This window comes from Carya illinoinensis, chromosome 6, assembly GCF_018687715.1.
Source record: "Carya illinoinensis cultivar Pawnee chromosome 6, C.illinoinensisPawnee_v1, whole genome shotgun sequence".
Classification (NCBI taxonomy): Eukaryota; Viridiplantae; Streptophyta; class Magnoliopsida; order Fagales; family Juglandaceae; genus Carya; species Carya illinoinensis.
In genome coordinates this window covers 5,617,497-5,686,720 of record NC_056757.1, presented here as the reverse complement: position 1 = coordinate 5,686,720, position 69,224 = coordinate 5,617,497, and the positions used below count along the sequence as shown (strand labels likewise).

The 69,224-nt window shown below is 34.9% G+C and overlaps 8 protein-coding genes and 2 long non-coding RNA genes across 14 annotated transcripts; 6 read left to right on the top strand and 4 right to left on the bottom strand.

Moving 5' to 3' along the window:
- The first annotated feature begins 628 nt into the window (after positions 1-628).
- On the top strand, positions 629-3,840 carry LOC122313955 (lysM domain-containing GPI-anchored protein 1-like). Its single transcript, XM_043129299.1, has 5 exons — positions 629-1,699; positions 2,376-2,493; positions 2,608-2,769; positions 2,897-2,928; positions 3,399-3,840. The coding sequence occupies exons 1-5, from the start codon at positions 1,027-1,029 to the stop codon at positions 3,683-3,685; spliced, it is 1,272 nt and encodes a 423-aa protein (XP_042985233.1). The 5' UTR covers positions 629-1,026; the 3' UTR covers positions 3,686-3,840.
- A 3,003-nt stretch (positions 3,841-6,843) lies between these two features.
- Positions 6,844-10,040, top strand: LOC122314471 (lysM domain-containing GPI-anchored protein 1-like). Its single transcript, XM_043130092.1, has 5 exons — positions 6,844-7,950; positions 8,783-8,900; positions 9,015-9,176; positions 9,280-9,311; positions 9,571-10,040. The coding sequence occupies exons 1-5, from the start codon at positions 7,278-7,280 to the stop codon at positions 9,846-9,848; spliced, it is 1,263 nt and encodes a 420-aa protein (XP_042986026.1). The 5' UTR covers positions 6,844-7,277; the 3' UTR covers positions 9,849-10,040.
- An 8,276-nt stretch (positions 10,041-18,316) lies between these two features.
- LOC122314380 lies at positions 18,317-21,111 on the bottom strand. Its single transcript, XM_043129915.1, has 6 exons — positions 20,777-21,111; positions 20,350-20,467; positions 20,013-20,224; positions 19,907-19,934; positions 19,083-19,191; positions 18,317-18,620 (listed from the first exon to the last, which is right to left on the bottom strand). Exons 1-6 carry the CDS (start codon positions 21,035-21,037, stop codon positions 18,539-18,541), a joined length of 810 nt encoding a protein of 269 aa, XP_042985849.1. The 5' UTR covers positions 21,038-21,111; the 3' UTR covers positions 18,317-18,538.
- Positions 21,112-29,152: 8,041 nt separating this feature from the next.
- On the top strand, positions 29,153-29,570 carry LOC122312577. The gene is made up of 2 exons (XM_043127221.1): positions 29,153-29,308; positions 29,382-29,570. Exons 1-2 carry the CDS (start codon positions 29,153-29,155, stop codon positions 29,568-29,570), a joined length of 345 nt encoding a protein of 114 aa, XP_042983155.1.
- A 2,387-nt stretch (positions 29,571-31,957) lies between these two features.
- LOC122312576 (protein FAR-RED IMPAIRED RESPONSE 1-like) lies at positions 31,958-33,782 on the bottom strand. The gene is made up of 3 exons (XM_043127219.1): positions 33,551-33,782; positions 32,751-33,493; positions 31,958-32,584 (listed from the first exon to the last, which is right to left on the bottom strand). The coding sequence occupies exons 1-3, from the start codon at positions 33,780-33,782 to the stop codon at positions 31,958-31,960; spliced, it is 1,602 nt and encodes a 533-aa protein (XP_042983153.1).
- A 2,033-nt stretch (positions 33,783-35,815) lies between these two features.
- On the top strand, positions 35,816-42,607 carry LOC122313439 (glutamic acid-rich protein-like). Of its 5 annotated transcripts, XM_043128442.1 has the most exons (10): positions 35,975-36,083; positions 36,387-36,433; positions 37,248-37,353; positions 40,112-40,392; positions 40,552-40,657; positions 40,735-41,097; positions 41,190-41,266; positions 41,347-41,471; positions 41,949-42,209; positions 42,334-42,607. In XM_043128442.1, the coding sequence occupies exons 2-10, from the start codon at positions 36,399-36,401 to the stop codon at positions 42,354-42,356; spliced, it is 1,377 nt and encodes a 458-aa protein (XP_042984376.1). In that variant the 5' UTR covers positions 35,975-36,083; positions 36,387-36,398; the 3' UTR covers positions 42,357-42,607. The 5 variants fall into 5 exon arrangements, with proteins under 5 accessions (XP_042984377.1, XP_042984380.1, XP_042984375.1 ...); XM_043128441.1 differs by lacking the exon at positions 36,387-36,433 and having other exon boundaries at positions 35,820-36,083; XM_043128443.1 differs by lacking the exons at positions 36,387-36,433; positions 41,949-42,209; positions 42,334-42,607 and adding an exon at positions 41,800-41,855 and having other exon boundaries at positions 35,816-36,083.
- Positions 42,608-43,576: 969 nt separating this feature from the next.
- On the bottom strand, positions 43,577-47,707 carry LOC122313440 (gamma-glutamylcyclotransferase 2-3). The gene is made up of 8 exons (XM_043128447.1): positions 47,402-47,707; positions 47,238-47,314; positions 46,407-46,460; positions 44,569-44,625; positions 44,450-44,490; positions 44,282-44,353; positions 44,027-44,106; positions 43,577-43,891 (listed from the first exon to the last, which is right to left on the bottom strand). The coding sequence occupies exons 1-8, from the start codon at positions 47,508-47,510 to the stop codon at positions 43,812-43,814; spliced, it is 570 nt and encodes a 189-aa protein (XP_042984381.1). The 5' UTR covers positions 47,511-47,707; the 3' UTR covers positions 43,577-43,811.
- A 2,308-nt stretch (positions 47,708-50,015) lies between these two features.
- Positions 50,016-53,385, bottom strand: LOC122313730 (WAT1-related protein At4g08300-like). The gene is made up of 7 exons (XM_043128921.1): positions 53,084-53,385; positions 52,856-52,918; positions 52,043-52,159; positions 51,340-51,586; positions 51,063-51,221; positions 50,775-50,926; positions 50,016-50,696 (listed from the first exon to the last, which is right to left on the bottom strand). The coding sequence occupies exons 1-7, from the start codon at positions 53,299-53,301 to the stop codon at positions 50,453-50,455; spliced, it is 1,200 nt and encodes a 399-aa protein (XP_042984855.1). The 5' UTR covers positions 53,302-53,385; the 3' UTR covers positions 50,016-50,452.
- A 6,508-nt stretch (positions 53,386-59,893) lies between these two features.
- Positions 59,894-60,474, top strand: LOC122313731. Its single transcript, XR_006243476.1, has 3 exons — positions 59,894-60,056; positions 60,158-60,224; positions 60,395-60,474. It is a non-coding gene; the product is annotated as an uncharacterized LOC122313731 (long non-coding RNA).
- Positions 60,475-65,555: 5,081 nt separating this feature from the next.
- On the top strand, positions 65,556-68,116 carry LOC122312944. Its single transcript, XR_006243242.1, has 3 exons — positions 65,556-65,661; positions 67,115-67,165; positions 67,800-68,116. It is a non-coding gene; the product is annotated as an uncharacterized LOC122312944 (long non-coding RNA).
- The last annotated feature ends 1,108 nt before the right edge of the window (positions 68,117-69,224 follow it).

Sequence of the window (69,224 nt, the reverse complement as noted above, 5' to 3'; positions counted from 1 at the left end):
GAACAAAGAAAAAGTGAGAGAGAGAGAGAGAGAGAGAGAGAGATGGGTCCGAAATGAAGATAAAAGAAATTGAAAACATATGACGAGGAGAGAGAAAAAAATTAAAAATGTTTTATATGGGTGAACAGTTTCTTCTAAATGTAGAGGGAACAGTAATAAAATAGAAAATGAAGATGAGCTACAACATCACTTTTGAACAAATCTTTTTTTATTTAAAAAAAAAATATATTATAAAACAGTTTTAATGAATGTTCTAATCAATTATATGAAATTATATCGATTTGTGAATTTATTATTATAAAATCTTTTCGCATTTTATCTAATTTAAATTTTATATAACTACCTTTCATTTTATTCAAGTCGTAAAATTGGGAGGTATTTGTTTGAAATTGGAGAGTTAAATTAGATGAGATGAAGTTGGAAGAATATAATCCTTCAACCATCTACAAAACCAGACATCTTTTTCGGCATGGAGGAAGAAAAGCATGTAATAGAACTCGAAAATAGTTTAATGTGGGAGCTTTTAGGAGTAAACTGTAAAGTTGATGAAGAGGATATCATAGTCCCATTGAAAAAAATAATGTTTAGCTCATAATAAATAAAAAGAAAAAATAAATTAAAGTTCATAGCTCCGACAATCTGACCTCAATGCAAAAGACTGTTTGTCGTCCTAAAGGTCAGTCACTCCTTTCCTTCCAAAACTTTCCCTTCTGCCTTCCCCCAGCTCTCTTCCTCTCTCGGTGCGGAGGAAGAACTGAAGAAGCAAAACCCAAACCCTAAAAGAAATCCAAAACCTCATCAAAATTCTCTTTCCCAGTACCTAAGCCAAGAGCAAGCACATATTCTTTTGGTGCCAAAAGTCGTACCAATCTCAGACCCGTCTCTCTATATTCCTTGCTGTGTTGTTGGAAAAAAGAACCTCCACAACTACAAGAAAGAACTCATCTTTAGTTCCACTCCTCTCTCTCAAATGCAATTGTTCTTGTAACATAGCCAAAAGAACCCATTTTTCTGTTAGAGGGAAGGATGCCAGATCAGAAACCTATCTCCCATAACACTCTCTGCTTGCTGCTTTTGCTCTCAATCTTGGCAAATGTAGGTCTTGTTAGCTCCAAGTCCACCATTGAGCCCTGCTCCAACTTCGACTCGTGCAACGCCCTGCTGGGCTACACCCTCTACACCGACCTCAAGGTCTCCGAGGTGGCTTCCCTTTTCCAAGTCGACCCCATTGCCATCCTCACTGCCAATGCAATTGACATCTCCTACCCGGACGTCGAGAACCACATTCTCCCCTCCCAGCTCTTCCTCAAAATCCCCATCGCCTGTTCCTGCGTCGACGGCATTCGCAAATCGGTCTCCACCAAGTACAAGACCCGCCCCTCTGACACTCTATCGTCCATTGCCGATTCCATATATTCGGGATTGGTCTCTGCCGACCAGATTGGGGAGGCCAACTCGGTGACGGACCCGTCTGTTCTCGACGTGGGTCAGACCCTTGTGGTGCCGCTCCCGTGTACTTGCTTCAACGGGACCGACAATGCCCTACCCGCCATCTATTTGTCGTACGTGGTGAGGCCGGTGGACACATTAGCCGGGATCGCGGCAAGGTATTCAACCACTCTTACTGATTTGATGAATGTGAATGCCATGGGGAGTACAGCTATTAAGGCAGGAGATATACTTGCTGTTCCGTTGCCAGGTATAGTTGTCATTTTACTTTTATTTTAGCAAGTGTTTGTTTTTGGTACTTAGCATTGCTATAACTTTCTATATTTGTGCTAACTGAATTTGATGTGAATTTTTGTATGGGGCTCAGGGGTTTTAGTTTCAATGCCAACATTTGCTCTTAGTTTTCAGATTTTTCGCTTTAAAAGTAAGGTGATAGTGTTGCCTATCTCAGATAGTTTCATTTAATGTTGATGCTCTATTGTGTAGAACTTGTGTTAAGCGCTCGGCATTATTGTACCATATTTTTTTCCCTATTAGTTTGGATATAATGAGTTGGCAGGTTTTGGTAGCAAAGAATAGGTGACGACTTAACTTGGGCTCCATTGGTCTTAAACAAGTTGGAGCTTTTGTTGGTCAAAAATTTCACAGGTGGCATCTTTTATGTCTTCTGAAATTAGTTTGGATGTAATGAATTTGCCTGTTTTGGTAGCAATTTGCTTTAACAGGTGGTACCTTTTATGTCTTCTGAAATTAGTTTGGATTTAATGAATTCTGTTTTGGTAGCAAAGAAAGTGATAGCTTCACTTGTGCTTCCCCTTAAACATGTTGGATCTTTGGTTTTGTACAAAATGTGTGCTTTCTCATGTGGTGGTTATGAAAGAAATGGCCGTGGTAGTAAGGTGTTATGCTCGGTTCTTGTGCTACAGCCTGCGCGTCTAATTTTCCAAGATATTCCTCGGATTATGGCTTGATTGTACCAAATGGAAGCTATGCCATTACAGCGAGTCATTGTGTGCAATGCAGTTGTGGGCCTGGGAACCTCAAGTAATTTAGCAACCTTGATTGCATTTTGATTAATTTGTTGTTAACTTTGATCTTTTTAACAATCTAAGGTTCTTGGATTCTAGTGTTAATTGGCTTTCTTGTGTGTTTACACAGATTGTACTGCATGCCTGCTTCGTTAGCTGTTTCTTGTTCAAGCATGCAATGTCGAAACAGTAACCTCATTGTTGGAAACACCACAGTGCAGCAGACTGGTGGTGGGTGCAATGTTACTTCTTGTAGTTATGGTGGTTATGTCAATGGGTCCATTATCACTAGGTATGCCCATCCTGTGTAATTGTATGATTCATTTTATTTTATCTTTGTATGTTCATTTTGTAATGTAAACTCATAAAGAATCTCTGTTTGAAAGTTTAGCTGATTCAATCCTTTTTTCATTTTGCAGTTTGTCTACATCTCTTCAACCTAGATGCCCGGGTAATTGATTGTTACCTGCTGTTTACCTACCCATGGAATATGAATGCCTTTATTTTTTCCCTTAATTAGACAGTCCCCCTCCCGGGCCAAGCTTTTCGGTGAAGTTCTGGTTACTGTTTTGGCAAGAATGGTATTCTGGAAAAGCTTTTTACACAGTGGAAATTTGCAGTTCAAATTGAGATTCCTATCAATTGGGTTTCCAAGCATATATGCAAAAATTAACCTATTTATTCTGAACAGGGTCATAGGAAATCAATAAATTGCAAAATCAACAAAATCAAGTTTAAATACTGATTTAAAATTGATAAATCTCATTCTTATGTGAAAATTTGATTAAAGCATCCATGTATAGCGTCAGGTTGAGGCAATCTGACTGATTAAAGCATCTACAAGTATAGCCTGTAGGAAAGCATCCATGTGATTGTTGTAACTCTTAACTTGTGTTTGCGTTACTTTTTTGAATAATTCAGGGGTCCAGCAATTTCCTACATTTATAGACCCACCTACTTCAGTGGCACGGGAGTCAATGTTTGCGCCTTCGCCTTCACCTCAGTCTGATGGTGCTGGAACAACACCCATGTCTCCCAAGTCTTCAGTGGTTCCGACTACGACTGGGTCACTACCTGGATTTCCCCCTGCCAGCAGTCCTATTGGGAGTACTTCTCATGCTTGCTCTTTGAGGAAGTCGTTTGCCACTTCTCCATCTGCACTCGCCTTACTTTTATTTGTCAAGTTCTTACCGTCCATGTCATTGTAATTTTGCTGATATATGGTATGCCTTCATGGTGCCGCCGCGGGTGTTCCACCTGGTTATGTTTTTGACTGGTCCCAGTTGTCTGTTGTACGCAACTCTTGTTTATTTGTTTGTACTATTAAACCCATTTGTGGTTGCGGTGAATTTTGTTTTCTGGATGCGCCTAGTGTGTTTTTTACTTAACTGCATTACAATTTGCTCTGAGTTAAGACCTATTGCCTTTCTGTAATCTATTCTAATTATCATTATCAGAGCATTAAGAAGTTGTCTTGGTGACTGCATTACCTTGGAAGACTTCTATGATCGCCGATGTGCTAAAAATTACTTTCTAGTGGTCCCTATCTCAAATACCTAAATTCCTGCAGCATGAAATGCTCGAATGTGTGACTGAATGGAAGTCTCTGCAGGATGTTATTAAACTTCATTTGTTTTATGTTTGCTCATTTTATGATCCAGGAAACACTTCTTTTCGCATCTATTCTGCTGATGGGATTACTGCTATATGATTTGAATACATGGTTTTTTTAACCCCCTCCGTCCTCTTTGTTTGCTGGAACTGATTTTGTGGATTCAATTTGTCTGGTCTGTGTGGCAGTATATGTATTTAATACATGAACCATAGAAATTTTCTTCTTGTTTAAAAGCGGCTGCATATACATGAAATTAGTTACAAGTTCTTGAATTGGTCCACCTTATTATTATTATTATTATTATTATTATTATTATTTTTGGTCATCAATGTGTGTAAAATGGTACATCTTTGAGAGGGACATACCAAAGTTAGTTAATTAGATTCTTCTTCTTGTGTTGAAAGGGGAAGGAAATAAAGAAGTGCAGGTGATAATCTTTAAATATCAATTGCATTGACAATATATTATCTAAATTAATTAAAAAACAAAACATAAACACACTCTGGATATAAATTTATTTAAGGCTATTTTTTATTATATAAAGATTTTAGGTGCAAATCTCAAATAGGCAAATTCCATACAAACCATTTGTAAAAAAGTGGGGCCCACTAATAAAGAATAGTTTTTTTAACACTCTTTTTTAGATAGGGTCCACTTGTAAAGTTATATGAGATTTGTCTGTTTGGGATTTATATAAAATATTTCTCCAAATTTAAATTCCATACACATTTTATCTAATTGTTAGAATGGAGAATGGACCATTGTTGTTGATTTTGTTTTTTTGTACTTTTCTCGTTACAATATGATAAATCAAATTAAGATACGTCAGTTTTTAAGATTATTTTTATGTAACTTTTTTGTAGCTAAAGCATTTCTCAAATAAGAATAGTGCTTATCAAATAATAAGGATGTAGTGTTTTTGTTGTATATCATGAAATGATCGTTCTGCTCTTAAATTTGAAACTACTTCCAGTTAATGGGTAAGGAATATGGTAGTTTGTTGCTGAGTTTTTAGGGGTCTTTTTGTGGAATCTATACATTGTTTTTCTTTACCCTAATTAAGTTATTATATAATATATAATGGAAACAACTATTTGAATTAAAAAAAATAATAAGGCCATTTCTCTTTTCATAATCATAATTGGCAATCCCACTTGGTGGTAGAAAATGTCTTTCCATACAAATTAAAAAAAAAAAAATACATATGAAAAAATTAATAGCCTTTTTTAATAATATATTCTCAATTTTTTTTTTTCAATATTTTCAATATCTTTTCATACATTAACTTGATTGCAACGCTTTTTCATTGTCAAAATGAAAAATTAACCAAATTAAAAATTAAATAAAAAATGAAAAAAGAATCGTTTATCCTTTTCTTTTTTGTGAAATTTATTCCTCTTTTAATGTTTTACAAAACTTTTATCATGACTATTTTTCTATTTATTAGAATATAATGTTCTTGTATTCTAATAATAATAATATATTTTTGTTTTTATATATGAAAGTATAAATGTGGTAAAAGAAAATAAATAATAATAATTCTTATATTAAAAAAAATGCATTCCAAATAGAGAGAAACATTTATAGAAAGAGAGAGATAGAGAGAGAGAGAGAGAGAGAGGCATTTTAAATAGAAAAAATTTATTCGTCATCAATTTTCTCATCAGGGTATAAATAAGGCTACTCTAGGTTGACTATGTCAAACTTAAGTTTGGCTTAATATAATTCATTTAGTTTAAATAGTGAGATGAGATAAAATAATTTTACATAAAAGTTAATAGTTGAATAAAATATTATTATAATATTATTTTTAATATTATTATTATTTTTGAGATTTGAAAAATGTTAAATTATTTATTATATTTTGTGTGAAAATTCAAAAAATTGTAATGATGAAATGAGACCGTTTCTATATCCAAACTAAGCCGACATTATAAACACAAAATTACAGTCCATTATTAATTAACACAATTTATATAAAAATTCAGCTTTTATAAACTCAAATAACTTCATATTTATTAGAGAGATTAGAAAAAATCATAATTATAATATTAAACATCATACTTAAAACCTTAGTATACATATTGATATATGCATATATAGACTTTATAAAATATTAGCCAAAAGTCAAAACTTATATACGAGAATTTGTAGATAAATTTATAAAATATAATATAAAGTGAAGAAACTCGCGATTAAACTCGAACTTCTTTAGATATTAAATAATTTTTTTGAAAACATAAAAATTTAATTCAATGAAAAATATGAGCTGATTACATTTAAATAAACGTTACATTTAAATGAACAAATTTTGAGTTGATACATTTACTTGCTATAACAATATATTTTTTTAGAAATATTTTAATCATAAAAAGATATACAAAAGTAATTTTATAAATTGATATAGTTTGATGAGATTACTGTTATTTTTATTATAAAATAAATCTAACGGATCATATAAAATTACATCAGTTTGTAAGATTATTTTAATGTAATTCTTTTATTGCCGTAGAACTTCTTTTATATATATATATATATATATATATCACCTGTATGACAATATTTTAAGCTATAGTAAAGGGAATAATTTTCTTTCTAAATGGCCGCTTCATTTGTATTTATAGATAAAGTAAGATAAGAAGTTGAATTTAAATGGGAACGATGAGATGTTTTTGTGAAAATAAACCAGCTTTAAAAGTTGATGAAGGGGACAAAATAGTCCAATTGAAAAAATATTGTTCCTAGCTCGAGGAATCTGACATTCTGACCTCTATGCAAAAACCCGACTGTCGTCCACTCCCAGAGGCCAGAGCTCCTTTCCTTCCAAAACTTTGAACTTTCCCTTCCCCCAACTCTATCCCTCTCTCTGTGCGCTGCAAGAAGTGAAGAAAGAAGCAAAACCCAAACCCTAAAAGAAACCCAGAAGTTTATCAAAATTTTCCTTCCCACTACCTAGAAAAAGCACATTTTTTGTTGTTGTCCAAAGTCTCACCAATCTCAGACCCGTCTCTCTATATTCCTTGTTGTTTTGTTGGAAAAGAACCTCCACAACCACAAGAAAGAACTCATCTTTAGTTCCATTCGTTACACCCTGTCCCCCTACTCCTCTGTCTCTCTCTCTCTCTCACACATGAACATGTTCTTGTAACGTGGCCAAAAGAGCCCATTTTCTGTGAGAGGGAAGGATGTCAGATAAAAAACCCGTCTTCCAGAACACTCTCTGCTTGCTGCTTTTGCTCTCAATCTTGGCCAATGTAGGTCTTGTTACCTGCAAGTCCACTATTGAGCCCTGCTCCAACTCCGACTCGTGCAACGCCCTGCTGGGCTACACCCTCTACACCGACCTCAAGGTCTCCGAGGTGGCTTCCCTTTTCCAAGTTGACCCCATTTCCATCCTCACTGCCAATGCCATTGATATCTCCTACCCGGACGTCGAGAACCACATTCTCCCCACCCAACTCTTCCTCAAAATCCCCATCGCCTGTTCCTGCGTCGACGGCATTCGCAAATCGGTCTCCACCAAGTACAAGACCCGCTCCTCTGACACGCTATCGTCCATTGCCGATTCCATATATTCGGGATTGGTCTCTGCCGACCAGATTGGGGAGGCCAACTCAGTGACGGACCCGTCTGTTCTCGACGTGGGGCAGACCCTTGTGGTGCCGCTCCCGTGTACTTGCTTCAACGGGACCGACAATGCCCTGCCCGCAATCTATTTGTCGTACGTGGTGAGGCCGGTGGACACATTAGCCGGGATTGCGGCGAGGTATTCGACCACTCTTACTGATTTGATGAATGTGAATGCCATGGGGAGTACAGCTATTAAGGCAGGAGATATACTTGCTGTTCCGTTGCCAGGTATAGTTGTCATTTTACATTTTTTTTTTTTTTTGGTGGCAAGTGTTTGTTTTTGGTACTTAGCATTTTTATAACTTTCTACATTTGTGTTAACGGAATTTGATGTGAGTTTTTGTATGGGGCTCAGGGGTTTTAGTTTCAATGCCAACATTTGCTCTTATATCTCAGATTTTCAGCTTTAAAAGTAAGGTGATAGTGTTGCCTATCTCAGATAGTTTCATTTAGGCCTTGTTTGGTTAACTAAAATCAAAAATCTCATCTCATCTCAACTCATCATTACACCTTTTTCAAATCTCTATACAAAATATAATAAACAATCTAACTTTTTCAAATCCTAATACAAAATTAATATTCAAAAATTATATTATAATAATATTTTATTCATTACTATTTAAAACATTTCATCTCATCTGTGTAAGCAAACGGGACTTTAATGTTGATGCACTATTGTGCGGAATTTGTGTTAAGCGCTCGGTATTATTGTGCCTTCTATGTCTTTTCAAATTAGTTTGGATACAATGAATTGGCGTGTTTTGGTAGCAAAGAATAAGTGATTACTTAACGTGTGCTCAAATTGGTCTTAAACACGTTAGAGCTTTTGTTTGGTACAAAGCTTGTGCTTTCACTGGTGGTAGCTTCTATGTCTTCAAAAATTAGTTTCGATGTAATAAATTTGCCTGGTTTGGTAGCAAAGAATAAGATAGCTTAACTTTTGCTTCGTCTTAAACACGTTGGAGCTTTTGCTTTGTACAAAATTTGTGCTTTCTCATGTGGTGGTTACAAAAGAAATGGCCATGGTAGTAAGGTTTTCTGCTCGGTTCTTGTGTTTCAGCCTGCGCATCTAATTTTCCAAGATATTCCTCGGATTATGGCTTGATTGTACCAAATGGAAGCTATGCCATTACAGCAAGTCATTGTGTGCAATGCAGTTGTGGGCCTGGGAACCTCAAGTAATTTAGCAACCTTGATTGCATTTTTATTAATTGGTTGTTAACTTTGATCTTCTTAACAATCTAAGGTTCTTGGATTCTAGTGTTAATTGGCTTTCTTGTGTGTTTACACAGATTGTACTGCATGCCTGCTTCGTTAGCTGTTTCTTGTTCAAGCATGCAATGTCGAAACAGTAACCTCATGCTTGGAAACACCACGGTGCAGCAGACTGGTGGTGGGTGCAATGTTACTTCTTGTAGTTATGGTGGTTATGTCAATGGGTCCATTATAACTAGGTATGCCCATCCTGTATAAATGTATGATTCATTTTGTAATGTAAACTCATAAAGAATCTCTGTCTGAAAGTTCAGCTGATTCAATCCTTTTTTCATTCTGCAGTTTGTCTAAATCTCTTCAACCTCGATGCCCAGGTAAATGCTTGTTATCTGCTGTTTACTTACGGGTCACTTTCTTTTTATGAACTTCCATGAAATATGAATGTGTCTACTTGTAAAATTTCTTTTACCTATAAAAAGAAATGAATGTGTCTATGTTAAAATCTGATTAATGCATCCATGTAAGGCGTCAGGTTGAGGCATTCTGATTAAAGCATCTATTAGTGTAGGAAAGCATCCGTGTGATTGTTGTATCTCTTAACTTTTGTTTTCATTACTTTCTTGAATAATTCAGGGGGCCAGCAATTTCCTGCACTTATAGACCCACCTACTTCAGTGGTACGGGATTCAGTGTTTGCACCTTCGCCTTCACCTCAGTCTGATAGTACTGGAACACCACCCAAGTCTTCAGTGGTTCCCACTACAGCTGGTGCACTTCCAGGACTTCCCCCTGCCAACAGTCCTATTGGGAGTACTTCTCATGCTTGCTCCTTGCGGAAGTCATTAGCCACTTGTCCATGTGCACTTGTCATGCTTTTGTTTGTCAAGTTCTTAATGTCCATGTCATTGTGATTTTGCTGATATACTGTATGCCTTCATAGTGGCACGGTGAGTGTTCTGCCTGGTTATTTTTTTGACTGGTCCCTGTTGTCTTCCATATGCAACTCTTATTTATGTGTTGGTATTATTAAACTGATTTGTGGATGCGGTGGATTCTGTTTTCTGGATGCACCTAGTGTACTGTTTTACGTAACTGCGTTACAATTTGCTGAGTTATTATCTCTTGCCTTTGTGTAATATATTCTAGTTATCATTATCAGAGCTTTAAGAAGTTGTCTGGGTGCCTTGTCTTGGGAGACTTCTATGATCCCAGACGCTGCACTTTTTATCACCGTACCAACTTCCATGCTTTTATCTTTGGTAAAAAAAAAATTACTTTTTAATGGTTCCTTTGTTGGTTGGAATCTCAAATACTTGAGTTCCTGAAGCATGAAATGTTCTGAGGCGTGACTTAATGGAGGTTTCTGCAGGATGTTATTAAACTTCATTTGTTTTAACTTTTATCTATAAGCATTATATGCACCAGGAAACACTTCTTTTGGTATCTATTATGCAGATAAGGATTGGTGCTATATGATCTACTTATTAAAAAAAAGGATTGCTGTTGTATGATTTGAATATATATGGTTTTTACAGATATTTTCCTCTTGTTTAAATGTGGCTGCTCATACATGAAATTAGTTGTAAGTTCTTGATGTAGACAAGTCTAGTTTCATCCCTAATTCAAAGGTTTGATAGATATAAGTTGGGTATATCCTGTATACTTCCTGCGTGCCTGAAGGGATTATTAGGAGGCGTCAACTTGTTGAATGGTAAAATAGTAAACTTTTAGGAGGCTTTGTTTTTCTGCTGTTTTTTTGGTTTGTGCAGTTGCTTTTCTCTTGGTACTTGGATACCTTGGAGCGTATTTTCTGCAGTTTTTTTCCCCCCCTCATTTTCGTTTATTTCCTCCTCCATCAAACACTAATTGTTTTAAGAGTAATGCATTGTAGAGTGCTTAAGTACTGTGCAATCGCTTTGAAAAGAGTAGAGTCTATTATTAAAAAATTATTATTATTATTATTATTATTATTATTATTTATTTTTTTTTTTGTGGATTCCATGCGTGATTGTGCTATACACGATTATAAATATCGTTTCTCTTGTTTTTAACTGAATTTCTTGTTAATATAATATACACTTGATAAATGGAGCCTGCCAGATCTGCACATAATAGATTCTTTGACTCGAATTCATCACAAGCTGCAAAGAATAAAATAAATAGTTTTGATAATTGTTCTATGCGCCTTCAAAGAAGAACTCTTGCAAAATTCATAGATGCGGTTCAAGGACGCAAACCCAATTCCCACTTTGTTAATTCTCAAATCCAATTTTTCCTTTGTTAATTCTCTAATTTCTAAATGAGGATGCTACTTATCATTTCATATCATACTTTTTACATATTTTAAAATTATTTTTTATTATACTATACACTTGAGGGGAAAAGGTGATTGCCAGAATCATCTCAGAACACCAACCATTAGAAGTGGAGATCAATTGCGGATCTCTCCGCGAAGGGATTGGGGAAGGCTATCCTTTTTCTTCTCACTCGCAAACTGGAAATAATCGATATCTATTCTCCAGTTTGAAGGGTAACATGTAGAAGTGATAGTTTGATTCTTCAGTATAATTAAATAAAAAAATCACAATGGAAATTCAATTTCTCTTAAGGGTATTACTTTAGCCCTTCTTTAATTATTAAGAGCACTAGCAATAGGTTCAATAAAATTAAATTATAGTTAAAAGAATAGTTAAAATGTGAAATATTGTGCTACAATGAACTCAATAAATCTACAGTAAATTTGGCCATCAACTAGATGACTGGTCAAATTTGTTGAGGGAAAGACACTAACCAAATATTATTTTTAGAGTAAAATATTACTTCCTCCTACTGCTGCCGTTTCTCTCCTGCGTAGCCAAATATTATTCTCTGCTGTCTATTGCCCAATTCCACCAACCTGTTGCTCAATTTGAATTTTTGTTATAATTGTTTTAATTTTTTTCAAATAAAATAATGTTATATACTTTCTTTCATTTATAATAATTGAAAACCGGCTAACTAGATTAGAAGATTAATTAATATTTAATATAATTATATTCAAATTATAATTAGAATTAAAATATATAAAAAGTTCAAAATCAATATTTTAATAAAATAGTGAAAGATTTGTTGAACCTATTATTTAGTATTGTAAAAAGTGACTAGTTAAAATTTATAAAATAAATTTTTTAACTAAATTTTATTTAAAATTTATTAAACCTACTACTAATGCTCTTAGTTAGGAAATCTTAGACTTTTCCACTTTTGAGGATTTACTAATAATATAGAAATATATTATATCAAGTCAATAGAATGTTGCATTCTTTTACCCCCACAACTTTTAATTCTAGATTTCAATAGGATAACCACATCAGAACCGTACAGTGGCGGGAAGTTGTTCGAAATAGAAAAGAAGAATGAGGCGATGAGTCCCCACTTTTTGAATAGTGTCCTTATGCGGGACATTCACTCTCAAAAGCATGATCGACACTCTAAGATCATGACCCGACTTTATAATTTGTTAGAAATTCGAGCCATGAGTTTTCGGCTGTGTAAATCGGAGACCTCCATGCTTTCAATCTGTGATAGAAAGTTGATGTTTGAAAAAGTTCATTGCAACGCAAAATCGAGATACCTTTGGCAAATCAATTTTTGTCATGTCTATAATATGAAGGGTGTATTTTCTCTAGCTTAGCATTTCTATTTTTTTGTTAAATCTATTGGCCCAATTGGAGATAAAGTACACAAAGTAGACATTGGACTTTTATCTCCAATAAAGAGAGAGAAAATGGCTTACCCTGTTATCCAACTTTAATAATAAAGAGAAAATGATTCTTACAATTATTTTATAACTATGTTACAACTCCATATGACATGGGTATAGTTTTGTAAATGTGAAATTTATTTTTAATGTACTGACAGGATTATATTGATTGATTGTAAAATGAATTATGAAATAGTTATAAATAGAATTATAGTTGTATAATTACTATAGATTTTGAGTGCTTCTATAGAGATCGATAAGTCTATCGATAGAATGTATCGATTGGTACATTCTCTTTTTTTAACATTAGGAAATACATTTCTTAATATTTAAGTAAGAAAAATCAATTCAGTGCATTTCTTAATAGTTAAGAAGTAGAAATAGAAATAAAAATGCACCAATGTTGCAAATGCTCGGTAGACCATTTCTCATAGATTCCACTTTGTTTCTGCCGTCTTTGCAGAGATTCCCTGTTGAAAAATTCCCCCATGGCCTTAGATCCTAAGCTCTATGCAGGTCTCTCTCTCTCTCTGTGCGCAGATAATTCCAGATTCTGTGTGGGTTGGATTGTGTAATTGCAGATGGAGATCTCTCTATCCCATTCTTCAAATTATCTTGGAATCATCTACAAAATACAGTTCTACCTACCAAAACAATATATTATATATCTACCTAAGAACCCACTTGGGAATTAAACAAAGGAACCACAATCTCTCCTCAAAATTCTTAACACTCTCGTTGGGATTCACATTGCACAGTGCAACAATAATGCATGACGCTTTTAGGTTGGCTTTGGTACCATGTCATGACTCAAGAAACTAATACGCACATCTGTACTATACGCCGAAAAGGTTAGTCAAAGTTACAATTGAAGCACTTTGGAATAATTCATAAAGCCCAATTCTACCAACTAAAGCATTCATTCCTCCTATGTAATGTGATTTTTTTGGTCTTTATAGAAATGTATGCATGCTTGCATCCATGAACTATATATAGGTTCACACGCATTTGAACTGCATGCACCTTGTTGGAAACTATGAATGAAGCTGGCGCTTCTGCCATAAAAGACAATCGACATGGGCTATATGTGTTCTGTATGCTTGTCCATATTTTGAAAGCATCACAAGAAATGTTCGACCTGTAGATGAGTGGACATAATGTTTTGAAGTTATATTACACTGCTTATGACAGAAGTTATATTTCCATTGTATATTGTTCTTTAAACCTGTCAAACATGAAACACCTATCGGTGGTAAATGAATGCAAGCTCAAAATCACAAAGGAGATCAAATACCTGCTGTGCTCACCACTCCTTTTAAGGGTTTTTTTGAACTGGATAGGTGTTAACCTTAACAGGATGGCTAAATGCTCTCACCATTCCCCGATTAAGCTTAACAAAGGGTCTTGAATAATCAGAATTGGGGTTTTGAGATGTCGGATTGGGTTTTCAATAAGGTGAAAGATATTTAGCATATAGTGGGTATGAAGTGTGTGGGCTATGAAGAACAATTTCTGGCTCTCCTTACGGCCATTAAGGCGGGTCACTCGGATGCTAAGAATAAAGGAGCCAAGAAACGAAGGGAGCTTAAGAGATTGGATTGGTCAATGAATGAGGGTAGTTCAAGCCGAGATAGGACCAAAGGGAAGGGTACGTTTGTTTCGTTATGAAGCCAAAAATAGTGTCTTGGAATGTTCGGGGGCTAAATGAGTATAATAAGCGCTCACGAATAAAAAACTTACTACAGGAATGGCGGGCGGATATTGTGTGTCTACAAGAAACCAAATTGAAACTGGTGACCAGAAAAATAGTGAGAAGTGTGTGGCATTGCCCTTATGTAGATTGGATCTATTTGGCGTCGAATGGAGCTTCAGGGGGTATCCTTGTGATGTGGGACAAAAGGGTGGTGATGAAGATAGAGGAGTTTATAGGGGAATACATGGTGGCTGTTTCTTTAAAGATGGTGGAGGATAACTTCTTATGGGCTTTTGCAGGAATCTATGGACCGAATGATGACAACATCAGACACCATCTATGGGAGGAACTTGCGGGGGTTCACAGCTGGTGGGACCTTCCGTGGTTTATAGAAGGGGATTTTAACATCATAAGGTTCCCCAGTGAGAGATCAGGTGACAGTCGTTTACGGCCAGCAATGACAGAGTTTTTCGATTGTATTTTTGATTTGAACTTGGTGGATCTACCACTCATTGGTGGCCCTTTTACTTGGTCCAATAGCCAAACGTGGTCACGGTTGGACAGATTCTTAATATCGCCAGAGTGGGAATGTCAGTATCCAGAGGTTAGTCAGAGGAGATTGCCGCGTATATGCTCATATTACTTTCCAATTTTACTGGATGGAGGAGGCATTCAAAGTAGGAGGTGGTATTTCAAGTTTGAAAACATGTGGCTTAAAAGTAAGGGCTTTGTGGAAAGGGTAAGGCAATGGTGGTCATCTTACCAGTTTAATGGTACTCCTTATATTCTTGCAGGCAAACTAAAGGCTTTAAAGGAAGATTTAAAGCTCTGGAATTCTCAATCTTTTGGTGATTTAGGGGAGCAAAAGAAAAACATGATGGAGGAGTTACAGGTCCTTGAAAGGATCAATGAAGGTAGATCTCTCACCACAGAGGAAAGATCAAGAAAGGCATAATTGACCTCAGAGCTGGAAAGAGTTTTATCACTTGAAGAGATATCTTGGCGACAGAAATCAAGAGCATTGTAGCTGAAAGTAGGGGACCGAAGTACAAAATTCTTCCATAGAGTGGCAAACTCTCATAGGAGGAATAACACCATTGAGATGCTGAATATCAATGGTAGAGAGTGCAATGAGGCACCGGTGATACGGGAACATGTGCTGAATTTTTTCGAATAGCTATTTACAGAAAGAGAGGGTTGGAGGCCAAGAGTGGATGGACTGATATTTGATTCCATTGAACCACAGACAGCGGTATGGTTGGAAAGAGCGTTTGAGGAAGAGGAGATATATGAAGTGATCAGACGTATGGGGCAAGACAAAGCACCAGGACCAGATGGCTTTTCGATGGGGTTCTTCCAAACTTGTTGGGAGGTGGTAAAAGAGGATTTATTGAAGGTTTTTCAAGAACTATTCTCGTCCGGGAAATTCTTGAAAAGTTTAAATACGACTTTTATCGCTTTAATTCCAAAGAAGTCCGAGGCTGCGGAAGTGAATGACTTTAGGCCCGTTAGTCTCATTAACGGGGTCTATAAAATTATCTCTAAGGTGCTAGCAAACAGGTTGGGGGCGGCCATTGGTAAGATGATCTCAAAGCTACAAAATGCTTTTGTTAGGGGTCGTCAAATACTGGATTCGGTATTAATAGCCAATGAGTGCTTGGATAGTAGACTAAAATCTGGTATTGCAGGGATTATTTGTAAGTTAGACATGGAAAAAGCATATGACCATGTAAATTGGGACTTCATGATTTACCTACTGGAGAGGTGTGGCTTTGGGGGAAAATGGTGTAGGTGGATCAAATGGTGCATTTCAACGGCAAAATTTTCAGTTCTGATTAATGGCAGTCCAAAAGGATTCTTTAACAGCTCGAGAGGCTTAAGACAAGGAGATCCATTGTCCCCACTCCTCTTTGTTATCATCATGGAGGCCCTGAGTAGAATGTTAACGGCGCTTGTTACCAATGGTATGCTGGCTGGATTTTCAGTGGGTGATTTGAATAGGGGCTTTATCTCGATCTCTCACTTACTTTTTGCAGATGACACTCTAATTTTCTGTGAGGCTGAGCAAGAACAACTGAGGACACTAAAAGCGCTACTATTATGTTTTGAAGCAGCATCGGGTTTGAGAGTGAATTTTGATAAATCAGAACTAGTTCCAGTTGGGAATGTTAGTAGAGCTCGTCAGTTGGCTAGCACACTGGGGTGTAAGGTAGCCACCTTTCCTATGACATATTTGGGTTTACCGTTGGGGGTGGCTTCACGAGCAATAGCTATCTGGGATACAGTTATCGAGAAAATAGAAAGAAGATTAGCTGGTTGGAAGATATTGTACTTGTCGAAAAGAGGCCGAGTGACCTTGATAAAGAGTACTCTCTCTAACTTACCCATTTATTTTCTGTCTTTATTCCCAATTCCAGCTTCTGTGGTGGCAAGGATCGAAAAATTGTACCGTGATTTCCTTTGGAGTGGTTTGGGGGATGAATTCAAGTTTCACCTAATCAGTTGGGATAAGGTGTGCAGACCAATTGTTTCAGGTGGATTAGGGATAAAGAACTTGCGAACCTTCAATCGAGCACTCCTAGGGAAATGGTTATGGAGATATAATATGGAGCCGGAAGCTTTATGGAAATTAGTAGTGGATAGAAAACATGGCAGTATATGGGGGGGATGGTGCACTAGAGAGGGGAATGGAGCGTATGGAGTGGGGATCTGGAAGCAAATAAGAAGAGGGTGGGGGACGTTTGTTAATCATACTAAACTCTTGGTGGGGGAGGGCACACGTATAAGATTTTGGACGGACATTTGGTGTGGGGAGGAGGCACTAAAGGATTCTTTTCCATCGGTATACCAAGTGGCTTGCGATCAAGAAGCTTTGGTGGTGGACTTAGTGGTTCGCGCGGGGGATCAAGTCGTTTGGAATGTCACTTTCTGTAGAGCAGCACATGATTGAGAACTAAACACTTTCGCGGAGTTCTTTAACCTCCTGTATTCTATGGAGCCGAATGGTTTGCAAAAGGATAAGCTATGGTGGAAACCTACGGGTAAGGGTACTTTCTCGGTTCTTTCTTATTATAAGGCTCTTACAGTTATACCAAACTCTCCGTTTCTATGGAGAAAATTGTGGAGGAATAAGGCGGCTCCCAAATTGCTCTTCTTCATGTGGACAGCAGCTCTGGGTAAGATATTAACTACCGATAACTTGAGAAAGTGTCTGATAATCATTACTGATTGGTGCTGTATGTGTAAGAAAGATGGTGAGTCAGTGAATCATCTCTTGCTACATTGTGAGATAGCTAGAGTATTGTGGTGTGAAGTTTTGAGCCGAGTAGGACTAAATTGGGTGATGCCGAAGTCAGTGGTGGAATTATTAGCTAGCTGGGCGATGCCGGGAGGCGATCCACAAATCAAAGCTATGTGGAAGATGGTACCGATTTGTATTATGTGGTGCATTTGGCAAGAGTATAATGAACGAACTTTCGAAGATAAGGAGCGGACTATGGAGGAGATCCGTATCTTATTTTTCAGTACTTTATTCTTGTGGTCTCTAGCTATAGACTTCAATGGACAAAATGTACATGACTTTCTAGTGACTACTATAGCCACCTAGATAGGTCTTATCTCTTGTATACCATCTTATGTACTTGGGCTATGCCTATTATTATTAATAAGATTGTGTTTACTTATCAAAAAAAGAATTGGGGTTTTGAGGGAGCAAGAAACCTTTTTCTCCAAATAGGATATGTTAGCAGTACCTGGATGGAAAAGTTCTGACTATCATTATTTCTAATTCAAGTTTGTTCTATATTTTTGGATAAGGTAAATAAAAACAAGGAAGATTTCCTCGGAATTTATTAGATGACTCCGCTTGGCTTCACAATTCCGAATTCAAGAGCAGAACTCTTGCAAAATAAATGAATGCAAATGACTCCTTTGGGCAACGATGCTGTGGTGGTGAAATCAATCATAATGAAATAAATCAATACAATCAGTCATTGTAGGAGTACAACAGTTTTGAAAGCCAGGGCGGTTGCATTGTATTTTTGAGGGGAGAAAACCAGGGTTATTTACAACCATATTCGAGAGTCATAAAGTTTTCTCCTGACTGTCTCCAGCAATTGGCATTATGCCCAACTATATACAATTCAGAGCCTGTGGAATGACCATCTTTAGAGAGCCCCAAGAATGACTTTGCTGCTTGTGCGAACACCCATTGCAGCAAGTTTCAATACGGTGCGAGTCCTGTACAACCTGCAATGATAAGAATGCCAATTCAGAGAAATTACAAGTGTTCACAGAAGAAACCTATCATGGTTAGGGAAACATGACAAAACCGTAAAAGCTATCAAAATACCAAGAGCTACAGATGCTGGCATTTAACCTGAGATGCTATTAAGTGCTTCGAACCCACGGCTTCTGGGCGTTCAGAATACAAGAGTTCCTGGACTCCTAAAGTGCTAACTGGCATGTGACAATGCAGACCCAAACAGCACAACAGTACATGTAATTTAAAAAAAAATGGTACAGCAGTAATGTGCACCTGAAGCTAGGCAAGGACAAGCTTTAAAATTATGTAACTAATGCAAAAATGCAGAACGATACCATTAATGTGCATGTCTTTCATTTTCATTATATGGAGAGCAGCAGCAATCAAGGACAACATACCCAACAGCTTCCTAACTAAATAGAAAATAAATAATAAAATGAACTCACCCTGCTAGAGCAAGTCCCCAGGAGGACAAGGCATAAAACAGTTTCCCAGCATGCCATATACCTAACATCTTCTCCAGTTTGCTGACACCTTCTACTGCTTTTGCCACAGCTGCAAGTTTATAATGGCACAGAGATAAGTAAAATAGGCAACACTTCCAATTCACAAGACTATATGCCACTTGGAGATGAGCTAGTAAGATTGGTGATCATTATATCAATGAATAGATGCCAGATTTTCTGGGGTAGCCTAGGAAAATAGATCATAGGCATGCATCAAACTAAGAAAATGATCATCTTGTTTTCAGAGTATTTTTTTGGATACATTAACCTCCAACAAGGAAAGAGAGGCAAAATATAATTTTGGTCCCTGAATTATGTCTTAGGTTCCAAATTCATTCATGAACTACTGATTTTATAAGTTTCTTTCTTGAAGTAGCAGAAGATGGTCAAAAATGTATTTCTACAGAGAAATAATTATACAGAACATTGCGAAATCCATTTGAGTGCCCATTTAACTTGTCCATGCTTATGATTTGAAATGTATACAAAAGCACACAAATATAGGTACCTTTTCCATTTTTGGTGGTTGCCACCTGATTTTATTTTATTTCCTGACAAAGCTGATTCCAACAGATAGTACGTTCATTTTCTAATCCAGTAAGAGATTAATCATAACATAAATCAGTAGCTACCAAGAAGCCTTTACCGACTCCTACTCAACATTATGAAAAAGTTACCATGATAATAACTTATGCGACCTTTATGAAGTTTAAGACATCATTAGGTAAAAAAAGCATTTTGAAATGATTGGGATATATACGTACTTTTTTGCAGCTCTTCTGGTGTTAAATTCTGCATTTGAAAGGAATAAAATTGCGTTAGATACAACACACTATACTTAATGTGGAATAAGAATCAGTAGCCATATACCCGAGCTCTAGGGTTTGACATAATGCATCTAGCCATAAAGTTGGCAACCCCATCCACCACATGCTCCTCGCTAACAACTATATAACTTTCATTGTCAATCCCGCTCCATTCCTCAACATTGCTAGGCACCATTTCATCTGTGACCCATACCCACCAGCTGGGCTCTTCGTTGTCAACTTTGACTAGAACTTCAGCCGAGTGCACATCATCAACTAATCATATAACCAAACACAAAACACCCAGAAAAAAGATTAGCATTATGAAACTTACATGAAAGAAAAAAGTGTTGGATTTGCTGTGTGCAAAGGTAAAAATCCCATGAAGGGAACAAAAATACCTGAGGCCTCTTTGAAAGGAAATTCATTGCTAGTCCCATTGACCGATGCCTGCTGGAGGGAACTGAGACGAGTCAAGAACTGCTCAGAATCCACCGTTGCTACGAGCCGGGCATACAACTGCAATTGCAAAACTAATACCCTATCATCACAATAATACTAAATCTGCCACAAACGACCAACTCCATATGATGATCTCTTTTCGCGTAAAAAAGTTAGTAGAACGAAAGTGCCACGCTCTAAGATCTTGGATAAAATAAAAGGAAGCGAAGGGAAAACGCCAAAATACAAAGGGAACATAGTTTCTTAAGAAGCTTGACAAATCCCTTTTCATTCACACGAACCCACGTAAGCAATTCCAGAAAATCGAGCAGAAATGATAAAACTTCAGAATTTCTATCGCGTTAGGAAAAAATAGAGGTGACGTACATCGGAAGGGCAATCGTTGGAGGAAAAAGAGGATTCGGAGAGGTCCTGAAGGAGCCTCAGATTCTGGTCAAGCAAGTTCCTAAGACGCCGATTCTCCGATCGTAGAGATTCCAATTGGTCGTCCGAATTGGTCTCCGTCTCCGTCTCGGCTGGTTCCTGGTTATGGTGATGATGGTGTTGGTGGTGTTCCATGGCGGTCCAGGCGACGTCGGCTACCTCCAGAACCGTCTTGGCCACCTCTATTGCGCCGGGGCCTTTCATGGCTTTCTGACCTTACCTTTCCTATTTCGGGGATCGTTGAAACCCTAAATCAGCTTTTTGTTATTTTCCGTTCCAATTTTATAACATCAGCACCATAAGACCAATAATTGAATTTAAATTTTTTATAATGTGTAAATGATATTTTATTTATTTTCACTCATCCAATCTAACGAATCGGAATCGTTAATAAACAACCTGTTAAGGGCGGCTCGACTGTTTTTTAGAGTTAGGGGCTGGTTTGTATTCTCATTTTATTTTATTTTTAAATATTATTAAAATATAAATACTTCTTAATTTAAATATTCAATTTTTTATTTAATTATTGTAATTTTTTTAAAATTTCAAACAAAACACAAAATTAATTTAATTCTTTTTAATTTTAAAACAAAAATAACATTAAAAATATTATATTTTAATAATATTTTAATTTTATAATATTTTTATTTAAATTTTTTTTTTAAAACTCAATAAAACATTATAACTCAAATTATTTTTTATTATTTATATATATATATATATATTATATCTCATGTTACTCCTTAAGCATTCTCATTCTCAATTGATTTGATATCTATTAAATTCAGTGCATGTGACTTCCCGTTGTTTAGATTATTGTGAGTTAATAGATTTTATAATAAAAATTATATCTATAGTCACTTTTTCGTATTTTTTATATATTATATTAATATTATTGACCGTGTTATCTTTTTTAATATTAAATAATTAATTTGACTAGTCATATTAGTAGAGTAAAAAGTACACAAAAGTGATTATATTTAACATAACTCTAAAAAAAGTGAGTAAATATAATACTTACATATAAAAATTAATTTTTAATAATAGACCACACTTTTTTTTAAAATGATTGCTCGACTTTTACGCACTTCACGACTGTATATAACATTACTTATTTTATAAACTTTCATATAAATGAAAGAGTAATTTTGTAAAAATAATACTCTTATTGTTGTAAACTTATTTGTATGATCATCTTTAGCCATCAATTAAGACCATTTGGCTATCAATTAAAACCAATCTTTAGCCATCAATTAAGACTTAAACTATACTTAAACTTCTTTGTATTCCTATATATATGGGTATCTTTCATTTGTATATGATTAAGTTTTTGCATTTGAATAACAACTCTTTCTCTTGCAATATTATTTCTATTTGAATAACAACTCTTTCTCTTGCAATATTATTTCTCTTTTAGTTTCATAACAGGTTATCAGCACGAGGTTCTGTTGATTCTAAAACTAGTGGTCTTCTACTTTAAGTAAATTTTTTAATATATTATTTACAATCCCCAATCTGAGTATTAAAAATTCTATTCCTTATTATTACTTAATAAAATTATACTTTTATTCACATAATTTATATCTCAGTTATATCTATAATGAATTAAAATTTTCATAATTTACATTTCAGTATATATGTGGTCAATTTTTATTCACATAGTTTATATACAAGTTCTATTTATTTTTTTATACTTGTTATGAATTATTGATGATAAGATTTATCTTGAAATAGAAATGGAGCATCCCTAAAGGATCGCCTTAAACCAATAATTTTATTGAGTATCTCATAATACAAGATCTATTAATTTTATAAAATAGTTTAAAGGAGTGATACGTATATCAAAAGATCGGGATCCTCCCAAAAACTCGTAATGATTAATGCACCTGAAGTTGCATAATTGAAATTGTGTAGAGAAAAACTATTAAAGAATATATGTTTAAAATGAATGCCTCAAATTTGCTCCTAAAGTAGCAATATCGAGTGTAAAAGTTCACAATATATTCTAAACTTATATCTTGTCTTTTAGTGGCGGAGCAAAATAATGATCTTTTGTTAAGAAATCATTAGTCACATCCTACTAGTTCCACATCATCCTCTGAAGTGAATGGTATTAGATTTATATAATTTTCAGAAGAGAATTGTGCATTTTTTCAAAAAAAAACAAGAATTTAGACGTGGTAATGAATATCTTTATAGTACTTCTATGATTTCAGGCCAGAAGCTCGTATTGGAAAAATCACCAACTTTTTCTTTGAGATGATATTATATAACTATTGAATCAAATATTATGATACATCAAAAGTGATATGATTTAAAATATTTGTATGTTTTTTATGATTATCTTGATTATCTAAAATCAATTACGATAAGTTAAATAATCTGCATATGAACGTTTATAAAAGAACCAGATATTCTTTTATTATAAAGTCTTCCCGCTATGAGCGGAAAGACAAATTTGCTAGAAGCAAATAAAATAAAATAATTCGACGTTATCTTGATTATCATAAATGAACTGAAAATTCAGATGATAATTAATTTATAGATGCAATAAGATAAAAATGTCTCATATTCTAGCTGCTAAAATCCCAGTAAGGATTAAAGTCCTCGTAGGAAAATTAAGAAATTTAAGAGTCTAATGAATATAAGACATCTCTAAAAGCGTGTGAGACCTATTGATACAAAAGATAAAACATCTCGAAAGAGAAAAGTACAAAGAAAAGAAATTTGTGCTCCTGAAGAGACCTACCCGCAAAATAAGCAGTAAGATCCATCCAAAATTTCTGTACAAATTCTCTCATAATAAAAACTCATGAAGAGTATAATCCTTCTGAAGAGATTTTTCATGAAATGTATTCCCTTAAATAATGATAGGTACTTGAAAATAACAAAATCTTGATACATTTTATGAGTATTGGAGAAATTCTGAATAGAAATAAAACCGTTGTCGACAACGTATTTTCATATAATATGGCACTTGACATTACTAGAGGTAATGAACAAATTGAGCCAAAAACTATTGAAAAATACCGATATAAAAATATTGGCCAAATTTGAAAGAAACAATTCATACAGAATTGATATCACTAGTAAAATGCGATACATATGGACTTGTAGTCCAACACCTAATAGGTGATGCTTGTTGAATATCAGTAGGTATTTGTATAAAGGAAATGAAAATGTATTATATAAATTACGAGTCGGTTTCTCACAAAAATAATATTAATATGCTTTTGAAGTTGATGAAATTATATTAAGGTTTTTATTAGCTTGATAGTTACTGAGAGTTTGTGTATGCATAATTAACTACATATTTATATGTATCACTAGATATGAAATGCATGAAGCATATAGTCCTAAAGTACTTATTTTATCAAGTTTCAAAAATCCCTATATGATCTAAAACAATCTAAACGTATGTGGAACAAGCTATTTTTCATATATTTTTAATATCTATATTAGTTTTTATTGCAGTTTATATAGATAATTTAAATGTCATTGAGCCTTCAGAAGAGTTCAAAAAAACTGCACATATTTGAAATATGAATCAGAAACTCTTTCGGCTTTAAAGGGGATATGAATGAAATTATTAGTTCTGAAATACCATCTCTTAAATATAATTAGTATTTCAGATTCATATTACGGTTTTGTAACAACTGTGTATTATTAAAGGAGAAATAAAATACAGCACACAAAACATCTACGAGAAGATAGAAATACAATATGAATATTTATAAAATATTATTTTATTATCTCGAAATAAAATTACAGAAATTTGAAACTCTTCGCCTAATTTTTTAAACGATCTTACTATTCAAAAATTTGCATAGCATTCATATCTAAAGGAATAGATAATCGAAAAGAAGAGTTAATCAATGATTTTAAATACATATTCTTTTACTTTATTACTCCTATTTTCATGTTAGATTCCAGAAAAAGTCGCTGAAGGATAGAAATTTTCTCGTTGAATTTATCAACCTCACAAGTTTTGGATTATAGTTGCTGAGAAAATGCGACAATGGCTTATGAGTATCGGGTACCAAGACTCACAAGCTCGTAAATATTGATAGAGGATATGTTAAACACAAATATCTTACAGTTATTTACTAGGCCGTGAAATTAAAAGCAGCTTGCCCCTACTCTCTTTGAAGTTGAACTTTTTCATATATTTATGACGAGATTAAATGCAGCTTGTTCTTATTCTCTAAGCATTTGAACTTTTTCAAATATTCGTTACTGCTGATCCTGGAGAACACGGACATACTGTTTTAGTGTCTTATTTTCCTCCTTCAGTTTATTATTCTTATGACTCTTCGCAGAGAGCTTCTAACTCAATTAAGATATTTGATTATTAAGCTGGTTGACCTAATTCATTTCAGCTAATAACCTCCAAGACATGGTCATAACAGTGGCAAAATATTGAGCACTAAGAAATCTTGATTCTGAAACAACATCAGAATAAATCCTTCCAGAAAAATGAATCTCTGCTTCTATCATAAGAGCAACATTTTTAGGTGAGTAAAATGAAGAATAAAACATCTCTATCACTTCACAGCATCTCTCGTGAAACATCCCTATACAAGAGACGAGATACAGCATCATAGCCCTAAAACGCCTGACAGCTACAAAAGATCTGTAAAATCCTGTGGTGCTTGTCTGGTCTATAAAGGTGGTCACCGTTTTTATTGAAAATGGAGGTTGACGGCTTAACTTTGATGACTTTTCTACTAGCTATGTTATTCACAAGAACTCCAGAAGAGCACAACTCTATAAGACTAGTGAATTTAATATTAAAACGATCTTAAATCAATATGACAAATTTGTTTATCAAAACATTACCAACTGCATCATTTAAATAGTTGGTACAAAGTATGGAGATGCATCAACGCAAAAACCTTTCACTATAAAGTCTTGAAATACTTTTATATGGACAAATCTCATCCCCTGAATACTCCAATAGTTGTTCGATCACTTGATGTGCAGAAAGACCTATTTCATCCTTGTGAAGATGATGAAGAAATTCTTGATCCTGAAATACCTTATCTCAGTGTAATTGGAGCCCTAATATATCTTGCAAATTGCACTCGATCTGATATTACATTTTCAGTTAATTTACTTGCAAGATATAGTTCCTTACTAACTCAAAGACATTTGAATGGTATTAAATATGTCATTCATTACCTTCAAGGTACGATTGTTATGAGATTATTTTATCAACATGGATCAAGTCCACAATTAGTTGGATATGCAGATACAGGTTATCTTTTAGATCCACACAAGAAGATCATTTCAATTCGTGAGGAGAAATATGAAATTAATGTCAAGAAGATACGATCAAGTGATAATCTGGCAGATTTATTCACTAAAACATTACCAACTGCAACATTTAAGAAGATTGTACAGAACATTGGAATGCAGAGACTTGAAAACCTATTATCTTGCACTTTTCAGGGGAGTAATGTCTTGAAAACTTGTACTGATTGTACTTTTTTTCCTTCACTAAGGTTTTATCCCACTGGGTTTTCCTTTGCAAGGTTTTAATGATGCAATCTTAAAGTACTTAACGATACACATGAATGTTGTACTCTTTTTCTTTCGCCATTAGTTTTTTTTTCCACTGGGTTTTTCCTTGTCAAGATTTTAATGAGACATATTCTTTATGTATGGTCATCTAAAGGGGAATTGTTATAAACTTATTTGTATGATTATCTTTAGCCATCAATTAAGAGCATTTAGCTATCAATTAAGACTTTAACTATACTTAAACTCCTTTATACTCTTATATATATGGGTATAATTCACTTGTATATGATCAAGTTTTTTTATTTGAATAACAATTCTTTCTCTTGTAATATTATTTCGCTTTTAGTTTTATAACGCTTATAATTATTTTATACTCTTTTTAACAAAAATATCCTTAATAAAAAAAAGTTTGATTTGAAATTAAAGAGTGCTATAATTACAAAGAGAGTACACAAGAATAATTTTACAAACTGATATAATTTAATGTAATCTAATAAAATTATTTTATAATAAAATTAATAAAATTATATCAAAGTATAATATTACTTTTATATAATCTTATACTGAGTATTTGCTTTCGGAAATGGACATCAAGGTCATAGCTTTATCTTTGGATATAATTTGAAACAAAAAGTCTACTTACAACTGGTCTTGGGGAACCGGCGTCACCGTGTCCTATGTGGCACGTTTCCAATACGGCGCTGTTTAGATTTTAATTTTAATTGAAGACCCAACTCGTTTAACTTTTGTTTTGCTTTTCACTTTCAAATCAGCCGACACACGTACGACTGCGAGACCCTCCCGATTCCCATCGTCTTCCCCATTCATCTTCCCCATTCTGCCTTCCATCCCAATCGCCGTTCCATTAGTCTTTGTCCTTCCATCCCAATCGCCGGCACTTTCTTCTTCGTCTTCTCCTCGGTAGACCCACAAACCCAAAGTTTCACATCTGGTTTTGAAGAGCCCGTTCCATTAGTCTTTGTCCTTCCATCCTAGTCGCCGGCACTTTCTTCTTCGTCTTCTCGCCGGCACTTTCTTCTTCGTCTTCTCCTCAGTAGACCCACAAACCCAAAGTTTCACATCTGGTTTTGAAGAGCCCGTTCCATTAATCTTTGTCCTTCCATCCCAGTCGTCGGCACTTTCTTCTTCGTCTTCTCGCCGGCACTTTCTTCTTTGTCTTCTCCTTGGTAGACCCACAAACCCAAAGTTTCACATCTGGTTTTGAAGAGCCACGAATCACAAACCCGTTTTGAACCCACGAACCAGAGCCTGTAAGCACTGTCATCTTCTCCACCAGATCTGATATCTAAAGCCAGGTCAGAAAGCAGTCCCCGTAGTCACTTGGGTTTCGTCTTCTACTCAAACCCATGACCCACAAACCCACGTTTCCCATCTCGTATCGAAGACCCACGAACCACAAACCCGATTTGAACCCACGAATCAGAGCCACAAAGCCCTGTCGTCTTCTCCACTAGATTTGAAATGTGAAGCCCACATAGCACCCAAACCCTAACTCTAACCCTAACACTGACAAAAAATATAACCCTAACACCGAGTTTCAAATCAGGTTAGATTCCTCCTTTTGATGTGTTTTGGTTTTTTTCCAACATTCTCATGCTATACATACTTGGTCATGTGTCATTGTTATTTTTTTGTTTTTTGTTTTTGTTTTATAATAATACTATTAAATTTGATATGCCCATTTGACACTCCATTGTAGACTTCTTGCATTAGCTAACAAGTGAATGCCTTCTGCTTCATTTACTGAAAATGTATATGAATTAGTGGTTGAAAGGTCGTTTTTGTTGAAAATGTGTATTAATTTGTGGTTGACAAGTCTTTTTTGTATTATTCCTCCTTTAAATTATAATAATTTCGCAACATTGTATGTTAAACCACTAATATATGATAAATCGTCGTTTGAATGTGTAGATGGAGATGGGTTTGTAGTAATTAGAAAATTATAGTGAAGGTTGCTTACAATCGGGTTGTGTCATGTTGGGTTAGTATTAGGTCATTAAAATCTAAATTATTTATGAATTGACAATAAACTGATCCAAGTTAATCGTCCTAACCCAAATTTGACATGCCTAACCAAAATTCATGGTCAATTCCACACAAACACTTTGATTTGTTTATCTACTTTGATTGCGTCGAGTCAACCAAACATAATTGATAATTTCAAAAGATGTTATATATCTTTTGAATATTTAAAACGAAATTCACAACATCATTTGAAAACAATTATTGGTTCAACTCAAAATTTTGATCTCTAGATCCTACTGTTGAATAAAAATTTAAGAAAATATTTGAAGTAATACTACTAGTTTTTCAATCCATAACTCAATTTGTAGCTATAAATGAGATGACAGGTCACGAATTGAAAAACTAGGTGTGGGATCATTATGAATGATACCAAGCTTATTATAAACATTTCTTTTTTAATAGTTATTTTTTAATGATGATATTTTTCACTAAATATTTAATGTACTGCCATTGATTTGTCAAGTGTCAAATGAGTTGGGAATCTTGGATTCATTTGTCATGTTCAAACCTATGTTCCGTGGGACTAAGTTTGTTTTATAGGTTTGTGGAGACACTGTTTTGTTACAAAATAATAGCAATATATTGTTTTGTTACCAACTATACACTGTTTTCTTACCAAATAATTGTGGCAAATTAGTTTTGGATTTTGAGCACTAATATTTTCTCTTCTGAAATATATATATATATATATATTACTAACTAATTGTGGGAAATTAGTTTTTGCTTTCTCTTCTTTGGTTCATCTTAGAAATGTCATCGTCCTCATCCATGTCTTCTTCATCTTTTGCTAAACGTACCACGGGGCAACCATTGTGCTGCTGTGGGGTGAAAGCCACACTGAAATTTTCAACTACAGCAAAAAATCCTGGCTGGCCATTCTTAGGGTATCCAAAGTACAACACAGAGGTAATTAGTGTAGTTTCCTTTCTGTTAACATTTATTTCAGTGTTCATTAACTAATTTGTGTTCTAATGCTTAGGGATTACCCTTTTGCAAGTTTTTCCAGTGGGCAGATTGTAATCAAGTAACTGAGCTCCAGCTTCAAGAAAGAATCAATGACCTGTTACAGATGGAGAAAGATCTCTCAAAAATAGTCGACCTCCTCGAAAAAAGGGAGATTGACCTGCGTAAGATGATGGATAACCTTGAGAAGGAGTTGCTGCGGTAGACACAAGAACTTGATATTAAGAGGGAGTAGAAACTGGGAAAACAGTTTAGTGGGATTGCATTAGTGGTACTTTTAATTTGTATTGGACGCTGGCTCTTGTATTAACATGTATGGGAACTGAATTATGTTATTGATGTATGTTTAGAATTCTGTTATTGATGATTATTGAATTCTGTTATTGATGTATGGGAACTGAATTCTGTTATTGATGTATGTTTAGAATTTTGTTATTGATGATTATTGAATTCTGGTATTAACATGTATGGGAACTGAATTCTGTTATTGATGTATGTTTAGAATTCTGTTATTGATGTATGGGAACTGAATTCTGTTATTGATGTATGGGAACTGAATTCTGTTATTGATGTATGTTCAAAATTCTGTTATTGATGATTATTGAATTCTGTTATTGATGTATGGGAATTGAATTCTGTTATTCTGTTATTAACATGTATGGCTATAAGAGGGACCTTAGAATTTTGCTTGCTGGATGTTTAGAATTCATTCATAAACAGAATTCAGAATCTTGGAGGTTTAGAATTGTGCTTTCAGATGTTGAATTATAAAATCAACATCTGTAATGTTTTCAAAAAACGTGCAAAGGGCTGTGATGTAATTCTTGCATGAACAAGTCAATGTTTAGAATAAGAAGTGCTACCCTTGCAATGGATATAGGATGATCGACTTGAGAAAATTGAAATGACAAAAAAGATTGGTTGAGAGATGAATTTCATCTTCTTAATGCAGTTTGGACCAGTTTGTGTAACAGAAGGGAAATGGTAATGTGAAAGTAAATATATTGAGAACAAGTGCAGCGCCAAATTCTCTACTGTTAATGCGAGATTAAAGATAATCCAACGAGAACTTGTGTCTGCTGCTAGCAAGTCAGAATATTCAGTATTTTTATTGCAAAAATTGTTCCCTGCAATAATACCAAGTTATCAAAGAGGCCTCTCGTTGTCCAGGTTGCCAATCCAACTTATTAGCATAGACCAAAACTCGTTCAATTTTTACAAGTTTTCATAGAACCGACTCAATCAAACAGAAAAATCATAATAACCAACGCCATAATAACCACATGCTTATCAAGCATCTATCTCCAATTGAAATAGCGCTCCCCACCAATTTTCATATTACTCCCCACCAACAAAGTACCGTCCTGTAAAACCCCATATTCCACCCCAGAATATTGCAAGCACACAAAATCTGCTTGCAATTGCCATTAAGCCTACAACCAACGTCATTTACCACCAAAAAAATTTATAATCCCTTATAATCAACAATAGATGCTTAATAGCACAACAAAATTTTCAATGGAATAAATTACTTGCTTTAATATTGCCCCCTCATCATCAAAGGCAAAATTAAATGTTTATACCAACAAGTATCTATATTCCCAAAATACCACCAACAACAAGATTAATATTCACATCTGTGTAACTTAAATATTAGTACGCCAACTCATCACAAAATTTGTAAGTAGCTAGTACACCACGGGATCAACCTACAGGGAAAACAAATGATGTAAATTTGGTGCCAAATCCTTCATTAAAACCCACAAAGAACACCCTAATTATTAAAACCCAAGTTTAAAAAATATATATAAGCATGTGTAGCCACGGAAAGGCATACCCACGACAATCATGTCATTTCCGTGGTTGTGAACCATCCAATATAGCCTCTAGCGGTTGTGATCCAACCAACCCAAATTGCATCTGTAGACCAATAAAAGTCATATGTACTATCTGATGTCAAACTTATTATTAAAATTATCATCCATACCACAAGTTGGGATTCACGTACACTTTCTTGGCTTTGCATTAGTCTTTCTTCGGGTTGGACTACTACGGGGTCAGCAGCTGGTATGCTTTCTGGAACAATCTGATTATACGGTACCCCCAAAATTTAAAACAATACTTAATACGAAACATAAACAGAATTTCTTTATCTTATAATTCAAATATAAATATAAATGGAATATATTACTTGCACGATACCAAATAAATTCTTGCGCACGTCTACGACTGATATATCTTCTCCGTCTTGCTGAAAATAATATATAAAATTTTTCAGGTAGTAATAAAAAAATTAAGCATCAACAAGGTAGAAATCAAATAGAATATCAGCACCTGCTTGCGTTCTCCCTTTCCCTGCGCTCGCTTGGTCTTCTCTTTAACTTTTTGCAAGTCTCTCTGCATCCTGGATGCTCTCCTCAGAGATGGGGGTCTCCCTTTCCCTCTCACAATATGTGGACTGAGAACTTGTTTAGAAGAACTAACAGTTACTGTAATATTTGCGGTACCACTTGCATGTGATGTGGGGTCCAAATTGCCAGAATAGAGGTCAATCATTGCATGCAACTTATTAGTTGCATCCAAAGTATGTTCTCACGAATTCGCAGCATGAGTAATCATCTTATAACAGATGTTCAAAAGACTTGAATAAGCAATAGAATCCTCCCGTTGATGTACTGTGTCGTAGCTGCTATGGATTAATATGTATCTTCTTTTGATGTCCTTCCTCCATCGATCCAAAATGTACCTATCTGGTAATGATTTAATCCCGTTACATTTGAAAACAACGAAGATGTGCCGGCACACTATCCCCCTCATTTCAAATAAACCACAAGAACACTTTGCAGCACCTGTATCTTCCTGACTAAACTGGACTGAATGTGTAACCAACTTCGTGAACTCTTCGAGACAAACTTCATCCTCTACTACATAAGTCTTTACTCTACCGTCTACCTTGAGTAAAACTGGGTCCAAGTCGATGACGCGAGCAAGTTGTTGCTGAACTTCCCTAAACTTTCCATTGGTGTACAAATCTTGATATCTCTTTTCAATTGGAGTTCTAGAGATGCAGGAAATTGTGACATTAAATGAGTGGAAGTCCGCTACATTTTCGTTCTCAATTTTCTTTTTCAAGGCATTATCATATTGATCGACAAACTCTTTCAAGTTTGTTTTAGCATGAACATAGCCATTAAAAAAGGCATTCATGCTATTGCTCCACTGAGTTATACTCATTCCAACCCAAAAAACATCTCTAAAAAATGCCGGTACCCAGTACTCACGCTCAGTGTATAGACTCTTCAACCACACATTCTCATGCAAGTTGTACGTGGTGATGAATTGATTCCCACAATTCTCGAACTCTTCCCGAGTTTGGGTGTCATACACACATTTTCATTAGTGTAATTTTCATTCCAGTTTTGTAGGAACCATAGCTTCCAAGCTTTTTAGGGACTTTCTTAAGTATATGCCAAAGGCAAAATCGATGTCGGCTTTCGGGGAAAACAATTGAAATGACATTTTTCATCGCTCTGTCTTGATTAGTGATAATAGCCTTCGGCGCTATACCATCCATACACTGCAACCAGGTCCGAAATAACCACATGAAGGTCTCAGTATCCTCTGAGGAAATCAAGCCAGCTCCCAACAAAATTGATTGCCCATGGTAGTTTACACCAACAAATGGTGCAAAGGGCATCCCATATCGGTTCGTCAGGTATGTGGTGTCGAATGTGACCACATCACCGAAATATTGGTATGCAGCTCTACTCTGGGGGTATGCCCAGAATATATTCTTTAACCTACCATCATCATCCAGGTCCATCAATGCAAAGAACCCTGGATTTTTGTACTGCATTCGTAAAAAGTAGTCTTGCAACACCCCAGCACCACCTGCGCCTAGTCGTAGATGTCGTGCCTTGTCGATGTAGTTACGACAATCCTTTTTCAAAAATAAGAAGTTCTCAAATCCACCCGCACCAACAACAAGAGATCCGAAACTTTTATTCATACGGATCCCAACCATATCATTTGTATCAAGGACTCTTTTTACAGTTTCACTTACTTCTCGATTACATCGAAAGAAGCGTGATTTCTTTGGGCTTAGGTTGTGATTATGGATATTGTGAACTGTATTCAGTCGAAACTTTCCATCAGCAGTTTTTTAGGCATTAATCTTTGCCTTACATTCTATTTTTCCTGTCGGACGAGGGTTGGCAACGTTCAAAATCCTATTCTGAGCCTTCCCACCACGAGCACAGGCAAGTGTGACATATCTAACAGTCCCATCCTCTCCCCTCTCACTCCTTTTTGTCATCACCCCAAACCCGCATTTCTTACCATATTCCTTATAATAACTCATTAAATCTTCTAACGAATTAAACTCCATCTTGGACTTTGGCACATCATCACCATCCATTTGCACTTTCTCAGATACTCAGGCACTGGATATGGGGGTTTCAGTTTCCCCACCATCGGGTCTATTATCCTGTGCATCTGGTCTATCCGCAACACATTCATCAACTCTAGAGGATGTATATGGTGATTTGGTTTCCCAACCATCGGGTCTATTATCCTCTATACCTTGGAATTTGCTTGTAATGGAGCTTGTACTAATGCGAGATACCGGGTCTTCCATGCTATGTTGAAATGGGTAACTACCATGCTGGCAAAAAGAAAAAAACAATGCAATTAAACTCTTTTAAAAATCTCTAAATATTAAAATTAAACATGTTTGATATGACATCACCACCTGTAGGTTGCTTGGATATTGGTTGAAACTAGGATATGATAAAAAAGCCGATAACCACGCAGGCATTGGTCCATAGTAACCGTGCATGTAATTCGGGATGTTTGGACACGTTGATGGTATGTCCTAAAATATTATTGGATAAGTTATTAATGTATTTTGACAATAAAATATCAACTACTAAACAAATAATGTTTTCTATATATTACATAATACAACATACCGCAGGTGGGGGATTTGAGCTAGATGGCTTTGCATTAGACAGGTCTTCTTTTTCATTTCCCATGCTAAGAGGGAGGCAAATGAATTGTCAATAGCAATATTATATAACTTAAACCACATTATAAAAAATGAAGAAAGATACTAATATCTACAAAAAATCCCAGAATCAACATTACTAGGAAGGAAACAATGTCCTGCAAATGCTTTACAACCAATCACTGAATATAATAATTCTAAGGTGGAGAACATTGACATAGATTTGGTAATAATTCACTACATTCTAACTATGGTTTACCAAGTTGTCAAAATCTTCTTCTAGCAAACATTCAAATGTCTTGTCACTTGTTTTTCCCTCTTTAATCTCTAAATATTAATCCTACTCACCGTGGGATTTGATCTCTAAATAATCAGTGGCATATTCTATTTTAATTCATAAAGCAATTTATGTAGGGGAAAATCTGTTTTGCTTAGACGTTCAGGCATTGCTCATGAGACAGATCAATAAATAGCTATAAATTTGTTTTCACCATCATTAGATATAGTTAAGAGGCTTGAAGCCACACGGTTTAATACTACAGTGGGAAGCAAATATGAATTCATCCAAACATTTAATCAACTAACTACCCTACTGTTAATAGATTTTCATGCTCATTAAAAACTTTAAATTTAATCATAGAACCAAATTTATTATGGCATCCAAGTCCATGTATGCTGTAGTTGTAAAAATTAAAATAGAGATGTAGACGTAATGGAATAAGCATTATCATTTCTTTCCCTTAAGTTGAAACAGGACCTTCATCAACACCCGAAAATTGGAGACCTGTAAACATCCTTACTACAGATCAAAAAATTTGTAGTAACCAAATAGTAAGACTAAATCAGGTTTCTCAGAAAGGAAAGAATACAACAGAAAAAAAAAAAAAAAACTGCACTGAATCTCATAATAAAATTTTCCTTATTTTATACTCTCTAGTAGCTTACGGACTGAGCTCCAGGTTTGTCTAAAAGCAAGACTAAATAAGGTTTGTCTACACGGAAAGAATACAACAGAAAAAAAAAAAAAAGAAGCACATAAAAGATAAATCCAAAACATTCTGACTTACCGAGCTTTCTGGATGCGCCGCGGGTTGAACTGATTGCAAGTTGGGGGCTGGAGGGAATTGGGGCTAACAAGTGATGGACTACGACCTCACCAGCCTATGGGCTCTAACGCCAGTGACATTTTGACGAGATTTTTCAGTAAGTTCGGCCCTTTTTGGATCTTCTCTTGCTTCAGCCACATTTCATCCTTCTATTTCGATTTTCCTCTCATTTTTCTACTTTTTTTTTTTTTAATTTTAATTGATGTGGCAATACACGTCATCTGCCACGTCAGCCGATGTCGCACCGGTTCCGCAAATCCGGTTGCATACAGAGGAATTGAATTTGAAAATATTTGGCTTGAAACTTAAGGGCGGTTCAGATACAGAAGCAGCACGCAGAAATTACATACCAGTACATACACTATAATAATTCCTTCTCTACCTCCGTTCCAACTTCCAAATTGCCAATCCAACGTTTAAGCACAGAAACACCTGCGGAGAGTGGACTTCACTCCATAGTCCGTCCATCCACACACACAGAAATGGCGGACGAGGCGCAGGATAGCGAGAGCCCTAAGACAGAAACCAAGGGTTTAGCGCACGACATCGAGTCCCAGATTAAAGGAGCTATGCGCTCTTGCGTTGCTCAATTCAAAGAACAAGCCGAGTACTTTCTCTCTCTCTCTCTCTCTCTCTCTCTCTCTCTCTCTCTCTCAAATCAATTGGTACTAAATTTTCTCCTGGGAGATGCTCAAAATTCCTTTTGTGATTGGATGTTATAAACTTATAGGGGTGCAGAAAAAGTGTTTTTCGTTCAAATTTTTTCGTGTTTGACTTATATAGTTGAACTGGGTACATGAGCGTAATAGCAAGAGTAGTATGGGTTGTAGAAAGTTCTAGTAATAGTGGGTTTTGCGGAATATTGAAGAACTAGGAATTTTATGCTTACATTTAATTTCTGGGTTTGAAGGTTTTCTTTGTTATGGGCTCCGTTCATGAAATAAAGGCTTATTCCAGGTACATAATTAACAGAGAAATATGTTCATTTGAGATCTAGTGCTTTTTCATACTTGTTGAAGCTTGAGTAATAGTTTAATTTCTTGTCAGAATGTCCCTCTCTGTTGTTGTGTTATTAGATTTCTATTTCTTGTTCTGGTTTTGGTAATTGTTGTATGCTTGCCTTTTACAACAGCACCCAAACTTCTTATCTGTTTATTTACGTGTATTTAGCTGTCTTGTTTTCCCTCTACCTATAAAAAAACAACTTGTTTTCCCTCGTCTTATTTCTCTAAGGACCAGATATGCACATACACGGATACATACAAACATCCATACATGTATGAATATGTATCTATGCTTATAGCTATATGTACGTATGTTTCAACGCTTTGAGTTTTCTTTGTGAAAAGGAACTGTAGATAATAAAATAACTAGCAAACGGAGTTACTGCAGATGCCTATCTGTTTTTTTTTTTTTGTTGGAACAATGTTGGGGATTGTCGTATGCATCAAATTCAGTAGGAAGGTTTTTGTACAGATCATATTTTACCATTAAATGTGCTTTTTAAGTAAGTCAAGATTTTTTTGGTTATGCATATTATTCCTTCTATACATCAAGAATATATTGATTGATTTGATGGTGATAAAATCAAATAATTTGTAGGTTTATACTGCTACTTGATTAATTAGTCTTTCATCTTTTGCATAAAATTGTAAGCATGCTATTTGCTTAAAAGTCATTTTATTAGTACATTAGTGAGCATTTTGGGCTTTGAGCTTGTCATGGGCGATTCAAAAGTTGAGTTATTGGTGAAATTGTTTTTAAAATGCAGTTCCTTGACATTTGAGGGGGCACGGAGATTGTTAGAGAAATACTTGGGGTTGGAGACATATGCTTTGGATGTGCATAAGAGACTTGTAAAGCAATATTTACTGGAGGTACTTCTTCGGATCTAGGAACTTCTCATCCACTTATAATCTGAGTACCGTTATTGTCAGGGTAGTTTACCTATAAAAAAACATGTTGTTGGCGTAGAAACTCCGTGCTTTGATATTATTATTCTCAATAAAATCTTGTTTACTGATCAAAAAAAGAAATATTATCACATCTTATTTTGTACCATTATCACAAATACAAATTAATGTGAATGAAAAGTAGAGTTATTGTCTAGGAGTTCCAGAAACAATGTTTAGATGCTGTGAGGTTCAACTTAAGAACATGAATTGGAGAATTTCCCTTTTCTCAACTTTAAGCTAAGAATCTTAATGCCATAAATGCACCAAAAGGTTGTGGATGCAGCTTTCCAAAATCTTCCTCCTCTAGTACTCTACTGAATAGCGTATAATTCCTAGCTGTACAATTGATTTTCACACCCTGCTAAAAAAGAAATAACTTATTCTTCAATGTTCAATCAAACAGATAATTTTGCTTTCTGCTGAACCCAGATTTGCAGAAAGCAACCATTATGACTTCGAAAACCATAGAAAGAGTATAAAGGCCTATGAGGTTTTTCCCCTTGAATTACCTGAGGTACACTTGCGGGAAACTCCTTGCTGAGGGCCTGTGCACCCCCGAGATTAGTCAAGAAGCTGTTCTCGATACCCGGTGCCAATAAAAAAAATAAATATATTTTGCCTCCTAGTGTGGTGATGACTTATTTGAGTTGTTTTTGTTTACATATGATATAATCTAATCACAGAACAAAATGCACAACTTCTTGGGCGGGGGGTCATTTTCCACCCTGCCCAAGGCCCGCCTTGAGCCACTATCTATTTGGCCCTGTCTAACGAATACCCGCTCTTCGCCCAACCAGAAATTAAAAAAAATCCATGGGTTTCTACAACCTATCTTTGTGCGTAGATCTTTAAATATGTAGATCCATACCAATCCTTGCCAAGCCATGGTCATAGATCTTAAAAAATGTGTAGATCCATACCAATCTCTATGCAGACCCATGAGTCTCCCGCTTGCTTTCTATAGAAATGGTAGGGAGGCAAAGATGAGAGATACTGTGGGCCACGACCAAGCCATTATCGTGGGTTTCTACAACCCACAACCAAGTTGTGGCTGTGGGTTGTAGTCTGTAGAGGCCGATGGCCATGGCCGGGATTTCTCAGCCACAACCAGTTCAAGTGACCCACGACCATGGGTTTGCTAGAAGAAATTTGGAAGAAGGTGAGGAGGAGGATGAGAAGGAGAGGAGGAGGATGAGAAGGAGAGACGGAGATGAAGAAGAATGGGAGACTTGGCTCTTGGAGGAGATGAAGAGAAGAAGAAGAGGAAGTGAGTGGTAGGAGACTTGGGGGAGAGAATAAATGAGGGTGGGTACCCACGCCCGAGCCTCGCCTGCTTTTAATGTTTTAAGATTTTGATCAGCCTGCCCGCCCGGTAGCCTATTGGTGTGGCTGGATGGGCCGGGCAGGCTGTGTACAGGAGCCCGCCCACCAGGCCTATGTCCTACTATGGCCTTGCCATATCATCGTTTCCAATTCAAAATAGATAGTGTATTGTTCTCTGAGTCATCTGTGTATGCTAACCCTCTTAAAGCTTTGATCTTACCCTTGAAACACGTTATGAGATCTCTAATGATGGATTCAGAAATCCAACTCCTTTACCCCCATCCTCCTTGGACCATTTGACATAGATTGATATTTCAAATTTCAAACTCTGTTAGATGGATGGAAAAAGATTTGACACTCTGGATAGACTTTGTAATATTTTTTTACTTTTTCTTTTGGGGTGGGATGGGAGAGTTTGGGATTTAGGATTGGAGATTTTTATTTTATTTTATTTTTTATATAAGAGAGATACAAGTAGAAGATGAGGTTGAGTACTGAAGTTAAAACTGTTGAGGCTTGCAATTGAGTTAAGAAATCTGAAGTTAAAACTGTTGAGGCTTGAAATTGAGTTAAGAAATCTGCAATCAACCAGTGGACACAGGGACTGTGACAGAAAAACCCAAAGGTTTGGCAAAGGACAGGTTGACCATCCTTCATGGTACATAGTCTTGAGGTTGGAAAATGCCTTTGGTACATTCTGTTACATTAGCCTAAGAACCTCTCATGAAGACTTTGTAGAGAATACTAAAGGTTTGCACAAGATGGTCAAAGATTTTACCTGTGTGGAGTGATGTAGGATCAGATCTAGGCCTATATTAACTATCTCTATAGTAATTTTTATGCTAGTTTAGCTTAGGTTATTTGTCTATTTGATATTGTCATTTTAATTTTTGATACTATTACTATTTTTTTGATGGTAAGTTACAGATGCACTCAATGGCCTTGAACCGACAAGTTTACCCACAACCTCAATTATAGTATCATTATCATTAGTTTTTTTTTAATAAAAATCTCAATCTTATTAAAATCACAAAGGGGTGCAACCCAAGTCCACATAGTGGATACAAGAGAAAGCACCCGATTAATCTATAGTCTATATTTTACTGTTAGCTCTAATAAGCAACATCAGTATATAGTGGAAAATTCTGATGACTGACGGACCTGGTTGGTTTTAGATTGCTTATTGGATAGCCGTGTGAAAGTGGAGATTTGCCTTGTCTGCATGATAGCTCAGTGAATTAGCATTAGATGATTTTAACAATTTTGTATGAATTCTGATCATTAATTTATACATTTTGTTTGGATACAAATTGTTGGGAAGGGTGATTGGCTAAACTTGTCTATTCTATATGGCTAGTGCTTAGATGGTGCTGATTCTGACAATGCCTTGAAGACTTCTGGGGATATGGGGGAGAAAAGTGTGACCAGAGAAGTGGCTGACTCATCTGAGGGGCTTCATTCCAAGAAAGATGTAAAGGATTCGGAAGACTCTCCAGTTATGGGCCTTTTGACAAGACATAAAACTACCAAAGCTGGATGTGAGGAATCTAAAGCCAGTGAAAATAAAGAAGTTCCAAGTGAGAGCACAATAAAGAAAGCTGTTAGAAAAAGAGCTTCTTATGTCAAAGCTAATTCCATGTATGTTGCTTCATCTGCAAATTTGTTACCAATTTTAATCTCTATCCATTAATGTACTTCAACATTCAGTGTCTGATGTATCATAAATTGATTTTCTCTTTCCCCATTTTTTATATTTTGGCATTTTAATTGTTTCACTTTCTTTTTCCCCCTTTCCAGGAAAATTACAATGGCTGAACTTCGTCGACTTCTGGAGAAAGATCTTGAACTAGAGGAATATACTCTTGATTCCCATAAGAAGTTTATTAGTCAACAATTAGATGATGTTGGTAAAATTTGTTCTTGCATCATTAACTTCTTGAAGCACACCATGCAGTTAACCTTGTTCACTATTATATTTAGGTGTTGCAATCTCATGAATTTTCTGAAGAAAAACCTGCAAGTAATCTCAAGAAAGATCTTAAGAAAAAGTATGATGGGAAAGCATCCAATAGGGTCAGTAGTGAAGAGAGTTCTGATTCCTCAGATAGCAAGGATGATGAGGAAGAAGAAGAAGTGAAACCTCGAAAGAAAAATGTTCCAAAAGGAAAGATGCATAACTCGGATGTTAAAAAACGGGGAAGACCTTCAAAGGAGACCAACATATCTAGTGGTAAGCGGAGGAAGGCTGTGAAAACAATATCAAAGGAAAATTTTGATGCAAAAGATGGTGGAAATGTCTCTGAAGATGGTCAATCTGAATCATCTGAAGAGAAACCTGTGAAGGTTATCTAACTTATCTTGTTTTCCTAGCTCCTAAAAGCAGATCAAATAATAAATTGTTTTTTTTGAAGCACAATTTTTATACAAATATGCAGAAAAAAGACATTTCAAACCCTGCATATGGGAAACAAGTGGAGCATCTGAAATCAGTTATCAAATCTTGTGGAATGAGGTTTTTCTTATTTGACTCTTTTGTAATGGTTGTAGATTTTGTTAAGGTTGATGTCTTGATGTTATTGATCTCTTTCACAGTGTTCCCCCATCCATTTACAAGAAAGTAAAGCAGGTGCCTGAGAACAAACGTGAGGCCCACCTGATAAAGGAGTTGGAGGAAATATTATCCAAAGAAGGCTTGTCTGCAAATCCTTTGGAAAAAGGTATCATGTAATTCAGCTTATTTTTGGTGTGTGCACTTGATCTTCAACTGTGACTAACTAGTATGCTTATTACACTGATATGGTTTACTTCTGAAAGATGTTTTTGAAACCCAGTATAAGAAGGAACAAGTGTTCTAGAAGGTCATGGAATTCATTTATTGTCAGTCATAGGGTCTATATGATTTTGTCATCCTCCTCTCACCGAGGCCAAGTTTTTTTTATCAGTAAACCAAAGCCTAGTTATCAAAAGAGAAGTAATTTTGTCTGCAGAGAAAAGTAATTCCAATAAGTTTCGCTCTAAATACCATTAGAAAATATACTTGTTTAGGTCATCCTTCTTTTAATGTGGCTGTGAGTCCGCCCTTTTAGGCTAAGGTCTCAAGGTGGTGTTTGGAGGCAAATGCACTTGTGCGCCTAAAGGTGCCAAGCTGTGTGCACCTGTATAAAGATGGACATGATGTGGTTTCTTATGCTCAGAAATCAAGGAAGTTAGAAAGAAGAAAGAAAGAGCAAAAGAACTTGAAGGCATTGACATGAGTAATATTGTGCAAAGTTCACGTAGGAGGTCCACAGACAGTTTTGTAGCGCCTCCAAAGCCCAAAGTTCCAGTTGAAAGCAATGGTGACGATGCTGAAGATACGGAAAAAGACGACAATGAAGATGGCGATGATGATGAAATAGACGGAGATGATAATCATGAAGATGATGATGACAGTCAGAGTGAAGAGTTTAATCAGGGTAAACAATTAAGAATTATTTTAAACTCTGCTTAACTCACTTATATAATAGTTGCAGCAGTCTCTTCAATGAACTTTTCTAAACATCTTACTCAGTTCCCTAAATCTTAACCTTTCATATGCAGATGCTGATGAGGACAGTGATTAAATTCTTTGTAACTGGTGGACTTGCAAGATTATGGATAACAGATAAGAATGTACAATTTATTTTATTATTATTCTGATTCTTTTTTAAAATTTTGTTTTGGGTGTAGTCTTTGATGGAGAATTCGCATTCAGCTTTGCCAACTAGGATTTTTAAGTTCAGCAATATCAGTGACTCAAAACTCCTTTGCCGGAGAAAGTAGTACAGGTATCAATGTAGTAGTATCAGTGATCTGCCAAGTTTTTATGCTGTCATTGTGTATAGCGTGTGACAAAGGCATGTGGCGGGTCTGTTTGATTAATTTTACCACCCAAAAGAGCTCCCCACATGTATCTCGGTCACATTGATGGAGCCATGATTTTTTTGGAGACTGATAACAATTGGAAAACCCCTCAAGAAGATCTGTAGCATTGATTTTCGATTTATATACTTTCTGCAAGTAAAACTGGTTCATGGAATGCATTTTGTTTATCGGGCATTTGAAGGAGGCGCAAGTCAGAAGACTCAAAGCCAAGTTCTTTATGAAATTTATCCTTTAGGGTAAGACTTCAAGGGTACTCTATGGTTGTATATGGGTTGTAAGCTGATTTGCCACAGAAACTGAAAAATGTTTACAGTTGTTTGGGTGCTGAAACAATCCAAAACCAGAACTGCCACCTTCTGTGACCGCCAACTCAAAAAGGACACCATAATCTCGTTTACAATTACATCTAAACAATTCTAACTTATAACCGAAACCACAAACATGAAAGGTGTTTAAAGCCAACTATAGTAAAACCACCACACCCTCGACACCACTAGTCGAGCTCCTTAAACATCGGTAAATCCACAATTGAAACTCCATCTAATGCCCAAGTTCACTCTAATTGTTCCGATTGTGATGATTTTTGAACTGAGCTTCAAACTAAAAGAGTGCTAGTCGCACTAAGAATTAAGAAAGGCATCTATTGTCAGCATGTCAATGCTGTATTCGTGATTTTTGCAATGAAAATGCAACGATAACCGGTTTCAATAAGGATATTTGGTGAACCAATAGATGCAAGTAAAAGCTGGAGTTTTTCAACCTGTGGACACAAAGGCATATATTAAAAACGCCATTGTAATGCATGACCAAATCATGAAGGCACATTCAACCTTGGTTCTGGTGAAAGTTCATGCACCTTACGGTTCAACGGAGTTAACTCTTAGCACAGGCATCGAAGTGTTTATGATAGGGATGATAGTTTCACATAAGAGGGACCTACAAAATTACGTCTCAATAAAATACTTCCTGTGTACTTGGGTCTATTTACTTGTCAATAAAGAATTATTATTACTTAAAAAAATGGAAATCCGCCGAGAAATTCTTAGCATGTCGACTTTTTTGTCTTTCTCAATCAAGTCCAATGATATTTTAGAACCTATTGGTTGAAAAATGTGAAGGCTACTCCAGTTCATAGAAACATTTTGTTCATGACTTCATGAAGCAGTCAGCTCTCCCTGGGAAACGATGCGCCTGACTTCATTTGCAAGATCCATTACATGTTTGTCTTTACAACCTATAGAGAAAATTATAAAAAGAAAAAAGAAAGAGAAAATGAAAAGAAGAGCGTAAGCGAATGTTTCCCGGTTAAAGAGAGAAAAACTGAAATATTCAATAGTAGAAATGCTGTAGGTTCTTAGAATAACCTTACCCATTTCAAGTAGAGCCTTTTCAAGTTGGAAAAGGTAGTCTCTGTTGGGACCTGATGGGCCTTCAGCGTGGATTATTTGTCTGTTTTAAAAGAAAAGGATACAAATGAAGGAATCACTCGAGTGACAGAGGAAATGAACCATTATGCATGTTCAATGAATTTGATAGTATTCGGATCTATCAAATTCAGGATTTGGTGCAAAGTTTTCTTTTTCATCAAATGCCAAAAACTAGATTGCATTTGAAAGATTCGTACTTGGCAATATCCTCAATAGAAGCAGGTCCCAAGTAATTCCTGTTGAGCTTCTGGTCTGGAGATGCAATGTACCTAAAAAGTGAAAATTTAGGTTTTGACCTGGTTGCATTGTGGCAATCCAACATGCACATATGAAATGCATGGTCATTGAAGGTTTTTGCCACTTACACCATTATTCCAGAAACAGCTGGAGTTGTAGCTGTAGTTTCCTAAAACAGATTTCAATAGATTAACTCACATAGTTAATTGGTTCCTTACAATATTTGCACCGAACATGTAGAACTTACAGTGAAGAAATCAAGATAAGCCTTCTTGTCATACTGCTTCTCCCTCACTTCTAAATGCTGCATACTTACAAAGAAAGAAATCTAAATATATCGAACCGTGACATCATTAATTGATTAGAAAGTACAAAGTGTGGGCTTGAGAAGAAATTCTGGCTGACGAGTGAGGTTGCAAAACATGGTAAGCATATCTTTATGAGCACAGAATTAAATTAACAAACTGACAATCAAGGGGACCAATTGATTAATAGTTGAAACATCTTCAAGCAAATTACAGAAGCGATTGGGATAAGTGCATTGCAAGCTTCAAAAAATTGATTTTTCGCAAAGGATGTCTGTCAATAACAAGAGATTGGGATTCATCAAGATTCAAATCATTTTAATGCCCTCCCAGGCAGAAGATGGCACCGGGATGCCATAAGAAATAAGCAGGGCTTTGCGAAAAGACCTTACCCCAAAAGAGTAGAACACTCGGTGGTAGAAGGAGGAACTTGTAATTACAGGCAAAGAGAACCAATTCATTAGTTTTAAAAGAAGGAAAAATATAGTTGCAAGCATAATTGTGCACTAATCTGTACACTAATGTGATGTGATTGGTCAAAAAGTAAATTTTATTGAAAACAGTGTTAATTTAAATTTTAAGTATGAATGAATTAGTATTGGTACACAGATTAGTACACGATTGTGCTTGTATATAGCAAAACTCTTAAAAGAAATGTTAAGACGGAAAATACCAAAAGGGTTGATGACTATAAACCTTTTTATCAGGAACAATTATATGAAATGAAAGAGATGATGACTATCAGATATATGCAGTTGTAAACACTAAGATAGCGGGAGATCTTTTTTTTCTTCCTTGGTAAAAGACAGTAGGAGATCAGCTATATATAGTATTTCTGCCCTTTTGCATTGAATATGCAATATATCGTTTAACAGGTAACATGTATTAGATGATAAAAAGCATCGCATAACAGCGTTAATGAGAATAACCACATCAACTGAGTGCATCTCAAATTGAATTGAACTATAGGAGCAGACCTAAATGGACCTGTATAATTTGGCCATGACAGATATGATTGAGTGCAACCAGAAATGAGGAGTAAGTAGAATGAATGCAAAACTTGACTTTGCAAAGGGGTAGCCTCATAAGAGTAGCATGTAAGAGGAAAGGTGCAACCTTTATATGGTCAACCCTCTGACAGAGAAAAAAGGTGCAACCTTCATATGGTCAACCCTTTGATAGAGAGAGGAAAGGTGAAACCTTCATACGGTCAACCCTCTGATAGAGAGAGGAAAGGTGCAACCTTTATATGGTCAACCCTATGATAGAGTGAGGAAAGGTGTAACCTTTATATGCGTGTGCATTGGTGTGGGTGCACAAATGTGAAAATGATCTGTTTTCAACATCAAGCGCTCAAATTTATAAATAGGTTCTCAGTGGATTAATAAAACTCGGTAATCTTGTTCCCTGCTTGAAAGCCCAAGCTACTGACCTGCTGTTCTTCTAAACTTTACCTTGTCTCATAGTATGGAATAGACTTCCATGGCTACTAAGCGTGAGGGATCCTTTCCCAAAGAAAGCAATTAAGAAATTCAGTACTAGCAAAGAAGATGGAAGATTACGCTTTTAATAAACTTCCCAAAAACTAAACAAACAAAGCTCACAATACCAATAACAACAAGATAATAGATAACAACATTAGCAATCAAATCTGAAGAATTAGAATGAAAAGGGAAGGTGATGGTCTCAAATGGGACAAAAAAATAAGATTAAGATTTTTTACATTTGTTAGCAGCCAAACTAAGATAAAAGTTCAAATAATATACTTCAAGAAACGTACCGTTAGTGCAGTTTCTTCATCTTCCTTTGTAGAGATCTTGTAGGCAACTCCACACTATGACCTCGCAAAATCACAAATTTATCTATTTTTCACGTGTCTCAATTTATAATTTGGACTTCACAATGAGGAAATTACCTATGTGAAGTCGAGAATAAAACTGGGATATGGCATACAAGAATAAATTTCAAGTGGGAAATTGATTGCTTATTCACGAAAGAAATTCCATCAACTATAAAAAAATGTAAATATCAGACAGTTCTTTCCTCTCCCCTATATGCCAAAGTAGTAATTTTATTCCTATGGAAACATGAATAACACGCTGAATTGAACGATAGGAGACTTCTATGTTCTGTTGATCATGGGATATGCTTTTCTATTAGTGAAATGTTTTCTCCGATGCCTATTCTTCCTGTAACTTGACGGAAGCCTGCCGCAATTACCGAGACAATTGAGTAGACACAACCACCCAAGAGACACAAAACTCACAATTTAGATTACTCACGAAATTTGGGGTGAAAATAGAACAATTTACTTCATGATAAAACTCTAATTTCCATGATTTTTCTTCTTCCGTTAAATATCAGAGTGCCCAAATAAACCAGTGGATTCTGACCAATGTAAATCGCTGAACAAGCCAACAATTTACAATCCATCAATTAAAAACGACAGATTATGTCTTCTTTACTATTACTCATATATCTTCGATGCAAGATAACCCAATAAGATACAGCTTTCACATTACGGATTTGCGATAGAACAATCAATGCACGATTGACAATTACTACCACTCGAGCCATAGAAACACCTATTAATAATAATTAAAAATCTTACACAGACTTCGCCTTCTGCTGGCTCCAATGTCACTGTCCTTCCTGGATACTCTGGTGTTCCTCTGTGGTCCGTACTACCTAAATCGTAATGGCCCACATCAAACTTGGAAAATATAAAGAACACGCAGCACAGAGAGAGAGAGAGAGAGAGAGAGAGAGAGAGACCTTGATAGAAGACACGACGATAGCCTTTGATGAACCCAACGAGGCGCTGATCGTAGTTAAACCCGGCTTTCCAAATAAGAGAACCATACCCAAATACCCACACCACCATCTCTCTCCACCTTTTCACTCTCACTTTATCTTCCTTCTAAATGACGCTCGGGCTCTCTGCTTTCTCTCTCCCCAACGGAATACGAGACGTCGACGGACACTCTGAGAGAGAGAGAGAGAGAGAGAGAGAGAGGCTATCAATCTAGTGGGTTTGGCAGCGCAATAGGTACAAGAGGCTTTGACAATTGACACAGGCCAATACAAGTGAGGCCCGTGGAAAGGGTGGTCGAGCTTCCACCAGTAACTCGCACCACGGCGTGAAAACCTACCAAGCCAAAAAAAGAAAAAAGAAAAACGTGAGTCTATTTGCATTTTTTTAATTTCCATTTAATTTGCATATCAACGAAAAGGGGCATGATATAACTATCACGTAATTTTTTATAATTCTCTAATAAAATTTTTATTATTTTTTAATTTAAATCAATCAGATCAAATGAAATTCAAATAAATTAAAATTGATTAAAAATGTGTTTTTAAATAATGTTTTAATTTTTTTTAAATGTAAAAATATAAAAAAGTGAATGAAAAAAATTAAAAAAAAATTAAATGACCTTATCAAAACCATCTTGAGCTGGATGTAGCACTACTCCTCTTTGTATCATTCTCAATTATACTTCCTAGATCGTCCGGCTAGCCCGCTAATTAGCACAGACAAGCAACTAACCCACCAAACCAGCCAAGCAAGTATAGGAGTGTAATGGTTTGGCTTTATTTTTTAGGTATATTATAGTGTATATATTATATATAATATAGTATATTATAATATATAATATAATATCATTATATTATATATTATAATATATAGTGAGATAGTATTAATATAACTATTAATATAATTGACTATAGTGATATAAGATTTTAAAATTTAATATTATATTAATTAGTAATTTATTATATAATATAAAATTATTTTATATATAATTATATATAATATAAAAATTATATAAAAAATATTTTATACAATATAAAAAATTAAAATATATATGAATTGATTCGGTCCGGTGTTAGAAAATATAAAATCAAAACCGGACCAATTTTGACCAGTTTTGAGAAAAATGAAACCGATACCGGATCAAACTAAATCCAATATTGAATCACCTACCTATTTGGTCCGATTTACTGATTTTTTTCACCCCTCTAGCAAATGGGTCAATGGTGTGTAAAATATCTACATGACACATTTTCAACCGCCTTGTATCGTATATAAAAAAGAAATGATATTAGTAGATATAGGGAGTACAAGTGTCATGTATTTCTTTTGAAGAAAATAAGTAAATATGAATCGACCCACATGAAAAATTAATTTATTAGTAATAGTGATTATTTATTTTTCAAAAAGAGTACATGCACGACGCTTGTATAGGTCATGATTATATTTAACATTGCTCTGTATAAAACCGATTTTTGGCCTCTCTCCCCTTCATTTTTATCTCTTGCCTACATCATCCCTTTCCTCCTCATCCATAGATCCAAGTAGATCCACAACCTAGATTTGTGCAGTGATCCACCGGCCACGGCCGTGGCCCCTCTCTCTTTGGTTGAGGTAGGTGCTGTGGATCTCTTTGGTTAAGGCCATGCATAAATTGGGCCCTCAAGGTTCAAGTTGAGTATTGTAACATACAGATCATCATGCACATGTTGGTCCTTTATCCTGGTCGATCGATCTAATGAGAAGTTTCTATGGATGAGAAGAAATGTAAAGGGGAAATTAGGCATAGGCTTTGTTAGTGGTTTTTGGGCATTGTGATCAGATGGTGGTTGGGAAAATCCGCCTGTGAAACCGATGCATGCCCGTGCAGGGCCGAAAGCAGATGGAAAATATATGTCATCCTGTCTAGGTGAGGGTAGATATCCATCTACTTTACTTGTTCTGTGACATATTTTAAGCGACTATCGTTTAAATGACTGATATATGAAGGTATTTTAAATAGACCATGTTAACAAGTGTAATTGAGGATGACAAGATCTAAAATGAATAGTAGCATATTGCTCTTGTACGTACAATTACACTAGAAATCAGACTTCTTGATCGCCTCAATCTAGAAATTTGGTTGAATTTTACAAAATTCTTAAAATCCTATTTTCCTTTTCATTTTGAAAAAGTGTTTGTTTCTAGACTTATATCTTAGTTATTTATCTAACACATATGAGATGGGATACCTCTTTCATACAAAAAAAAAAAAAAAGAAGAAAGAAAGAAAAAAAGTAATTATTTTTTAATATTTTAAATAAAAGAATGAAAAACAAAAACGTAAATAATGAAAAGGGAAAGGAAAAAGAAAAAGAAAAGATATTTTGGAAATATGTATCAATTCTCTAGCCAATATTGCAAATATTTCATAAAAAGGATACCTTGGCAATACGTATAATATTCAATTGATCCCTAATGCAAACTCATCAGGATCACATGCCTTGAAATTAATTAGTTGAAACTCATTTTCCAACTAGAGCTCGATCGTGTGATATGGAATGTTATTCATTGAATATATATGATCAGATGCCAACATAACACAGGCAAAATATCCAATATTCTTGATCTCCATACATATATTCTAGATTCATCATCTTTCGTGCGTGTGTAAGGCACAATTTTTAAGAATATTAGAACTTGGCCAAAGAAACAAAAATAGGATAAAAAGAAAATGGAGGATCCAAATATTCCAAACCTTAGGGTACATAATATCATATATAATAGTTATAATCGCTTATTTTCGTGTCTCACATTCGTCGTAATCGATTCTATAGTAATCGATCTCGACGAACTTCAAAATTCAAAACATACATATATATATTTAAAGCCCCCACGCATGCATTAATATATATATATATATATATATATATATGCATGCATGAGTCTTACTTGGAGACGAAGATCAGAAAGATTCACCATGATTTGTACATAATCAATGATAATCAATGATCAGTCTCTCAAATTAAAGAACCCTAGTGATGTGGGACTGTTAATGCTACTGGAATATTTGACACCCCGGCAGCAACTACATCTTTGTTGTTGTGATCAATACTGGCGATTGATGATGATATATTAGCACTGGTGTCGACTGTGATTGGCAACTCCTGGGAGGTTCCTTTCTCATCGGCTACGATACCTTCTGAGTTTGGAAGATCTTTGCTTTTACCCCACACCACTGTGTAAAGCCCCAGTACTATGACAATGGCTCCAATTACACTGTAGCACATGCACATCAACAAACGCATTACGTGTCTTGAATCAACACATATATATTATATATATGTACGTATATACCTTCCAAGGTGGATTTGCTCGGCTAAAACGATGAGGCCTAGAACGGCAGTGATGATCATGAGCAGTGGACTGAAAGCCGTGACGAACACAGGGCCTCGTTCCCTGATTACAATTCCTTGCACATAAAATGCGATTCCAGAGCAAACTACCCCCTACAGATATTACAGAAGGCCGCAGGCTTAATTAATTTGTAGTGTACTTGAAATATGCATGCATTAACGTTGCCCATAGCTCGATGTCTTTAGTACTTTTGTTAATTATGCTACAACTTAATTAATTGGTGCTTACAGAGTAAACAGCGGCAATGAGCCTTGAATCCCAGCCAATAGCCCAGACAGTGAGGTCACGTTCCATCACAAGCGTCACGATTGCACCTTCCACCATGCCCATTAAGCATATCCATGCTGTGAGAGATAGCTCAGCCGGGTACTTCTTCAACGTAAATGACTGAGAATCACAAGGACCACAATTCTCAAATATTAATTTCACCAAAAAAAAAAAAAAAATGTAAGTAAAAATCATGGATTACAAATTAACACTAAGATTTACTAGCTACTTTACGCACTTGCAATATGAAGAAACCGGCCCAGCTACTGCAACTGGCTAGGAGCATTAAGGTGCCGGTGACCAAATGCTGATCATCCCCGGAGGACTGGGTGCTGGTTTTGTGGTGGCTTTCATGCCCTCTCCCCTTCATGAAATCGATGATGGGGCCTTTGTACAAAGTCATGACCATGGCTCCCATGACCGTGATTACTGTGCCCACCACCTTGGCTACACTATGTAACTTCTTGAAATTCACTGTCTCTAACCTGATTAATGACAAAATGATAGATTGCACATTATATATCCCGGTCTGCAATCATTACTGATAAAGGCATATATATGGAAGTTTGTTTTTCCAGTTTCTTTCCCATTAAAATTTCTCGCCTGGCCTTTTTACTTTTGCAACTTGCAACAATTTAATACCAGCCAGGTCACATCAAAATCCAGCGTGAATATTCCGGGAAAAGTGAAACATGACCTGACCACACGGCCTCTTTTGTTTTCAGAATTTTCAAGAGAATATTATAATTTCATTAGATCATTGGTGAATGCAAAATGATGATTAGTTAGCGCAGCTAGCCTTCTGGACCACTAGAAATGGTATATGTTTTGTGGCCCCATGTGGTAGTGCATGTCCCCGGTCAGTTGCTGGCTCCTAACGCTAAAAGTAACTTTACATTTACCATATGAATGAGACATGAGTTGAATTAAACAGCTTGTACCGGAACATGATCGCCATTATGAAGGTTATGGCGGGGAGCATATTGACAGCGGCAGATGCAAATGTTGCTGAGGTGGTCTTCATTCCCAGATAATAGAAGTTCTGATCAAGCACCGGCCTGCATGGTTATAATGATTAGCATGTATACCAGCATTAATATTAATAGGCCTTTAAATGTTTTGTTGGCTCTTAATTTTCTGGCTAACAGTTGACTTTCATTGTCAAAAAAAGAATCAAACTTCCCATAGAAATATAAGTTGTAACTATTACATTCTGTTGAGCAACTGGCCGAATTTGCAAAATATCACTCTTTTTGTTATATATGTATGTGCATCAGTTCATGCAGAATGCTACGATTTTTAAGTGATGTCATTCCTTTGAAATGGCAGATTCTCTCTCTAAGTAAAACAATATCCAAGGCAAAAGGAAAGAAAGAAAGAAGAAAACTTAAACTAAGATTAATTATATATATGATCTGCACTTCACTCCCTATTTTCTCTTGGCCTCCCTACAGTAAGATAGAAGAATATTGTTCAGTCGCCAGTAATCAGTGAAGATATACATAAAATGGTGTAAGGTTCTCTTGCTAACCCGATCCTTCCAGTTGGTGTTCGCAACAATCAAAAGTTGGTTTTTTATATGCATTCTTTATCAGAAAATAAGAATATGCGTTAATCTAATTAATATTGCGATCACTTGGCAAAAAACTAAGCATATGTATACGTTCTATCAATCACTGATACTCAAAGACGTACATGCATGTAGAATCATTTATGTATATATATATATATAAACAAGGTATTTAGAGCATTACTCCAAGAAACCGAGCGCCACAATTCTTAGGAAGATCGGCAGAGTCATTTTTGGTCGTATTTTCCTGTAAAAAGAACAGAAGAAAACAACATATATAATTAATTGGTTATATTTCTATCGCAACATATTGGAGAGGAAGATGATGATGCCCCACAAAAGTGCGTGCGTGCGTGTGTATAGTTTGTGTGTGTGTGTGTGTGTGTGAGAGAGAGAGAGAGAGAGAGAGTACCTTTCAAAAACAATTGCAAAGGGAGCAATCAATATCGTGGCAACTACGTGACGGTAAGTTGCAAGGACGTAGTGACTCATGCCTCGCTTCAAAGAGACCATGGAGACGATGTACATTCCTGCATATCCAAACTGCAAGGAGACCATGGCCAAGTAAGGTTTCGCCTTTCTTAGTGCTAATCGGCAAGACATGACCCCCGCAACCCTTTTGTCTTCCATCTCTTTGACGTCTGATACACACTCTCTCTCACACACAGACGATCGCTTGTCTCTGATCTATATATCTCTGTCAGCAACAAAATGAGAGTGCCTGCTTATATAGACGGGACAAAAGTTAAAAAAATGTCTGACTCCCATTATTCACGGCTCCAATACCTCTCCAAGGCATTTCCTGTCTCTCAGATAATTCCCTTATCCATTAACTACATGCATCGACTATTTTTCTTTCTTTACTCCTTTTGCGTTGTACAAAACCAGCATCACATATAATTCTAAGGATCAATACTATTCTCATCTTTAATTTCGTCATCTTCAATCATATCAAATGACGTGGAATACTTTTAATTAAGTGATTTCATACGTAAATTAACCACTTTAATGAAAAACTACTTTAAAATATAACACTTCAATCAGTCTAATTGAAAATCATAAAATTTAGAATGGCTCTATACTCCATTCAATTTTTAATTAAATATTCTACGTGTTGAGCTTACTCACTGAAAAAGAATTTGTTCCACTTACACGTAAGGTAAAATGTTAAAATATAATACAAATAATTAACTTTTTTAACTTAAATTTTTTGAGCAAGTAGTGATTTTGTGATATGCTTGTCTAACTCTATCTTGAACGGTAGAAAGTGTTTGAAACATAAAATTCTAAGAAATATATATCGGAATGAAAATATTCCTCTATTATTCTTGTAATCACTGTAAAGAAAATAAATTGAGTTAATATATAAAGAGATCGATCAGGGAAGAGTATATACGTACGTGGATCTCTGAGATAATAATAATTTTTATTCGTCTTATTTCTTATATATATATATATATATATATATATTATATGGGAAGCGGGCAGGGATTCGATTCATTAATGGCCACCAATTAGAAATTAGGTTGAGTGCTTTACCGTGATGATGTAAGGAAGTACGTGTGATGTTTTTGCGGTACTAGGCATGCTGCATGCACATGCTTGCGAAGATTAATATGGACAGCTGGATCGATGCACCATTAATGTTTAATTTCTATAAAATCAGATATTGGCTTTGAGTCATGCTGAGCTCGGCGAACCAGTACTGATCACTTCATGTGGATTTTACTCAATATATAGTTGACCTCAAATTCACTTGGGGATCATGTTCATGATGACGTGGCTGTAGTAATTTTCCAAACTTATACTCATCCAAAAGAAGAGAAAAACAAGATAACCAGCTTATATATATATATATATATACATGTTCATGAACTTTAACTACATTCATGAAGTGTCGACTAGGCAGCCATCCAAACACAATATCAGATTAACTGTCTCGTCTGTCACTCTCTTTAATTTCTTGACTTTCAATTAGCTACTTATACAAATTAAAGGGAGAATAACATTAATAATCCCACAAATTAATCAAGCATTTTTTTAAAACATTCGTTAACTACTCAGCTTAATTATTATAACTATAAATTAAACTAGTCCGAATTGCTATTAATTGGAATGATGCATGATGAGTCAATTTATGTATCTCTTTTATCTACAAGTTTTTCTATCATATATTAATATAAACACATAAGTTAATTACGGTATGCAGCTTGACTTCCATATATATATGCATACATGATGTGTAGGTATGCATGTATGTATGTATATATATAATCCCTAACTAATGTAGATATCTTGAAAAGACTAGTCAATTTTATAATTAGAACGACTTGGAATCATTATTATAAAGAACAAGAACTTTTTATTTACTAATTAGTAGTTGTATTCGATCTATAATCTCGAGCAATCCGGAGTATTACAAGAACCCACTGTGGTGAAAATATAATATATATACAGATACATATTTATATAAAGATATAGATCACTAAAGGAGATTTTCACCAGTACATGATGAATCAACTTTCCAAATTAATGAGCACAAACAATATATGGGAGACAAACTAAGTTTAGGAGAATCGAAGTTGGCCGGTGCTTTCATACTTGGATTCCAACGAGAAATACGTACATCAAGTTGGTCGAATCCCACCTTGTAGAGAATGAGATGCACTAGACAGAGAAATATCATGTCAAACAGTACTGCTAGTAGCTATATATATATATATCATGTGAGGATTCATAAAGAGACAATTGTTTTTGGTTCCCTGTACGTACATGATGACGATTTAATATTATTGGACGTATATATCATGTGGCCGGTCGATGTGTCATGATAAGTTATATAAAAAGAATTTTGTTACGTATAAGTTGGTGTGTACTTTGACACATTACTTGCATGTTGTAAGACCCATTCGATTTTAGAAGAAAAAACTAAAACATCAATCATTTTTTAAAATCACTAATATTGTAAAACGCTTGATCTACATCAGCGGTGTATTGAATGCTTACAAAATAAGATTTACAGCTTTCTAATCTTATTGTAAATATATTGCATGCATGCATCCATCACATTAGATTAATTCAGTGAACGTTATTATCCTAATTAATTAGCCGCCATGCATGGATGAAACGTCCAAGATTCGGTCAATATTAATACTAAACTGTCACGAGTTCAATTCATATTACAATACATTAATATTTGTCGTCCATTATAACTAGGCTCAAATACGTAAGTAACTTTATTTCTCTCAAGTTAAGATATATAACTATAATAATGTCCATGCAACTCATATTCCATCATCATCGTCTTCAATATCCCAACCAAATGAAGTTTATATATATATATATCATGGACTCATAACAAACTAGGGGTGCTACCTACATCCCCAGATGTGGTGTATGCCCCGGTCCCACCCCCCGCCTCCGCATGTGCGGGAGGGACAGTTTGGGTCCCTGGATCTCATCATCGCCCCTCGTGGGTGGGTACCCAAGTTTGGATGTTGGAGGACCGCCTTCTCCACCCTTCCCACGCTGACCCCAACGAAATACAATTGGAAAAAGCTAAAAAAATTGATGAAAACAATCAAAAAATAACAACACATCTATAGATCCATAGATCTATCATCTAACAACAAATCCAAGAAATGGACATTGCTAGGGTGTAGACCAAATCATGTGCACCACAAATATGCACATCAGTGCAAATGGTTCTTTTCTTTTTTCTTTTTCCCTTTTAAGCATTTTTTAAACATCCTTAATCATTAAAAAAAGATAAAAATAAAATAAAAATTCACTAATAGTCACTTTATTAACCATTACAAAAATTAAAAAATTAAAATATATGAGTGGGCATATTTGGGAGTCATACTAACATTTTACCAAAAAAATTACAAAGTACAAATAGTTAAACACACGGCAAGAAAATCACGGCCACTGCAAGACCATGGCATAGTCGTGGGTCTGGGCAAAGAACTACAACCATGAATGTTTGTGGGTTTGTGAATCCACGGCCACACTTCAAGAATGAGAGTGGAGGATCCAACAAGAAGAAGAAGAGGAGGAGGAGGAGGAGGAGGAGAGAATGATGGAGGGAGACAGAGTAGAGATGATAGGTGAATTAGATTTTAGGATTTAAAAAGAATCCACGGCCACACTTCAAGAATGAGAGTGGAGGATCCAACAAGAAGAAGAAGAGGAGGAAGAGGAGGAGGAGGAGGAGAAGAAGAGAATGATGGAGGCAGACAGAGTAGAGATGATAGGTGAATTAGATTTTAGGGTTTTTTTAAATCTAATATATATGGTACTTTATTTTTTTGTAAGAGGTTCAAGCCAGCTTACTATCTTATATTCTCTGTCTGTAATATGTGTTACTGTTTGAATGTATATCTATGTCATTTGAACAATCTCTCAAATACGTTTGAATAGTACGTAAGCGATATCATTTAAACGGTTGATACCCAGTTTCCAAAATTGAACACGAATGTGGGAAGATACTCAACATTCACTAACTTAAACTTTTATTTAACCAATAACCAACACTTTCATCATGCACTAAGAGAAAAATATTTTTCCTAAGCATTACAAAAAAAAAAAAAAATGATAGTAATTAATTTCACGTTTTTCATTATAAACAATGCTAATAAACCACTACGTCACTTATAATATAAATTACTCATAGTTGTACCAATTAATTTTGAATACTACTATATATAATCCAACACAATTGTTTACTGAAATGGTAATATTTACCTTAAACGCAAATCCAAATCAACATAATACACCACTAATTACCTACAACACATTTAGGAAATATTATGAAATTATTAAATAAAAAAAAATATTACACGAGTAAAGTCATAGAAAAATTTCAAGAACCTTACCAAGGTAAGAGAACCGAAATCTCTAACTTGGGAAAAAAAAAAATACTCTCTCTGATCTCTAGCCTCTCACCCTCTATATCTATCTCTATCTCACTCCCTCTTTCTAATGCTCTCTTTAGAAAATCGAGAGAGAGAGAGAGAGAGAGAGAGAGAGAGAGAGAGAGAGAGAGAGAGAGAGAGAGAGAGAGAGAGAGAGAGAGAGAGAGAGAGAGAGAGAGAGAGGTTTATGTAATTTTGCTGGGAGCGCTGAGGGTAGCTGTAGATTTGGACTTATTATGGCAACAAAAGTCACTGTAATGAGTTCACACGTAGCAATATTGCTACGTGTGAACTCATTACTTGGGCGTCTAATTTCTGATTTTCTATTGGAACATTTTTAAAGTTAGAGAAAATTTTGTACACTTGAACTTCTTCTTGCTTTTCAAAATTTTCACGTTTGAACACAATCCAATAACCATTTGAATGGTTTCACGCTCTATGTTGTTTGGTGGGAAACAATCCTGCCACTAGTTCCCATTGGTGCCAACACCGTTCGTGGTGTTCGAACGTATAATTCCCCATTATAATGTACTCGCGCCAACACTGTAGGTGGTGTTCGAACATATAATTCCCCATTATAATGTATTCAAACAGTAATATAAGCGTTCAAACAAGTAGCATAAACGCTGAAACGTTTAATTTTACTTATATTGCATATTATTATATTACACACTACATATAAATCACTATATCTATATTAAAAATCTATAATACAAAAGGACAAAAGACTATATTAAAAAATCAAATAAAGACATAGAAATCAATACTATAGTATATACTTGCAAACTTTCATATATATTTTGATATGGTGATATCACTACATGATAATATAGTATCATATATCACTAAACGATACTATATCATATATATATATATATCATAATACTATAAATACTGTGATAGTGATATCACTGTATGATACTACATAGTATATATCACAATATATAATATGACAATATATATACTACATATTAATCCTTGGTAGCACAAGACCGAGACTGGCATGGATCGAACACGGTTTATGATACACATCGCTTATAGAGAGCCTATCAACATAGAGAGTTAGATCTTTGCTAGAATTCAATCAGAGACCCACTAAATTATAATAGATATATTGCCCTTTGGGGTTCCAATGACACAATTTTTGTTAGTGATGGGATCTTGCTAGATGTTGTTGAACGTGTTTGGGGGCCGATTAAACCGATCAACTCCTTGACCATGTCACATAGCACAGGATACTTGAAATTTCGTCATCGTGCTCCCATTATGGAGAAGGTCGAGACTCAGGGAGATGCACACCCGAGAGATCATAGCGTATTAAGTGAGACCTCTACATAGGAGGCATCGTGTACTGATATTTGTGAGGAGATTATATATATATTGCGTGCAGAGATCTAAGCATAGATAGTAGAGGTGATTGATGCAATAAGTACGAAAATTCGGAATGCTATCTCTGACTTATGTATAGAGATGGCTAGCAGCACCACAATTTAGTTGACAATCAGGACTTGGGTGGCACAAATGAAGATACGCCTAGCTAGAATCTTCGGTGGTTTGAGAATTGGGGCAATAGTGTATATACGTATCTTTTGGTTTTTTTTTTTTTTTAGTTTTTTGTATGGACACTCATTGTTTTGTAAAATTAATTTAATTACAAATTATTTTTTCCTTTTCTAAACTAATTATTGATCTTTATTCTATATATTCTTTAACTATTATTTTTTAATATAAATAAAATATTTATCCATAATTAATTAAGGTATTGTTTTGACATCAAAATAAATAATAATTATGGTCATGTTCAAACGTACTGTAGATGCCTTCGAACATATTTTCCCCTCCTGTCAAAGATTTGTTCATTGATCCACCATATTTTTCAGTCGAATAATATATTAATCGTCTAAACGGGTATTAGTACCGATCGAACGGTTAATATCCATATTCTTCGATATCAAAACCTCACTACAAGAAAAAGGATCTTTTGCAGCGATTTTAAGATTGTTGGAAATAAAATCGCTGCAACAGGTTATCAATTGCAGTGATTTTAATGTTGCCGCTGCATTTTAGCATAAGTTTTGAAACTAGTTTTTTGCAGCGACTTTTTTTATTTTTTGTAACGAAAAAATTCGCCACATTATCTAGGCTGGACTTTTGCATCAATTTTAAACTTTTTACAACGTAAAAAATGGCTGCAAGTGGTATATATTTAATTACAGCAAAACTTAAATCGTTGGGAATATCTTTTAAAAGTGGCAGCGCCAGTTTTAATTTCTCTCCACCTCTCCCCTTCGATTTTCCCTCGTACACTCAGATATCCCGATTCTCCTTTCTTCATTTTCATTCTTACTGCAACTGACCATTTCGATTTTTCCTCCGATTTTCATTCTTACATTTTTTTTCTTATTTCTCATTGCCGTGCGACAAACCCTCAGGTGGACGTGGACTCTCGCCGTCGACCACCTCCTCTCGGTGAGCCATTCTCTCTTTCACTCTCTCTTCCTCTCTCTACCGTTTTTGTGATCAAATTGAACCCTATTTCTGATTTTGTGATTGTGCGATTTGAACCCTAGAACCATTTTGTTTATCTTGGTTGATCGAATCTCTGTAGTGTCGTCTCCAGTAGTTCTCTTCACGCTGGTAAGCTTTTTCTCAACCTTCCCACTCTCTGATCTCACCCTCCCTGTTCTGGTTTACTCAAGCGCACACAGACTCTACCCTCTCTGTTTTTACCTTTCCGCACACATCTTTGCATCACATTTTGATCTGTTGTTGGTGTTGAATGCTAAATAATTCTATTTTATTTTCAGCAAGATATGTTCGAGCTTGTAGGGGGTCTTGTTGAAAATTTTTTGGCTGGATTCAATAGTATTGTATTTGTGTATGGACATGTATTTTTCAGTTTTAGTTGTTTCTTTTCTGATTTTATTAATATTTTTCAAGTATAATGATCCTATTAATGTTCTCCATGTATATGAAAATTTGCTTATTTCTACATGTTCTGAATGAACTTGTTCTGCATTGTATCGTGTTTGGATGCATTTTATCTTATGTCCTCCTTCTAATAGCCCCATGTTATACCCAGAGCCAATAATAGCTAATTATCTTGGTATTTGATTCCATTTCAATGGTATTTACCTATGCTTTATGCTTTTTTTTTTTGGCTTGCTTGTGCATGCAAAAATCTGTTCTCAAAGTTAACATCCATTGTGGTGGATGTAAGCAGAAAGTCATGAAGAAAATCTTGCAAAATATTGATGGTACAAAATTCTGAATATAGTGGTACCAAAATTGGCAGGAATTTAATAGAACTTATTGCCTTTTTCTGATTTTTATTTATTTAATAGCCCCAAGATTAATGAATCTGTGTTGATAATAACAGATTCAAAACAGAGTCAGTTTTGAGAGAAACTTCAATCTAGAACATGAAGATTGATTCTAAGTGTTCTGGCTCTTCATTTCTCAATAATCTGATATATATACTTACATTGAGACTCACAACATCTTTAAATCAGAAAGACAACTTCCAGGATTAGCTAATAATAGTAAAGACTAAACATAGTAAACTTAGACATAATATGAATTGATTTCTGAAAAATAACATCACATTAAACTAACTTCAATAATATGCAAATACTTCTATTTATTTAGCTTCTCTGTGTTGGGTGGGTGCAGTATGAAAGTAGCAAACCTGGGATGTCACTTTTGTGCAAATGAAAAAACTGTTTGGGGCAAATATGTTGGTGGGATACCAGATATAGAAGTCAATTCAACAATTTTTTTTTTTATTTTATATAAAACTGATATAATGGCTAAGGAAGATGATGTTGTCTTTGAATTTAAATTGTTGTGATTTCAAATGTCTCATTTTCCACTACCCTAATTTTCAAAGAGCAATTAACTCATTAATTCATGTGATCACAGGTTTGAAACATTCTATTTATATGTCTTTTCTGTTGATGTCTGTTAGGAGGGAGCAATTTTTAATGTTTTTAGTCAAACCTTGTGCTACATACATGATCTAGCTAGCTAGCATTCGATCCTATAAATAATTTTGTTGTAGAAATATTTATATGTTCCTTGGAGTACTTGGATTATAAAATTAATGTTAAAACCAATGACCTTCTTTTTGGTTATATATGTTGAGTACATGATAAAGATGAAGACAAGAAACCTTTTCATCAAATCTTCCCATACAAGGTACCGAATAAACAAGAAAGGAATTATAATTAAAAAAGATGTCACATCCCAATTAGTTGTTTATTGCTTAAGATGGATCATCTTATTATAGTATCTTTTTAAAACATAAGATTGATGCCTTACAAGTTATATACATACAAAGTACCTTCAATAACTTCAGGATCACCAGGAATTTGTTTATTCATGCCCATTGAAATGCTTATTTGTTAATTCATGCCCATTGAAATGCTTAACCAAATGACACAAAGATTTATTTCAAGAGTGTAGTGTTGAAATCTCAGAAATATCTGTTATAATCCAGGTTTTGCTGTTTCCTCTTATGGCATGCCACGTTTTCAAATATTAAAGTAATTAATTACATCTATTTCAGCTGTTGTGTGTGTAAGTGATGTTGGGTGACTTTATTTTCTTACTTGAGGTAAAATCTGAATGAATTTCAAAAGTTTGAGATGGAGAGCAAGGTATTTTTGAGATGCTTGTGTTGGGTTAGCATGTTTAGCTTAAGTGGGGTCATTGTATTGGCAAGTGGAGTATAAAATAAGACTAAGCCAACTTCTATAATATATTTGCTCAAATATGTTCATGTACTTATTTAGTTCCTGATGTGTGTTCCAGATTTTTTTTGTTTTTTGGGTGTACTTGTAATGCCTGACTAAATTTATTTGTTGATCATATATGGTTCTATAAATCCCAACAAAATCTCCTCATAGCTTCCAAAGTTCCAATTTTGACCCAAAGTTCCAATTTTGACCTATATTATTCTCCAAATACAAGCAAGCAAATTAGCGCAAGAAACACCAACAGCCCTTGTTGTCTATAGTTAACAAATTATGAAAAGAGCAAAAGATTCACACCCCAAACCCCTCCCCCCAAAAAAAAGAAGAAGAAGAAGAAGAAGAAGAAGAAGAAGATAGAATCACACCTTAAATAAATGGAAACCAAGTTCAATATGAAACTCAAGACTTGTTAATCTGATGTTATATGATTTAAAGAACAAAAGAGAGTTGTTTGTAAGTTTTGAGCTTCTTGTTGACCTTGAATCTTTGGTTGCTGCTTTATCTTGTTTGTGTGTATTTAAGACATTTTCTCTCATGCACCTTACAACACTAAATTTTTACATGTGCATCACATAATTAATTTATTCTTTTTAAACAAAGATAACATTCATCCATAACTCTGTAAAATCTGCCATGTTAACTCCCACTTCTGCAGCTTACTACTTGCAATTGCCCAAATATTGCAAGTGATCTATACATGTCCATAGTACATGTATTATTGTCTCTTCTTCTCAACTAGAGATTGGACAGTAGGGGTTTTTACTAACATTTTTCTTCAAATGTTACTTTAGTTGATAATGATTCATTATTTGCCCTCCATAGGAAATGTTTTATGACATTTGGGTTACTTTAATCTCCTTATCTTCCCCCACCTCTCTTCATTCTTTCCTTTGATTTTCTAGCATTTTTCCTTTGCTTCCTTTTCCTCTCTTTAGCCAATTAATAAGCACTCCCAATTCAGATCTATATGAACTATAATTTCAAAAAATTTTGCTCTCATTATCTTTAATGGCTCCTTTTATGATGGATTTATACACAAAATTATATATAAAGGACACGTAGCTTTTATAACTCGAGTGATATTTCTTGTATGTTATGTATTTGAAAGTAGATGTTGGGTAATATATTGTTAGTCATTTACTTCATATTATGCTAGCTTAATATTAAAGTTTTATATATGAGCTGTGCCATAATTGTTTTTGTTAATGTTCTCACTACAAAAAAAACCATATATTGCAGAGATTTTTATTTTGATTTTGCTTATTCTATGAGTCTAATAACAGAAAGAATGTTGTGTTAATTTTGCTTAAATTAACAAGAATAAACTAAGTTTTTAGTCCCTAAATACATAGTACGTTCTAATAGATCTTGTCTTTATAAATTTTGAGCAATATAGTCCATTCATCCAAAAACTTGATAGTACTGAAAAAATTGATGCCCATATCAATATTGCTCATTTAGATGAGAATGGTTTTTTTTTTTGTTTTGTTTACCAAGGGTAATATTTGATTGATATTAGGTTGAAAAAGTCCTTACAAATTTTATGAAAGATAATAACATGGATGGTGTAATTGGTGTGCCGGACCATTTCTCTGCTTCATGATGTCTTTTTTGGGCTTATTTTTAATTGGAGAGATGACAATGTGACTCTACCTAGAGACCTTTTCCCCCACATTTATGTTCTGTATTTCCTTAGATTTTTCTTTCATGCCAAGTTGATGATTGTGCCTTTATTGTTGGGTTAGGTTCACTTAGTTTCTGCTCCTGTCATTGATTGAGTTCATGTGTTTTATTAATTTCTTTTATCTCCCATAGGATATAAATTTGAAACCATTTATATAATTTATTGGCTTGGAAACTCAAATCAATACTTCAATACAAAGCCTTTACAGTATACACTACTAATGCTTTTGCATGGGCTTGAATTTCTTGCAATTTTAATTGGTTATAAGGTCTAACTTGCGAGATTACAAAGTGATTAGTGTTTGCTAATTCACTGGAAGAGAAATGCACATATGTAGTGTTAAGTTCATGTGAAGCAACCTTATCAATTTACAAAAAAAATTCTCTTCTTCTAATTAGTTATGCTGATTGTGAAGAAGGTTTGTATATGTAAAGTTTAATAATGAGGATCATCCAAGAATTCATACATAACAGCTTTAGTTCAGCAGGTTCTTTAAACTATAAGAAATGAACGAACCTCTCAAGAAAATAGGCAAAATGGAACAGAAATAGTAGCAACAACACTCTGTATTTAAGTAATATAAAATTGAGGATGTCATTCCATGATTGAAGGAAGCTAGTGTGATAATGTACAAAAAATATAACCCATCTGGGCAATTGACATGTTAGAAGGTGTGGCATGAATTTCCTGTAAATGCTCACAAGGGAAGCACCAAAAGTGTTGGTGCCACACTTCTATGTTTGACAAGGCTTTTAGCTTATTCGCCAAGATGGTGCCTTCAAGTTGTCTTTATCAATATTTCATTTTATGGTCCTTAGTGAGTATAGAAGTTGGCCTAGCCTGCCAACTTCTGGTTTTGTTCCATATATATTTTTCAACTTTGTACCATTCCCACAACTATTCTCCATAAATTCTTCTTTCATACCCAATTCTGTTATAGGATCTTATTACTATTGGGCTTGGTTGGTTACTATTTGGAGGGCATTAATTTTTGCATGGTTTGATTGTAGATTATAAGTATATGAAACATAGTAACATTTGAGAAATGTTTTGATAAGATGTTGTGATAGACATTCTATAGCATATTTATTGGCTATGGAATAACTATAAGACTAGTATTATGAGGTAATAATCGGTACACTTACCTCATCTATGGTGAGCCCATTTAAGTACTTTTCTATGTGCTCCTTGGTTATTGTACTAGTTTGATCACCATATATTTTAGTATCCAACTTACTTGATGGAGGGAATTCTTGCATCTAAATTAGAATATCTTTATTGAAATACCTAGCTAGCTAGGAGCTAGGGAATATCAAAGCTAGTTATTAACAAAAACTCTCAAAAGAAAAATAGGAGCTAGGAGCTAGGGAAAGGAACAAATTAAACATTTGAACCTTTTATCGAACTTTCCAATTAATTAGAAACCACATATTTATATTATATACCCATAAATACTAGTGAGAATGTTCTCTTTTAGTTACACAGTAAAAGGAAAATAATTTCCTCTCACTTTATCTTTATCCTTATATATAATTAGTTGATCTTAACTTTTCTTTGGTGTAAGTGACTAATGGGAGAGTTGCTGCTGCATGGGGCCATTGCCCAGAAAATCCTAAAGAGCCTTGCTGGAATTGAGGTGCGTTTGTTTTTGAGTTGCAGGTTCAAACTCTGTCTGTTGTCCATTTCTTTGTGATTATGAGGGTCTCAATTAGTAGTGCATAATGACTTGTATTCAATGCTCACGATTTCATTATCCTCTTGCTTGGTCTGTTTATGTTTTTCAAATTTCGTGCTTTTATAGGCTAAAGAGAACACCCCAGGTTCTAGCATCTAGACATATAGGAACATTAAAAGTTACTACTTTTGAAGTATTTGACATTTGACACTAGAAATATCTGTTTAATTTTCAAACTTGATAGTACTGATCTCCTTAATTGATACAACATTCTTAGAGCTCCAAAAACTGGAAGCCTTGGTGTCTTCACCAACAATTTAACAGACACAATTGTTATTTACTTAGCTTCTTATTTTGCTGTATTAACAGTCATTTCTTGATTTTTATATTGTTCAGCAGGTCAAATGTTCATTTGCATCTGTTCTTACTCTATATATATATATATATAGTAGCACAAGATTGTAGCATTATAAGCCTGGAAAGATCATGCCAATTGGGACTTGTTTAATGTTATTGTAAATTTATGTTTATATGCAATCTCATAGTTAAGGTTTTTTGTTGTTTTTAAGCCTGCCTTTGCAATAGAATATCAGAGTGTATTCTTTTTGGATAAAGTTTAGATAAAAAAATTTTGCAAAACAAGATTGCAGCTCTCTGTATAAAATCAGCCTCTCTTTTTGACGTTCTTCTTGTGGGTCTTTATGATAATTTGCTTAGCCACTGGATCGGAACAAGAATTTCTGGATTTGGGGGGGCTGAATGTGGGTGATGATTACAAATAAGCATGTTTGTATGCTTATTTGTTCTCATATGTATTTATGCATTTTGTTGTTAATAGTTAAAAATATATACTATAACTGTAATTTCTTTCCATATTCATTCAATTGTGTGTATAAGTGCAGATTATTTATCAAACTTGACAAATAAGTTAGAACTCTATAGACTCATACCAAATTATTCATATTTTAGAGACAACATTATCCTTCTCTTACTTAAACTGATATGTACTTCAGATTTATTAATACGTTTATGGGCTCTTTTTTACATTTCTCTATTTTTTAAGTGTATATTTTTTGGTTTAAACTCACACAGGCAAAAGCAACAACACAATGCTGAGAAATGGAGAATTTTGTGAACAGCATTTTGTTGGAGACCTTTAGATGAAATAACCTGTTTCTTTTCATCTTTTTTATTAAGCTTAAGAGCTAGTTAAAGTTTTTGAGGATAGAAATTATGGTGTGTAATATGGACTTAAGATTGTTGTGCTGAAAATTTTTTTCTGGGTGAAGAACCTGATTATGATCAAGTTAGTATTGCCATACAGCCATCTTAGAACTTTTATACCATACTTTCTGTGGTTGTTTTATGCTAATTAAATTTCATTAGCATGTTGATCATTTACACAATTGTGCAGGTAGACTGGTTAAACAAAAATATCTCTGATATGTGGCCTTGCCTTCATAAGGTAATATTCATTCTCATAACCTTTTTGGCTTTCTGTTAGAGTCTGGAACCAAGTGATTTTCGATGTCTAGGCGCTTTTGCAGTATGATTAGAATCACAGCACAACCTATATTTGCAGAGTACATGCGTTGCTTTATGATCTAAGCTTGATGTATTTACTACACTGTTTTGGGTTCAACAGTGTAGAAGATACACTGATTTGAAATGAAATCAAGTTATCAGTCATCAACATAGCTAATTTTAATATAAATATGTACAGCCATATCTAGTTGAATGTGAGTACTGCATGTAATTGCTTGTACATCAATTAGTTTCAGATGCATATATATATACTGTTTGTAAATCACAACTAAAATATATAGAACAGTTGTGAAGTTTCTTACACAAATCTTTACAGTCTATTTATTTACAAGCAGCTTTGCTAAAATTGCTATGGGTATTATGAAGAGTGTTTTGCTTAAATGACTGTAAGATATGACTGTTTTTAGCATACTTTAGGTTTATTTTGGCATTTGGCAATGATGAAGGAATATTAAAGTTAGTTTTCAAATTTGAATATGACATTATGTTTAAATAGAATGTTTGCTCTATGAAAATAATCGGTTTATGTAACGGCTCTCTTCATTCATTGACAGATTGAAGTTGGAGAGATTGAAAGGCTAAAAAATGATTTAGTTTGAATCCTCCCCCACATGATTCAGACATGTTGAAGCTATTCTATCCAAGCCACAATGCCCAGGTGCACATTGTTATGGATGACATGAATTAATTTTACTCCATAGAGGAGCAGGACAGTTGAACAAAATTGAATAAATGTGGATATTTTCAATTAATGTTTAGAAGCAAGAAATGGCAGTGGGATTTATTTAGTAGTTTGTAAGTTGTAGGAAGAAATTGGTCCACCCCAATGTATATAGCCCATAACTACATTAATGTGAATTTCCCACTGGATTTAGATGAATGAATGTGTTTGATTTATTATATTTAATGAAAAATAATAGATTTATAATGAAAGTGCCTAGAATTTATATTTATGTTTCCTATTTCTAAATTGGGTGTTGGATGTTCTATAAGTGTTATATATAGCAACTTAGAATAGAATTGGTCATAAGTGTATGTGTGATCGTTTCATGTAGGATCATTAAACTTGTGGTGATGCCAATGAATGATGAATTAACAACAATTATAGGATCTAAATTAAGTGAAGTTTAAGGTATTAAAAAAAAGTTAATTGATTATTTCAGGCTACGTAATAAATTGATTAAATAATTATTTAGTGACTGACATGAACAGGATAAATAAAAATTATATTTTGGATCAAGTTCGAAAATGATGGTTATATATATAACCAACGTAACTGGCGAGATCGAAAAAAAAAAAAAAAAACCAAAACGTCAGTTGCAGCGATTTTTATAGAAGTTCCAGCGATTATAAATGTTGCAATTACACTTTAACAACGATTTTTTAAACCAACAATTTTTTTCATATTTGCAGCGCTTTTGGTTCTATTTTCAGCATTTATATCACGCTGCAAAAAATTATTTGCAACAATTCTTAAATAAATCGCTGGAAATAGAAGAGTAATTGCAACGCTTTGTATAGTAATTACAGCGATTTTAAATGCTGCAATTACACTTTAACAACGATTTTGCAGACATGGATGACCACAATTGCAACAATTTTTTTCATATTTGCAGCGCTTTTGGTTCAATTTTCAGCATTTATATTACGCTGGAAAATATTATTTGCAATAATTCTTTTTAAAATCGCTGGAAATAGAAGAGTAATTGCAGCGCTTTGTATATTAATTGCAGCGATTTTAAATGCTGCAATTACACTTTAACAACGATTTTGCAGACATGGGTAACCACAATTGCAACAATTTTTCCTATTTGCAGCGCTTTTGGTCATATTTCTAGCGTTCAAATTACGCTGGAAAAAATTATTTCCAACAATTTCTAATATTTCGCTGGAAATAACTGATATCAATTGCAGCGATTTTTGGAGTATTTGCAAGGATTTTAGATGCTGCAATTGAGATTTATCAGCGATATGTATTA

What these genes read in the sequence shown, in the direction of transcription:
- LOC122314380 (XM_043129915.1), bottom strand. Translation starts at nt 21,037, where the DNA reads ATGAAAGGCCCCGGCGCAATAGAGGTGGCCAAGACGGTTCTGGAGGTA. An exon ending in CCAACGATTGCCCTTCCGAT is followed by an intron (nt 20,468 to 20,776) that starts GTACGTCACCTC and finishes TTGCAATTGCAG; the next exon opens with TTGTATGCCCGGCTCGTAGC. An exon ending in ACCAGAAGAGCTGCAAAAAA is followed by an intron (nt 19,192 to 19,906) that starts GTACGTATATAT and finishes ATAAACTTGCAG; the next exon opens with CTGTGGCAAAAGCAGTAGAA.
- LOC122312577 (XM_043127221.1), top strand. Translation starts at nt 29,153, where the DNA reads ATGTCATCGTCCTCATCCATGTCTTCTTCATCTTTTGCTAAACGTACC. An exon ending in ATCCAAAGTACAACACAGAG is followed by an intron (nt 29,309 to 29,381) that starts GTAATTAGTGTA and finishes TCTAATGCTTAG; the next exon opens with GGATTACCCTTTTGCAAGTT.
- LOC122313730 (XM_043128921.1), bottom strand. Translation starts at nt 53,301, where the DNA reads ATGGAAGACAAAAGGGTTGCGGGGGTCATGTCTTGCCGATTAGCACTA. An exon ending in ATAATGGCGATCATGTTCCG is followed by an intron (nt 51,587 to 52,042) that starts GTACAAGCTGTT and finishes GTCATTAATCAG; the next exon opens with GTTAGAGACAGTGAATTTCA. An exon ending in CCGGTTTCTTCATATTGCAA is followed by an intron (nt 51,222 to 51,339) that starts GTGCGTAAAGTA and finishes TGTGATTCTCAG; the next exon opens with TCATTTACGTTGAAGAAGTA.
- LOC122313439 (XM_043128441.1), top strand. Translation starts at nt 35,959, where the DNA reads ATGGCGGACGAGGCGCAGGATAGCGAGAGCCCTAAGACAGAAACCAAG. An exon ending in CAATTCAAAGAACAAGCCGA is followed by an intron (nt 36,084 to 37,247) that starts GTACTTTCTCTC and finishes TTTAAAATGCAG; the next exon opens with TTCCTTGACATTTGAGGGGG. An exon ending in CTGAAGAGAAACCTGTGAAG is followed by an intron (nt 41,098 to 41,189) that starts GTTATCTAACTT and finishes ACAAATATGCAG; the next exon opens with AAAAAAGACATTTCAAACCC.
- LOC122313955 (XM_043129299.1), top strand. Translation starts at nt 1,027, where the DNA reads ATGCCAGATCAGAAACCTATCTCCCATAACACTCTCTGCTTGCTGCTT. An exon ending in AATGGGTCCATTATCACTAG is followed by an intron (nt 2,770 to 2,896) that starts GTATGCCCATCC and finishes TTCATTTTGCAG; the next exon opens with TTTGTCTACATCTCTTCAAC. An exon ending in TCTTCAACCTAGATGCCCGG is followed by an intron (nt 2,929 to 3,398) that starts GTAATTGATTGT and finishes TGAATAATTCAG; the next exon opens with GGGTCCAGCAATTTCCTACA.
- LOC122312576 (XM_043127219.1), bottom strand. Translation starts at nt 33,782, where the DNA reads ATGGATGGTGATGATGTGCCAAAGTCCAAGATGGAGTTTAATTCGTTA. An exon ending in TCCGACAGGAAAAATAGAAT is followed by an intron (nt 33,494 to 33,550) that starts GTAAGGCAAAGA and finishes GACTGAATACAG; the next exon opens with TTCACAATATCCATAATCAC. An exon ending in TTACACTAATGAAAATGTGT is followed by an intron (nt 32,585 to 32,750) that starts GTATGACACCCA and finishes AGTATAACTCAG; the next exon opens with TGGAGCAATAGCATGAATGC.
- LOC122313440 (XM_043128447.1), bottom strand. Translation starts at nt 47,510, where the DNA reads ATGGTGGTGTGGGTATTTGGGTATGGTTCTCTTATTTGGAAAGCCGGG. An exon ending in ATGAAGAAACTGCACTAACG is followed by an intron (nt 44,626 to 46,406) that starts GTACGTTTCTTG and finishes GTAAGTATGCAG; the next exon opens with CATTTAGAAGTGAGGGAGAA. An exon ending in CTTATCTTGATTTCTTCACT is followed by an intron (nt 44,491 to 44,568) that starts GTAAGTTCTACA and finishes AATCTGTTTTAG; the next exon opens with GAAACTACAGCTACAACTCC.
- LOC122314471 (XM_043130092.1), top strand. Translation starts at nt 7,278, where the DNA reads ATGTCAGATAAAAAACCCGTCTTCCAGAACACTCTCTGCTTGCTGCTT. An exon ending in TGTGGGCCTGGGAACCTCAA is followed by an intron (nt 8,901 to 9,014) that starts GTAATTTAGCAA and finishes GTGTTTACACAG; the next exon opens with ATTGTACTGCATGCCTGCTT. An exon ending in AATGGGTCCATTATAACTAG is followed by an intron (nt 9,177 to 9,279) that starts GTATGCCCATCC and finishes TTCATTCTGCAG; the next exon opens with TTTGTCTAAATCTCTTCAAC.